Here is a 72,089-nt window from a genome sequence, read left to right as displayed (position 1 = left end):
GTGAATTAGAGTCAAATCAGGTACAGAAAGAGAAATAAAGAGAGGGAAAGAAAGATTGGATTAAGGCATTGAAAAAAGAGACAGAAAGGAAAAGTAAGAAATAAATTTTAACATTTTAAATTTGACATTTTAAAATCTCAAATAGCAATTGACTACATGCAGGAATGAGATCGAACAGTTTAAATTGTTTCCTTTCTGGGCCAGAGAGGTTGATTGGCACTGCATTAAAAAGTTATCATGTTGTTAAAAAGGTACTTACGCTGTTATGTTCCAGCTCTAACTATCTGCGGCTAGTTTAATGGGCGATTAATGTGCAAATCCATCAAGTTCTTAAAAATAAAGGTGAAGCTAAGGGTGAGACGCCGTTTGTGCAACCAGCAAGGTGTGAAGATTTGCAACTCACACCGTATCTCTTAGTCCCCTGAACTTGCTGGCTGATTTGCACATTAACAACGGCATGTGTCGTGAACTCGCCATTATTTTTCCAGCAAGATTCGGCTCATTGTGCCCATTCTCCACACGGCTTTACTATGTGCATCACCTACACTGCATCATTGCACTGTTCCGCCTCACAATTTCCCTGCTATGGACTTGTGTGTCAATCAAAGGCTCTGTGTGATTACTTTCACAATGAACATCTTAACAAAATTAATCACCAAGAAAAATGAATGCGTTAATCGCAGAAGTTAACCGCAATTAGCCTTAGTTAATAGCCATAAAATTGTTATGGGGTAAATATTAACAGTGAAAGGGTTTGAGTGAGTTCCTGAAGAAGGTTTGAACTTCCTCATTTGATATATTGTGTTCCTACAGGAAACTGCCCTCTCTTCTATGGCTCAGATTTTTCTCATTTGTACTTCATCTCACAGTTGGAAAGAATAGCAAAGTCCACACAAATGCAGCATGTATTCATACTGCAGTTTATCTTCCATGGTTATTATTGCTGAGGTACCAATGCCAGCGGCCTAGATAATGGGCCGATTCAAGCAGAACCACCCTGAGTTGACCCTGCTCATTCATGGAAACAATGTTGAATTTTATATTCTTCAGGGATTCGAGTGCTTTTTGAATAAAGGAATTTAGATGACGAAGAAAAGGACTTAGTAAAAGGATATTTTCTTGTATAATAAAATCACTGATATTAGAGAAACAGCATTGTGCTTCCATAGCTACATTTAGATAATCTACATTCATGCGTATTTATATGGCAAATTAACTTTATTCATTCGACCTTCTACCATTTATGTATTAGTCTTGCCTACCTAAGTAGAATACAGGATAATGGATAAGCTACTAAAGGGGTGATTTTAACCCTACCCACTCAACGGAAATCAGGCGGGTGGGTAGTTAAAATCAGCCAGATGTCCCACCTTTCACCTGAAAAGACTAATAAAGCTTCTAAAAATGCCGCACTTCCTCAATACTACAATGCAGTGTTAACCTAACTTATATGCTCAAATACTGGAGTAGAGTTTGAATCCGCAACCTTCTGACTCAAAAGCAAGAGTGCTACCAACTCAACAAAGCTGGCATGAGATAGGTAGGACCTACGTGACTGAAAGTTCTGCCACCAAGTGGTTTCTTTATTGAAGATGCTAATTTCTTGCTGGCATATGATTTCAAAAGCACCAATCACACTTTGGTATCTTGCACAGGCTGCCATAATTCATAAGTAAGGCTTGACAGTCAGCAGGCTACTTGACTGTGGAGGTCATCACAGCTGAGCCTGGTCATGCCCTCACCAATGTCCAAACACACACACACAAAGGTTGCTGGATACAGAGCAGGACCAAGAAACCTGGCTGATTTTTTTCTCCTTGCTCTAACCCAAGAGTGCTGAGGCCCATTGTAACACCCCCACTGTAAATGTGGATCACATGACAACAGGCTCTGTGAATATAGAGCATATAGGGAAACTCATCTATCTATAACACAGTAATGAAGAAGTCTCCTCTCAATTTTGTTTAGCATAGGTCACTTAAATTGGAAGAGTCAGTTGGTCAGATAGTTTCAGGTCACTGGATCGGTTCTCAGGTCAGCTTAAAGTCGTGACTCCTGCTTTTTCCTGTTAAGCTATTTCAGGGCAGATGAGAACACACTCTAGTTTCTAGATTACTATTTTCAATACAATTTCTAATGTTTCTAACTTGTCCTGTTAAAAGCAGATTCTTTTCAATGGAGAGAATTTGTGCTACACATTTTTGATGATTTGGAATGGGACACAGAAAGATGAATGAACAGAATTTTCCAATGGCCAAAGAAATGAATTGCAAACATTACATGCAATTAACCCTGTGTAGAGTAACTAACTGCCTTGATATCCTCAATTCTTTATTGATTTTAGTGCCAATGCAAGCCAACAGATTGACCAGCAGGAGGTCACTGTGACTGGGATAAGAGAGGATCTGGAGGACCAATTCCTGCCTTGACAAGATAATTACACTTGACTGAATAGATCATCTAACTGAAAATCACTTTTGTTTTTAACAAATAGTCACTGAATAATTTAAAAACTATTAACATAACTTCAGGAAATTGCTATTTAGGTGGTTTCACAAATATTGGCCTAGAAATTTGATGACGCTACGCCACTGACATAAAACAGACACTAAAGCATCCGATATGACGGGCGGCACATTCTGAGCCAGACATGCACCACCCGCCATCTTGGTATAGGCTTCAAAAGTGGCATCCAGGGCCTGTGCCTGAAACAGACGTTAGGCCCTTTGCATATGCAAATAAGGGACCCAACACCTGTTTGAGGACCACTTTGTAAAACTGGGCTGCCCGAACACTGCCAGCCATGCGGCCTAACCAGCAGCCCTTAAAAGGACCGCTGCCTGGGGACACCCAGCAGACATCTGCAGCTTGCCGCTTTGATGTAAATGAGGCCTATTGCCAAATATCGGGTGGGCCTTGGGCCCTGTTCCGGTATAGGTATCATACCCTGTTCCCAGTTCGGGCCTGCAGGCTGGTGCAAACCAATTTCAAGGCCATTGTTTTTTAGATAGCTCTTAAAACTATAAACATTGTAAACTGTTCTACCTGGAATGTTTTTCAGTAGCTGAAATGCTTCATTTAAAAGGGCAAGCTGTGGGGAAGGCTGGGAATTGAGGGCTTAGCACTAACATAATTTCCAGCTGCAGCAGGCTCGCTGAAATTTGAACCATAACAATTCAAATTGAGAAGCCAGGTACAAGTAATTAAAAAAATAGGCTTTAGTTGTTTAGTTACATTGACTCAATAGTTATTCTAAGATGAGTCTGTTTTCCTTAACCACATTTCTAAAATGTTGTCTTCATCCCTGTAGACTTAGTGATAGTTTTAAATCATGATCACGCACCTTACCTTACACCACAAAAAAACTTATTTCATGCCCATTGTAAATTGGCTGGGATACTACTCATTGCTCATGTCTCTGTCTTTTGTTTTCATCTCCATCTGTTACTAGAAGGGAAGAAAGCCTTCCTAACACAATAGGTGTGACAATTGTAAACAATTTTACAACACCAAGTTATAGTCCAGCTATAACTTGGTGTTGGACTATAACTTGGTGTTGTAAAATTGTTTACAATTGTCAACCCCAGTCCATCACCGGCATCTCCACATCACAATAGGTGTGAGGTGTTTATTGATTGCCAAGACAGGCTAATAAATTGCTTATTATTTATAGTCTTTGGGAAACAACATCAAAGCTAGCTCATTGACATTTTAACCATCTATCGACTCAAAATGTTTTTTTAAACTTGTGCAAGCACTCTTTGTTTTAAAATCCTGATATTTATAGAATCATAGAATGATAGAAAGGTTACAGCACGGAAGGATGCCATTCGGCCCATCGAGTCCGCGCCGGCTCTATGCAAGAGCAATCCAGCTTGTCCCACTCCCCCGCCCTTTCCCCGTGGCCCTGCACATTTTTTCCTTTCAAGTACTTATCCAGTTCCCTTTTGAAGGCCGTGATTGAATCTGCCTCCACCAACCCCTCGGGCAGTGCATTCCAGATCCTAACCACTCGCTGTGTAAAAAGTTTTTCCTCGTGTCACCTTTGGTTCTTCTGCCAGTCACCTTAAATCTATGTTCTCTGGTTCTTGACCCTTCCACCAATTGAAACATTTAAAAGTAACTTTTTTTAAAAAATCCTTTCTGTGGGAAAATAGCCAACAAATTCCAAAATGCGACAAGTCGCACTCATGAATGAGAAAGTTTTCCCACTCAAGAAAAAAATCCATATATAGCGGCACCAGGATTAGTCAATGCTTGATTGAACAAGAGTATTCTCGTATTCAATTCCTAGTCACTCCCATGATATAAAAATTCCAAATCCAAAGAATTTCTCATTATCGTAGTTACAAGGTGTATTTAGAATTTGCCTGTACTATCATTGGTTGATGAGACTTCAGAAAATTATTTTTGTCCCATTTGAAACATGTAGAAAAATAGTGTAATTAGAAAACACATTTTTTCAGTTGTCTACTTTATACTGAACACTTTTGTTTATGAATGAGTGGATTACAAATCAGTATTCATTTATATAGATATAAGATGGTAGACATAATGAGGTATAAATTCATCTTGAAGTCAATTGTAAAGAAAATTGGACATAGCACAAAACGGCTGCAGATTCACTATTGTCCGTTTTATCTTACCACCCTTGATGAATTTATACCACAATGACATTTCCTCTTACAAGATTCAGTTGAAGTTCAATACTAAAAGTGTTTCAAAAATATTGTTGCATAACTCCTATTAAAGCCACATTGTTTTTTTCCGGAAAGACCCTTAAAAGTTTCAATAGAAAAATGTATCATATTGGCGAGGGGTGAGGGATTCCTCATTATCATGCATAGCAACATCGTAAATTCATTTTTGAAGATTGTCTCTGGTTGGCATTTCTAGCAAAATGATAAATATGTTCTTTTTGGAATATGAATATATAGGTAAAATTAAAACTTTTCCAAGAGAAGTGATTGTTTATGGTAACATTGGCTAATTTACTTATAAACTATAGGCCAGGAGAAGTACTCTGACATCAACAATATCAATATTCCATTAATCTGCATGAGGAGGATATTGATTAAAATAATTCAGAATAATGCTGTTCAGTCAGCATCAAAAGAATAAACTAATTTGACAGGACTGTGGCTCAGCAGAGTTATCTGATCAGTTATAAATTAGATTAATAGTACTGGAGGATCATTTTTAAAAATCAGCTGATCAGGTAGTAATTGAAAATACATTTTCAACTGGCGGCTGCCAGTTTCTCGTCTGAAAAGCAGACGGCTGGAAGTGAAAATGGGGGGCACCTCAATCATCTTATTGATACCGAAAGCTTGCCTGATGCAATTTACAGGCGGGCCTGTAAATGGGCAAGCAGCATGCCCACCTGTTTCCTGCGGGAGGCTGTTTAAATATGCAAATTGAAGTCCTATCCGGTTCTAGGAGCCCGTTTGTAATTTTCAAGTCGACATGGGTGGAGCAGGTGCCATGCATGCTCTGACCATTTGTGCCAGTCACTGAACGGTCTAATCTGTGGTCCTTAAACGGACTGCTGGCGGCTGCCCAAGAAATGCCCCTTGAATGTTTTGGGGAGAATTCTTGTTGGGCCAGGAGGAGCAGGAGTGCTCCTTCTGGCTCCACAAAAGTACAGCGGCCTCCCTTCCAGCTCACGCTCGATCACCCACCCCTCCCGCCAGAAGCCAACCTGCCAACCGGTCCAAGGTGGGAGCTGGTTAATTTCCTGCCTTCCCACAACCCGTTTGGCTCTGGCAGAATTCAAATAAGGTCCAAACATGAAAATGGTTCCGAACTCCCAACTTTGGCTTTGGGCAGGCAGTGCGGCCGCTCCACCAACTCTACGTCCATTTTGAATGGAAGTTGAAAATCGTACTCGCTGATTATTTTATATCTGCCATTTGAATAATTTAGCGTAAATTAGGCTATTTTATAGCATTCCCTTTCCCCAATTAATCTGCAACCTTTTGTGAAATCTTTATTTATCACGACTGTTATTTATCACGACTGAGCTCCTGAAGGTTGAGCCTAATTTTCTACCTCTGTTATACTTGCCCCTCAAGTAAATGTAGGATCACATGACAACAGGCTCTGTGAATATGGTGCATATAGGGAAACTCATCTATCTATGACACAGTAATGAAGAAGTCTCCTCTCACTTTTGTTTAGCATAGGTCACTTAAATTAGAAGAGTCAGTTGATAGTATAGTTTCAGGTCACTGGATCAGTTCTCAGGTCAGCTTGAAGTCTGCTTTTTCCTGTTAAGCTACTTCAGGACAGATGAGAACACACTGTGTTGATGATGCCATTGGAGTGGTTTAACAGGGAGGGAGACTAAATTCTAGGGTCTACATGCCGGTAAGAACATTTTATAAAAAAGGCAATCAAAATTATTCTATAAAATTGGGAATTTTATGAAAAAAAGTACTCGTCCAGACTTTCTTTCCTCTTTAACCAATTAGTAGAACAAGGTTTCTTCCCTGTTATTCTTAATTCTGACTTAAATATATACATTACCAGATATTTCCTTCATTGTGTTAATAGAACTTTCTGTTGATTCAGTAACAACACAATTCACTCTCCAATTATTTAATTCCAGTACTCTGTACTTTGATCATTTGTACTCGTACACCTTCTCAATCCTATACATTGATTGTCAGGTTCACTGCAGCTAGTGACCCAGTCACAATTTATAACTGACAAAATGTAAACTTGCTGCCTATGTGATTTAATACGCAACTGTAGCCAAATAAAGACTGACAATGAAACTGTGATGTCCAGATTTCAATGCATGGCTACTGAATAGATATCTGAGATACAGCTATTATTTTTCACCGACCAATATACCTTCCTTTTCAGTGTACCGAATTATTTGTCTGTGCAATATATATTTAGGGGAGATCCTACGCAGCAGGGTGACTAAAGAGATTAAAAGCATTAAACAGATCAGAGGTCATTGCAAACAAGGAACAAGTCAGTAACCATAACCTCCATGTAAATAAAAATAAATTCATTTTGAAGTTCCATTAGGATTTGCAATAAGATGTTACAAAGTGATTAATGTATGGTTGTTGTTAACAGTGAGGAACGTTACGCTAAAGAGTGTGACAGCATTTCCAGCGGTACAAAGTATGTTTAATGGATATTTAATTGCCTTTGTGTAAAACTAGGTATGAGTTACTGTCTTGCCCAGAATAAACATGCTTCTGAGAGCTGCAATTGCCATTCTTAAATTTTTTTACAAAAGTGTGCTCAATTTTTTCAAAAACTTGGCTATGTACCATCTTGATGGATTTCTGTGCATTTAAAAAGAAAACACTTTCATTCTAATTTTGTTGGGGTACAGTTCCACCAGGCACCCTTCAGCACCTTGTCCAAGTGAGACTTGATAGTAAGTTTTGGCGGACTATTCTACCATGGGAGCCATCACAACCAAGCCCAATCCTGTTCTCACACAATGGCCATGCATCCATTCTTTCCAATACAGGATAATGGTCAGGGGCACGGTTTTAAAAGTGAAAAATGGGTGGGTTGGAGGTGGCATTCAAAATCGTAACCATTTCAGATCGCCTCCAACCCGCCCAATTCCGGTTTTCACCGGGGTGGAACGAGGCGGGGGCGACCAACCCGCTCCCAGGAGATGGGTCGGGCCTTAAAACCTTTAAAACCAGGACCCCCTCAATGACCCCCGACCCTCCCCAATGATTGCGGACACCCGCAATGACCCCCAATCCTGACATCCACCTGACTGACCTTCTGATCCCTTCCCCAATGACTGACTCCCCTGTGACCCCGTGCCAACACATGCCCCATGCCAATCCATGCCCCCTGTGCCCTGTGCCCCATACTAACCCCTGCCCACCATTGCCTCCTTGCCCACCCATGCCCCCGTGCCCATCCGTGTTCCCCCCCCCATCCATACAAACACAAACATACCTGAAGACTTACCTGAACATGTCCTCTCCCTGGCTAGTCTCCCATCCGACTGAGACCAGCATGTCAATCAGGCCGGTCATTCGGACGGCAAACCGACAAAATTGTAAGGAGGTCCAGGAAACCCATACTTCCGGGTTTCCCGTCCACAATTTGAACCCTCACCCCCTTCCCAGCTTGGAGTCAAAATCATGCCCCAGGAGTGGGAACCCTGTCTGATTTTCCCCTCCTTAACTGGGAACATTAAGCCCATGTGCAGTGCCCTATCAGCACTCCAGCTAAGATCAGTTAACCCAGAACAGATCAGGTCACGGTTCAAACCTATGACTTCTTTGGTCTTATTGTTAAACTACTTAGTGGGTAAATTTGCTGAGCCAATAAGGCAGCTTTAACAAGTTTTCTTGAAACATTCATTAGCGCCTTTGCATTTTCAGCTTTGTTGCTATACTTGTCAAAATTTCCAAGAGATAAGCTTACTTAAAATTTTGCAGTACCATGTACCAGTCTCTCCAAAATCTGTTTCTACACATTGACATGATCAGATTAGAGCATTTGATGAGAAATAAATTCTCAAACTTTAAAAAAAACAAATCCTCATTAAAAGGCCCTCTTTTGGGGAAGAATTTGCTGTTTTAAAGCTTGAAGTTTCTCATGCATGAGCTAATAGATCTGAAGGACGAGAGCTGAACTCTCTCAGTACTGCTATTCATGGCATTTATCAGACCTCCTCTCACTGCCCACACCACCACTACTTCACCAAATACACACAATGACAATAAGCAGTCCGTGACCTCGTAGGAAAAAGGTTTTGTGGTTATAAGCAGTGACAGTTACAATGACCCACTGACTCGAGTAAGTATAGACATACCATTTTAACTGAATCTTCAGAGCAGCACATCTGTGTTTTAAATTCCATAATCAGAACACTTAGTCTTAATGCTTATGCCAGGATTTTATTATTTAGCTGTAGACAAGAATATGTTCACTACACGTTGACCCAATTATCATGGAGGGTATTAAGTGCAGGCTAAGTCAAATGGCAGCCATTAGCAAGAAAACTATAAGTACAGGTTTAAAAAGTTAGAGAACAGCACTGTTTGCAAACGTAGGACAAAATACAGCTCTAGAATAGTGCTCCGTGAGAATTCTGTTGAAAATGAGCAAAATTGATATCTAAGTGAGTTTCAGAAACAAATGTGCATGTGCACCACTGTTTGGTTGTCTCCCAAGCCAATTTACAGCCAAGACACTTGCAGCTTTCTCACGCTAAATAAATGAGATGGTCCCTAAAAGCCCAATAGGAATTCTCACACTTGATAACAAACCTAAAAGCATTTCCATTGACCTTGGCAGCCAAAAAAAGAAGCTATTCATACCTTTCATCACTCTCTGCCCTAAAGCCTTTCAGCTGAACGTTGACTCAGTCCTACAGTGTGTGTAAAAGCCAAGGGAGGTGGGATCATGAGGATAAACTGCTACCATTTCATGATGCAGATCCTGATAGGTCAAAGCACAAACTAAAAGAAGATCAAGCAGGATTTGGAGCAACCCTGAATTTGTCTCTAATCTATATCCCTCAAAGGATCAGGCAGTAATATTTAGAAAGATGGCTTTATCTGTCCTGCTCCAAATCCATCTTGAATACAGTTTCTTTGAAACAGCTACTTGTTCAACATTGGTTTACTGGATATAAAAAGGGTCTTAGGAAAATTAGGTTTATATTATTATATACTTTGTTGATGGAGAAGTCATGGTGGTGTGGCATACAATTCATTTATCAGAAAGAAAATGATTGAACTGGCGTTTTCTACATTTTCCAAAATGAACAGTGAATTTAGATCTCATTTAATTATCTTTGCTGGTGAAATTTTCAGTCCTCTGGGAAAAGTGGCTGTGGTTGAATGAGGTGCTTTTATGTGATTGCATCCAAAGCGAATCTTTTTTTTCCATTTTTAATCAATCATGACATGGGAGTCTTGCAGACATAATAAGGGGTGTTCCCAACAGTCTGCCTTAGTGAATCCAGAAAATTTGCTCTGGGGTTGTTATTGATGCATGAGACCCAAGCATCAGGAACCAGTGGCCCTAACATCCTACTAAGCAGATATAAAGTATGAAAGCAGCTATTGTCTATTTTTCATATGAATGTCAACAGGCTATTCAACTATAGGGAGTATCACAGTCAAGCCTGATCCTGTCTTCAATCAATGCCCGCATAAGGAAACTATAAATTACCTCAGATTCTGGCTACAAGACAGATATATTAGGTTTCTCTGAGATCACTCTGCTCTTTTAGAACAAAAGAAAAAAATAATAAAGCAATAGCAGAGGAAGTTTTAAATAAACAATCAGTAAGATGTTCAGAATGGTTTTGTTGACTCTTAGGAAAGGGTTTAATCATTGTAAGGAATTTTTCAGTGATAGTCAAATGCCTGCCTCGAAATCAAGAGGTTAAGAATCTTGGCTCTTTCTCAGGTTCTATTCTGTGCCCATTAGGATAGGGTTCTCCTGCTTTCTGAAACCATAACAACCCTAAAAAAAGTTCAAAGTAAACAACGGAGTGAATAAATTAACTGCCTCAAACCTCTGAATGTCCTTCAATGGCTGTCTCTTTATTTAAATTGCCAGTACATCAGGTACCTTTAATTCCTCTGCCCATTGTGTTGGAATAAATTACTTCAAACTTTTTGGATCTGCAGTACTATCTAGCACCATGAATACTGCAGCTCCTGTAGGCACCAGGACAATCACTACAACTGTCAAAATCATGAAGTTTTGACAGGTGGGGTTTTAAGATGTTGGCCAGAGATTGGCTCTACTTTTGAACTGGCTATCCATTTGTACCTGGCAATTCACCAGTGTCACTGGAAATTCCTTCAATTCAACTTTAGCGTCCAGAGCTACTATGACAAGTTATTACCTTTCAGTTTCTCCTTTGAATGCCACCCAATGTTACCTGAGACAAATTGTAACCAACCTCCATCTACATTTTCAATTAGGGATAAATCTGACACCATCTGCAAACCTTGGCACTTAAGTGACAGAGGCCTCAAAATGTATCAACGCTATTTTTGTAAAGGCTGCATGACTTGTCTAGTATAGATTTTTTTAAAATCACATTATTTCAATAACCATAAGCCAGAGTTGGTGCAGTCTGGGACACCATATCATTGGTACATTATAGCTAGACTGGCTGCTGTAATAATCAATTTAAAGCGGCTACCAAAATCCCATAAATAGACATTGAAAATATATAGGGGAAGAAATTGAACATCGATGTGCCCGTTTTTCGAGAGTGAAATAGATGAACTAGGTTCCAAAATCTGGTCATGGTCACATGCGCCCGATTGACCTCGGAAGTGCGCCTCATGCAAAATTGAATCAGGCGACATTTAATCACCCAGACTGCCCGCCTGAAACAGACAACAGGCTGATTCAGTTGTTCAAATCGGGATCCTATGCCGGTTGGAGGACCCCGACATGAAATTAGACAATAACTAAAGAGACCACTGGAGGATGCTGAAAAAGGACCCAAAAACTTTGTATTTTGTGGAGTCAGAGGAGCAATGCCCTTTCCTTCTGGTAACAGCTTTCTATAGAGAGAGTGATGAAAGTATTTGCCCTGGTAAACAGTGACTTGCTTGTTAGTGGTGCTGATGTGCCCTATGGCAGCTTGGAATGAGCCTGAGGTATAAAAATCAAGATTGTGGTGACCTTCTCTACCATTGGCAATGCCACTCCTATAGTGGAGGTCGTTTGTAGGCCAGATACCAGCATATAGTTCGATTCCAACTGATGCAATTCCATCACTGCCTCCCTGGTGAAGTGGACACTATGAAAGCAGTTGTTCTTGGTCATTCCCAGGTAGGTGTGCCAACATTTGTTGACATGGCTGCATGAGTAAAAGCAAGTAAGGGCAGACCCACTCTTACCCATGCTGGCGTGTCTGGTGGAAGTGAACCTGTAACATAATTCTCCTTTTCATACTCTTTTTCTTCCTCCAAAAGACACAAAAAGAGAGAGGAATTCTTCACATCCAAAATTATAACTGTACCATTCAAAAATCTTATTACCAAAAATACAACAAAACAAATGAAACAAACAAAAATGTGACAAAAAGAAACAACAATCAATAAACAATCAGAAATCAAAAGTTAAAGTCCACAATCAAAAATGCTCCTATGAAAAATCCAGTAGGTTTCCCTTTAAGAACTGACTTGCTGAAAGCTTACGTGCCTGACCTTCTTTGTTCATTTTATATGACTGTTATGTAGACAAACATGGTAACATTCAAATCAAAAGCAAAATACTGTAACAAGAAACAGGAAACACACAGCAGGTCAGTCAGCACCTGTGGAGAGATCAGACAAATTTACGTTTTGGGTATGGACCCTTTCTCAAGCCTGCAAAATGAAATATATGCTCTATCGTGCTTATCCTTCATTAAATTATTCTTTCTTTTGTTTTAAAATATGCTTATGTGTACTAAATTGCATTTATCTATATTTGTACTGTTGGCTCAGTTGGTAGTACCATTGCTTCTGAATCAGAAGAATGTAGGTTCAAGCCCACTTCAGGATGTGAGCACGTGAACTGGGCTGACACTCCAGTGTAGTAGTATCAAAGATGTTATCCTTTGGATGAGATGTTAAACTGAGGCCTTGTGTGCCCATTTTGGTTCTTTGGTTGATTGCTAAAGATCTGATTACACAGGAAGATGAAGTTGTCCTGGCCAACACTTCCCCTTCAATCCATAATGCCAAAAAAACAGATCAAATTGCCATTTATGGGATCTTGCATATGGAGATAAATGACCAGCCAAAATAGTTACAACATTTGCATTCATAAAAATAGTCACTCAACTTCAGAGTAATTCTTTGTTGTGAAGCATAATAAGAAGTTTCTGAGAGTCATGAAAAAGCACTATATAAATGCAAGTCTTTCTTTAAAAGCTTAAATTGTGATTCAATCTCTATGTTTATCATGCTAATCAATTTCAAAAGTGAGGGAAGGAACTGAACAGCAAAGTTTGGGAAAAGCATGGGGCCAGGAGGGAGGAATGGGAGTCAGCAGTTAAGTCCTAGGCTGGACTGGGGATTGGCACTGACACTGAGGCAGGGATAGTTGGAAGGCTGAAGAACATCTGGAGGAAGTTAATACGGACAGGAAGAGCAATATTCACAGGCCTAACATGGGGAGTGAGAGCCAAGCGAGGAGGGCTTGTGAATTGAAAGAACAGCCTTGGTGTCAGAAGGCTGGAGTTGAACCTAAGAGGTAGTGTGAGGCTTGGACTTACTGAGGGTTAGAGAGAGCAGGAAAGTCCAGGGGCTGCAGCTGCACAATGGTATCACCTTTTCAGATTTTTAAAATCATTTTTCCATAGAAAGGATTTGGAATTAATTTTAAGTGGTGTGTTTTAAATGAAAGTATTATATCTAGATGTTAAATTATCTGTCCAGTCATATGCTGCAGCCAATGAAACAAAAAGGGAGTTTTTTTAAGCCAGGCATTGAAGAAGTGTGTTAAAACCAGACAGACCAGTTGGTGACATGCCACTGCTCAAAGACCACTTTGAACTGAGACAACAAGAATTACTTGACACAGCTCAGACTCATTCGGGTAGATTTTCATTTATTCAGCTTGGGTGCTATGCATCACCTGGGTGGAGTGCATGGAGTAAATTTTGGCAGGGAGGATTGCATGCTGGTAACACATCCCACCTGATCTTCCTTCCATTTTTGTTAAGTTAAGCAAAGTAACTTGTGATCTGTAAAATAAAATAGCGTAACGATTTGTACCTGGCCTTGTCTCATTAAAATGTTTTCAATGTGCCTACTGAAAGATTGGAGAAGCATACGTGAAAGACACACTATCTAGTTCTGACTACAAAGGGGTACTATTGTTACTTTCTCCAGGTTAAAGAAAAGAAAGAAATCGTGTTTACATAGTGCCTTTCACAAACCCAATGAAGTACTTTTGTTGTAGGAAATGTGGCAGCCAATTTGCACATAGCAAGGTCCCACAAACAGCAATGTGATAACGACCAGGTAATCTGTTACTTTATGGCTAGATTTTGGGCAGTACGGTTAACTCCTCAGCTTAGGACACTTGGACCAATTATGGGAGTAATCAGCACCACTACCAGTGGGAATATCTAAGGCAGACCCTAAACTTGTAATGTATGGTTTCTGCGAGTTGTAGTCAGGTTGCTTGGTTATTTTGCATCAGTGTCACAATATAATTGCAATCTTTATGCATATGTGTAATAGAAACAAGACTGCCAGGTGGTTGGTAGGAGTTGATGTATGTTTTTTATAGCTCTTCAGACCAGCATTATCCAAGTTCAAAGGAAGCTGTTGGAATAATTTAAAGATGGGATAATTAAATTTTGGGGTTGTTAAAGAATACGTGTTTTGTCAAAGAAAAAGTGACTTCATCTTTTGGCTTAGACTCATTTATTAAGTTCGGCATGGGGAGCAGTTGAACAAACAGAGTACAATCAAATGTAGATATGCCTTCTTTAATTCTAGCCTGTCACTGGGTACAGTAGAGACATCACCTTCAGTATTGTACTACAAACTAACAGCAAAGCATGGTCTTTTTATGTTACCTTTCCTTATACTTGGACACACCTACCGAAACCTATTTAATATACATTGACTGAGTGTCTCTGTTCGCCACTCAAACACTATTTAAAAACAACTGGCTTTGAAACAGCTATTTCTTTACAAAGATTGCAGTGTCTTTGTTTACTTAAATTATGTGTGATATTCCTCCCATCAAACTTGATCTTACACTGATTACTGTGTCCTTGTTTACTTCCCCTTACTTGATTGCTCTGATTGTCTTTGCAAGTAACAAGGTCAGGGCTAATTTAAGAGTCATTGGGACTATCGTCTTCTTATGTATATTTTTCCCAGACTTGAGTGATACCCAATTTGCATCTACACAATACCAGTCAATTGACATGTTTCGAATTCTTTGCTCTGAGGAACTCCCTATAATTTATATCAGTATCAACCATCTGACTCACTTCCCTTTAATTGGGTGACTAGTCAACCCTATCAGTCTCTCTGTTTCCCTTCCCCTCATCCATGTCTCAACATACCTCACTTTTTTTATTTTATTGCTCCCTCTCTTCTCTCAAATACTTATGATGTGGAGATGCCGGTGATGGACTGGGGTTGACAATTGTAAACAATTTTACAACACCAAGTTATAGTCCAGCAATTTTATTTTAAATTCACAAGCTTTCGGAGATTTTCTCCTTCCTCAGGCAAACATTTGCCTGAGGAAGGAGAAAATCTCCGAAAGCTTGTGAATTTAAAATAAAATTGCTGGACTATAACTTGGTGTTCTCAAATACTTAATACAACATAAGGCAACAAACAAACTAATTAAAGCAATTAATACAATTGTTTAAAACTCAAAGAAACGTGTGGAATTGGATGGGCAAAATCCACAACTGCTTATAAGGCTTCTGTCTGAAGGTTTTTTTGTAACATTGTGGGGTCCAACAGGCACCAATAATCTATCCCAATTTTGGTCATCCCTGGTTGGTGTGAGGTAAAATGTCATGATGATTGACAAACCAGGTATATGGTGTAATGCAATATCTTCCTGTCTTTGAGTATGCCGTGTCAGTTCTCCAAGTTCTATCGATCGAAGTGTGGAGAACAGTTAGAGGCTACTTCATCCAGGGTGAAGCCACCTGCTAGCGATGAGCTCTACCCATCACAGCCAAATAGCCATTCCTGGAAAAGCAAAGGGTATCTGGAATAAAAATAGAAAATGCTGGAAATACTCAGCAAGTCAGGAAGCATCTGTGGAGAAAGAAACAGAGTTAACGTTTCAGGTCGATGACCCTTCGTCAAAACTGAACTCGTCAAAAGGTATCTGGGGCTTTCAAGACTCCCTCATTCCCACTAACCAATGTCCTTAGATAGTTCACAAACTCCTCATGTATATCCTCTTCCAAAAAGTCTATCAAGTCCACTTTAAATATTTTCATTAGCCTTTCATCAACAGATAGTGATGGCATTGCCACTGTTACAGGAATCATCCTTGAAATAATATCATTTCACCTGTGTCTTCCTGGCATAACACACCAACTGGAGTCTTCGCATCTTACCACCAAACCATATTCCCATTTAATTTCCAGATTTATTTTAATTAAATTTGGGATCCAATTGTTTACTAATACCATTTAACTCCTTTTTGAATCGGATTTAAGTAAACAAAAAACCATCATACACAATTGCCTTTGAAAGCAGTTATTCTTTTCTAAAAACTGTTTAACCATTGCGGACAGCATCCGCTGGCAAAACAAAACCACTGGGTAAATGTAAAGATCAAGAATACAACACATCATTATACAATATAGCGCCTGACTCAATGACTTCCAGTCTATTTTTACTCAGATTATTCTCTATTCCCGGGCAGGTTGTCTCCATATCCCGGTCAGTCACATTCTGTTCAGTCTCATCATTTTCCTTCATCAGAATTCTAAGATATTGCACCCGATGCCACACTTTTGCTGTTGTCAGACAGCCTATTCCTTCCTCATTACGTGGAGATGCCGGTGATGGACTGGGGTTGACAATTGTAAACAATTTTACAACACCAAGTTATAGTCCAGCAATTTTATTTTAAATTCACAAGCTTTCGGAGGCTTCCTCCTTCCTCAGGTGAACGTTGTTGGAACAATGTTCACCTGAGGAAGGAGGAAGCCTCCGAAAGCTTGTAAATTTAAAATAAAATTGCTGGACTATAACTTGGTGTTGTAAAATTGTTTACAATTCCTCATTACGGCCCACGTTGCGTTGCCAAGATGAGGATGACAATCGCCTCCATGGTGTACATGTGACAAAGAAAGACCAAATGTTATATCTGTCCTTAAGCAGCAACCCGCCCTTTTTGTAGGGCTTGCACTGGTCTCAGTGATACCAGCTGTATAGTATTTTCCTTCCCTGTTTTTGCATGACCAATTTCAAATTGGTTTCTCCCAATATATCCATAACCTCATATGGACCTTCCCAATTGGCTTCCCAGCCACCACCTTTTAAAAAATTTTTCAGCATAAGCTGATCCCCAACAGAGTAGCAGACTCTTCCAACAGGTAGATGATCCCGTTGTGTAATCAAATAAGTTGTCCCCATTTTATTTGCAGCCAATAAGAGAGTGGACTCCAAGGATCGCTGCGAATTCTGGAGGAATTGATGGTGGGTGTAGCAGGTAGTGATAGGACATGGTCCACATGTGGGGTGAGAGATCAGCATTTCTCGTCCCGTCATGAGTTCGAATGGACTGTGTCCTGTGGAACTCATGGGCATTTCCCTGATAGCCATGAACCCGGGTAATGCAGCAACCCAGTCAGTGTGGTATCGGATCATGTCATCCGTCCCTTTAAGCACGGCTCTTTTGAGTGCTGCTTTATGGGTGCGGTTAAATCGTTCTACCATCCCACTAGATTCGGGGTGATAGGGGATGTGAAAATGCTGCTGCACTCCCACCGGGTGACACAATTGCATAACGACGTCCACCATTGTAGGGTACGGTAGCATAGTGGTTATGTTACTGGGCTAGTAATCCAGAGGCCTGGACTAAATCCAGAGTCATGAGTTCAAATCCCGCCACGGCAGCTGGCGAATTTAAATTCAATTAATTAAATTAAAGAAATCTGGAATTAAAATACTAGTATCAGTAATGATGGCCATGAAACTACCGGATTGTCGTAAAAACCCATCTGGTTCACTAATGTCCTTTAGGGAAGGAAACCTGCCGCCCTTACCCGGTCTGGCCAATATGTGACTCCAGACCCACAGCAATGTGGTTGATTCTTAATTGCCCTCTGAAATGGCCTAGCAAGCCACTCAGTTGTAAAATCTCGCTACGAAAAGTCATAATAAGAATAAAACCGGACGGACCACCCGGCATCGGACCACTAGGCACCGGACACGACAACGGCAAAACACCAAGCCCAGTCGACCCTGCAAGGTCCTCCTTACTAACATCTGGGGACTTGTGCCAAAATTGGGAGAGCTGTCCCACAGACTAGTCAAGCAACAGCCTGACATAGCCATACTCACAGAATCATATCTTTCAGCCAACGTCCCAGACTCTTCCATCACCATCCCTGGGTATGTCCTGTCCCACCGGCAGGACAGACCCACCAGAGGTGGCGGTACAGTGATATACAGTCAGGAGGGAGTGGCCCTGGGAGTCCTCAACATTGACTCTGGACCCCATGAAATCTCATGGCATCAGGTCAAACATGGGCAAGGAAACCTCCTGCTGATTACCACCTACCGTCCTCCCTCAGCTGATGAATCAGTCCTCCTCCATGTTGAGCACCACTTGGAGGAAGCACTGAGGGTAGCAAGGGCACAAAATGTACTCTGGGTGGGGGACTTCAATGTCCATCACCAAGAGTGGCTCGGTAGCACCACTACTGACCGAGCTGGCCGAGTCCTGAAGGACATAGCTGCTAGACTGGGCCTGCGGCAGGTGGTGAGCGAACCAACACGAGGGAAAAACCGACTTGACCTCGTCCTCACCAACCTACCTGTCGCAAATGCATCTGTCCATGACAGTATTGGTAGGAGATGAAATCCCGTCTTCGCACTGAGGACACCATCCAACGTGTTGTGTGGCACTACCACCGTGCTAAATGGGATAGATTCAGAACAGATCTAGCAGCTCAAAACTGGGCATCCATGAGGCGCTGTGGGCCATCAGCAGAATTGTATTCCAGCACAATCTGTAACCTCATGGCCCGGCATATTCCTCACTCTACCATTACCAACAAGCCAGGGGATCAACCCTGGTTCAATGAGGAGTGTAGAAGAGCATGCCAGGAGCAGCACCAGGCGTACCTAAAAATGAGGTGCCAACCTGGTGAAGCTACAACTCAGGACTACACGCATGCTAAACAGCGGAAGCAACATGCTATAGACAGAGCTAAGCGATTCCACAACCAACGGATCAGATCAAAGCTCTGCAGTCCTGCCACATCCAGTCGTGAATGGTGGTGGACAATTAAACAACTAACGGGAGGAGGAGGCTCTGCAAACATCCCCATTCTCAATGATGGCGGAGTCCAGCACGTGAGTGCAAAAGACAAGGCTGAAGCGTTTGCAACCATCTTCAGCCAGAAGTGCCGAGTGGATAATCCATCTCAGCCTCCTCCCGATATCCCCACCATCACGGAAGCCAGTCTTCGGCCAATTCGATTCACTCCATGTGATATCAAGAAACGGCTGAGTGCACTGGATACAGCAAAGGCTATGGGCCCTGACAACATCCCAGCTATAGTGCTGAAGACTTGTGCTCCAGAACTAGCTGCGCCTCTAGCCAAGCTGTTCCAGTACAGCTACAACACTGGCATCCACCCGACACAAAAAGCAGGACAAATCCAATCCGGCCAATTACCGCCCCATCAGTCTACTCTCAATCATCAGCAAAGTGATGGAAGGTGTCGTCGACAGTGCTATCAAGCGGCACTTACTCACCAATAACCTGCTCACTGATGCTCAGTTTGGGTTCCGCCAGGACCACTCGGCTCCAGACCTCATTACAGCCTTGGTCCAAACATGGACAAAAGAGCTGAATTCCAGAGGTGAGGTGAGAGTGACTGCCCTTGACATCAAGGCAGCATTTGACCGAGTGTGGCACCAAGGAGCCCTAGTAAAATTGAAGTCAATGGGAATCAGGGGGAAAACTCTCCAGTGGCTGGAGTCATACCTAGCACAAAGGAAGATGGTAGTGGTTGTTGGAGGCCATTCATCTCAGCCCCAGGGCATTGCTGCAGGAGTTCCTCAGGGCAGTGTCCTAGGCCCAACCATCTTCAGCTGCTTCATCAATGACCTTCCCTCCATCATAAGGTCAGAAATGGGGATGTTCGCTGATGACTGCACAGTGTTCAGTTCCATTCGCAACCCCTCAGATAATGAAGCAGTCCGAGCCTGCATGCAGCAAGACCTGGACAACATCCAGGCTTGGGCTGATAAGTGGCAAGTAACATTCGCGCCAGATAAGTGCCAGGCAATGACCATCTCCAACAAGAGAGAGTCTAACCACCTCCCCTTGACATTCAACGGCATTACCATCGCCGAATCCCCCACCATCAACATCCTGGGGGTCACCATTGACCAGAAACTTAACTGGACCAGCCATATAAATACTGTGGCTACGAGAGCAGGTCAGAGGCTGGGTATTCTGCGGCGAGTGACTCACCTCCTGACTCCCCAAAGCCTTTCCACCATCTACAAGGCACAAGTCAGGAGTGTGATGGAATACTCTCCACTTGCCTGGATGAGTGCAGCTCCAACAACACTCAAGAAGCTCGACACCATCCAAGATAAAGCAGCCCGCTTGATTGGCACCCCATCCACCACCCTAAACATCCACTCCCTTCACCACCGGCGCACTGTGGCTGCAGTGTGCACCATCCACAGGATGCACTGCAGCAACTCGCCAAGGCTTCTTCGACAGCACCTCCCAAACCCGCGACCTCTACCACCTAGAAGGACAAGGGCAGCAGGCGCATGGGAACAACACCACCTGCACGTTCCCCTCCAAGTCACACACCATCCCGACTTGGAAATATATCGCCGTTCCTTCATTGTCGCTGGGTCAAAATCCTGGAACTCCCTTCCTAACAGCACTGTGGGAGAACCGTCACCACACGGACTGCAGCGGTTCAAGAAGGCGGCTCACCACCACCTTCTCGAGGGCAATTAGGGATGGGCAATAAATGCCGGCCTTGCCAGCGACGCCCACATCCCGTGAACGAATAAAAAAAAAAAAAAAACCATAAAATGTGATCCATTGTTGCTCTCTATGGGCATAGGGAAGTCCCATTGAGTGAAAATCTGTTCTCATAAGATCCTGGTGGTTGTAACCGCATCATTCTTTTGTGCTGGGAACGCTTCTATCCATCGGGTAAACATATCAATTACAACTAAAATATACTGATATCCACCCTTAGCATTGGGCAGAGGGCTGGTGTAATCAATTTGTAATGACCCCCAAGGACCATTGTTAAGGTGGGAAGTACCCATAGGCACTTTCTTGGCCGCAGGGGCTGGATTCATCTGGGCACAGATCAAACATAGACTGAGGTGATGCTATATGTCGACCCGTATTTTTGGCGACCAGTAACATGTCTAGGATCCACTGGGTAGATGCATCACCTCCTATTTGGTGTAAACACACTTTTAGCTCCTTGCATAAGCATAACGGTGAAACCCATGTGAGGTGTTGGTCGTGCTGATAATACAATACATCATCCTTAACAATCAGTGTGTCTCTATGAGGCTGGAATAATAATGGCAGATCTGTCCCATTTTGGAGAGCATCTCTAGTAAGTTGTATGTCAGGATCGATGGCCTGACAGGCCTGGAGATTCATGACGTCGGGCTTGGTCCTGACAGCAGCTGCTGGCAGCTCCACCAAGGGTACCCACGGGATATCAGACATGGCTGCTTTCCTGACTAGCTGATCGACCAGGTTATTGTGATCACCGTGCAAACTGGCGCCATCCTTTTGGTGTGCTTTGACCTTGCAGATGGCTATTTGCCCAGGTCGCTCCTCAGCATGTTTCATATGGCATCCAACTCTGCCTGATGCACGAGTGGTTTGCCTTCAGCTGTACAAAAACCCCTTTTTAGCCATATTGACAGATACTCAGTTGGAGAATTGCACACAGATGAACTGTCAGAATAAATAGTCACTTTTCCAGTGAGGGTCTGTAATGCAGTAACTACTGTAAGGACCTCAGCCTCTTGGGCCGAATACTGAGGGGGACACTTAATTAGTATATCCTGATCGGCAGAGGGTGACTGCGGATCTTGTTGAGGGATCCAGCGGGCTGCTCCAATGTGATATTGGCCTTGGTCATAAAACCGTGAACCATCAACATAAATACCTGTCGACACCAGTATAGGTACAGTTCCTACAGGACTGGTTAAAGTAATCTCCTTTACTTCACACGTATGTGGTTCCCCTTCATATTGCAACATATAGGCCAGCCGGTAGTTCTGGGAGTGTTGGACCTCAATGTTCTTACCCCTAATCGGAGACCCACCTTCCCCACGGGTTGGTGAGACACCCGTCACCTGACCCTTCATTAGTAATGCCACGGGGGTATGCGGTATATGGAGAATGATCTGATTAAATCCAACTGAGTATTCAGTAGGGATTAAATTCGAAAACCCCCGAATCTGGGCCCTGGGGTCGTGATGCGCGATTAAACCACGCCCGGTGTTTCCAACACAGGCAGCACGTGAGACTCGTGCTGCCGGTTCATTTCCATGATTGTACATGCAGCCAGTGCTACCCGTGCTGTTGGGTGGCTGCACGCACCATCAGGAGGCCTGATATAGGCGGGGCCAGCACTAGTAAAAGGCAGCCTGCACCTCTTAAAGGGGAAGTGCACTGTCAATACAAGCAGTGGAGGATGACAAGTAGAATGGCTGGGCTGGCCTCGCTGTAGAATGTGCACCAAAGTTCTCCGACAATGCACCGGAGGCCTTGGTGGAGAGAGTGGATGAACGGAGGGCCATCCTGTATCCACAGGATGGCAGGAGACCCTCCAGATACCAGCTGCGGAGGCAGTGGGAGGAAGTGGCCCAAGAGATGAATGCCAGGAGCATTGCACCATGCACGTGGATACAGTGCAGGATAAAGTTCAATGATTTGACACGAGTGGTCAAGGTGAGTGAATGCAACTGTCAAGTGGCACATCCTACCAACTGCACCACTGCTCTATGCAGGACACCCCCCATCACCCACCCACCAACAAACACTGCCCATCCGTACACAACGCTGCACTTTGGATGCTACATCTCATCCTCGCATAGTACCACATTTGCAGGCCACACAACCACCACTCACAGTCACACACACTGGCAGCTATTCGACCATGACAAGTACATCACCCAGACATCTTGCAGGATACTCACTGACACCCTTCCCTCAGTCTTGCAGGAGAAGGTGGCGCATAACAGCCGGCAGCAGGAGAGACCTGAGGGCGGACAGGCACACCTACATGTCCTCACCCCCCTGGAGGAGACCATGCTGTGGATCATTGGCTGGGCCGTCGCTGCGGCCGTGGCCACTGGCGGCGCTGGAGGTCCCGACGAAGGGGGTCTCTGCATATCTAATCCTCCTTCTCATTTCCCACATCTCCCTCATCCCACAATCTTTTCTGACTCATGTGCTGCAGATGCTGTCAGCACACATGTCTTACTCGTTCCTCTCCCTGCTCCACAACTCAACCTGTTTCCTTTTGTCATTACCCAAGAACATGTGGTGGCACCGTCCGAGGAGGAGGAGGAGGAGGGGGAGGAGGGGGGCACGGATAAGGAAACCACACCATCACTTGATCTGACTCTCGCTCAGAGACTGCGCGTCCTTTAGAGGCTAGGTTAGAGGAGGGATCTGGACGTGGTGAGACACCGAACACAAGTATGCAGGAGCTGGAGCAGGGGGAATGGATACCACAGGTGCCAGCTCGCTGGAGGGCGAGGTTGCACAATAGTTCTGCTACCCAGGAGTCAGATGGTGACTTTGATGGACCAGGCTACAGAAGAAGGCTGATGGGCATACACCACTAAATGCTCAGTGCACTGGAAAGTCTGCACACAATGTCAAGGGGCATGGAGGAGTCCATCTCAAACTTGGTACAAGCCTTTGCGCAGAGCTTGGAGCCCATCCTTACCCACATGGAGCGGGTGGTCACCTCCATCAGCACACCTGTGGAGCCCACCCTGATGCAACGTCTGATGGCTGATGTTGTGGCTTCCATTGCAGCATAAACAGCTGCCATTGCAGCACAAACTGGTGTCATCAAAGGTCTGCAAGCTTTAGTTGAAGTTCAGACTGCTGCTATCGTGGCTCTGGGTTCCACTGTGGAACGGAGCTTCCAGGGCATCACAGCAGTCCAGCAATCCGTTCTCCAGCTGATCACCAGGATTGCTGAGGTGCCACCCCATGCGAGTGGCAGTAGTGCCACGGCAGTCAAATGTGCTGTCCTCTCTCGAGACGACAGTATTCCTGCTTCCACCCCTACCACTCCGCTAGTACCCTTGCTGTTGCCTGTCAGCCAGCCAGGCCAGACTGCTGCAGCCCAGGCCAAGATGGTGCAGTCTGAAGCCGGGCCCTCCCGGCCCAGAACTATTCGAGGACGTCCTCCATGGCCATCTGCACATTCCTCCATTGAAGGCCAGCAGCCTTTCACCACCCATGCTCCAGCCACTGGGGATGCATGTTCGTAGGAGCACTAGGAAAGGTAAAGGCACATGAATGACAGGCACAAGGGTGAATAGTATAATGTTGTATACATGAGTAAAAATGTTACGCTATAAATTTGTATTTGAAGTTGCAGTTGGTGGTGGTTTTTATTTATGTGATGAGCTGTGGGAGGAAGCAATGTGTAATCATAAGGAGAGTGATTTGATGGTCATGTGGGAGAGGACAGGTGGGGAGTGTAGGACTGTTGGTGAATTGAGAGGTGTTGTTGAGGTTACTGATACCGCTCATGAATAAGGTGAGCACGCAGGGCCCTGGCAGACAGGGCCTGTGCACCTTGTCGCCTCCTTGCCTCTTCCTCCACTTCCTACTCGGTTTTATCCTCCTCCTCCTCAGCCTCTTCCTCCTCCTCCTCCTCTTCAGCCTCTTCTGCCTCTTCCTCCTCCTCGTCCTCAGCCTCTTCCTCCTCGTCCTCCTCTTCCTCTGACTCTGGCTCAGGGTCTTGCCGGATAGGCAGTGGCAAGAGCTGTTCCCTCTTAAAGGCGATGTTGTGCAGCATGCAGCATACCACAACAAATCCTGACACCCCCGCTCAACGGAGTACTGCAGGGCTCCACCAGAACGGTCGAGGCAGCAGAAGCTTTACTTTAGGACAGTTATGGTATGCTCGATGATGTTCCATACGGCCACATGGCTGTCATTGTATGCGTGCTCTGCATGTGTGTGTGCATTGCCTGACTGGAGTTATGAGCCACCTCATGAGGGGATAGCTCTTGTCACCCAGCAGCCAGCCTTTGACTTACCGAGCTGGTTCAAAGGTAGTTTGGACGTGGGACTACCGCATAATGGAGGCATCATGACTGCTGCCAGGGTAGTAGGCATTGACCTGCATGATGTACTGCGTGTGGTCACACACCAGCTGCACATTCAGGGAGTGGAACCCCTTTCTGTTCATGAAGATGGCCGAATTGAGATGTGGAGCACACATGGCTATATGCGTGCAGGCAATGGTACCCTGCACCATGTGGAAGTCTGCAATGCGAGCAAACCCTTGTGCTCACTCGTTGTGCTTCTCTGTATCAAGAGGGAACGTGATGACCCTGTTGCGCATCTCATACAGTGTCCCTGTGACCTCCCTTATGCAGCAGTGCGCTGAAGACTGTGAGATGTTGCACAGCTCGCCAGCAGAGGCCTGAAAGGATCCAGAGCTGTAAATGTTCAGCGCCACGATTACCTTGACAGCCACGGGCAATGCTGTCCTTGGCCTGCTCTGAGGCTGCAGTTGTGGCTGCAGCAGTTGACAAATCTCCATCACGACCTCTTTTGTGAATCGTAGCCATCGGATGCACTGATCTTCGTTCATGTTGAGGTAAGAGTATTGTTCCCTGAAGGCCTTCATGGGATATAACCTCCCGCTCAGTGCCCTGTGTCTCCTCCTCCTCCTCCCTCTCCCTCTCCTTGCAGCTTGACCTGCTCTGCGTGGCCTCTCTGCATGCTCCCAATCGTGTTCAATGCCCAACGGGAGCTCTGGTTGCCAGGAATCTTGTTCAGCACACTGTTGTGAATGACACGAACAGTAATGTTGGACCTGCCAAACCGTTGTCTGTACACTATAGCAACTCTCTCCAAGTATAGGAAGCTTCAACAAACATGTACAATTGTACCAGCAGCCAGAAGCAATAATCCAGTAACTAACCTGCAACACCTGCATGATCCCTTTAAATAACGCTGGTGGGGGGTCCTCCAGTCTGTCTGAGATGTGTTCAGCTTTGCACACTGATCTAACACATATTCTTATTACTTTACTTGATGCCGGCGTTCGTTATCTGCGCATGTGCAAACGCCTCTACCAAGATGGCGTCCAGCGCACGTCACGCTAGAAGTGTGCGCGCGCATTCCGGATGCCATTTTGGGACCTTAGGAGTCTGCCTAGTGCCTGAAAAACGGGCACTACATGGCCCAATTTATAGCCCAGTGTGTTTAATGATCCAGTGCACTCCCAAAATTTGTTTTGTGCATTGGTCGAAAGATCGTTCCATCGGAATAAGGGTGTGGGAATGGTATCCCACTGAAATACATTTACCGTGCATATCCTGCATCACCACTACGGAGATATATCATTCTGACACTGCTACTTCCATAATAAATGGGTCCAGACTACGCACAGCAGGGGCCTGTATAAGGGCCTATTTAAGGTTCTCAAAGGACTGATGTGACTCGGAATCCCATTCCATCAATGCCTCGTTGAACAAACAGTATACAATCAAACATAGATATGTGTTTGTTAATTCCAGTCTGTCTCTGGGTACAGTAGAGACATCACCTTCAGTATTGTACTACAAACTAACAGCAAAGCATGGTCTTTTTATGTTACCTTTCCTTATACTTGGACACGCCTACCGAAACCTATTTAATATACATCGACTGAGTGTCTCTGTTCACCACTCAAACACTATTTAAAAACAATTGGCTTTGAAACGGCTATTTCTTTACAAAGATTGCTGTGGCCTTGTTTACTTAAATTATGTGTGATATTCCTCCCTTCAAACTTGATCTTACACTGATTACTGTGTCCTTGTTTATTTCCCCTTGACTAGATTACTCTGATTGTCTTTGCAAGTAACAAGGTCAGGGCTAATTTAACAGTATATTTTTCCCCAGGCTTGAGTAATACCCAATTTGCATCTACACAATATCAGTCAATTAACATGTTTCGACTTCTTTGCTCTGGAACTCCCTATAATTTATATCAGTATCAATCATCTGTCTCACTTCCCTTTAATTGGGTGGCTATTCAACCCTAACAGTCTCACATTGTTTTCCTTCCACTCATCCATGTCTCAACAGGGGTAAATTTTCAATTTTTTTTCTGAATTGAATTTTTCAATATGTTTTTATGTTATACATTTTATTTTTAAGGGTATATGATGGGGTGGGGAAACTGTCATGGCAGCTGTTTCTTGGCGAACTATTTTCCAGTTAGATTCTGTAAAAATCATTTAAAATGAGACAAATGTAGAAGGTAAATAGAAGGCAATCTGAAAATTCTGATTTCCATGGGCCACAGAGCCCTCCGTGTGTGAGGCTAGACACTGAAGGTTGCAGGGAGATTTGACCATGGGGCATAACTGTCAAGTCTGATCTGATGTCCACACAGGCACATTTTCAAAGAAATGTTTCTTGTTTAGGAGTGGGAACCTTCAATATTGTTTTCCTTCAATAGCCCAGAGATACTGAGGCCAATTGTAAAATTGCTACAATGCCCCAGCTGAAATCAGCTAACTCAACACAGAACAGGAATGAAACCTGGCACTTTTCTGGTTTCATAGAATCATAGAAAATTTACGGCACAGAAGGAGGCCATTTGGCCCATCATGTCTGCGCTGGCCGAAAATGAGTCACCCAGCCCAATCCCGCACTTGGTCTGTAGCCTTGTAGATCACGGCACTTCAAATGAACATCCAGGTACTTTTTAAATGAGTTGAGGGTTTCTGCCTCTACCACCCTTTCAGGCAGTGAGTTCCAGACCCCACCACCCTCTGAGTGAAAAAACATTTCCTCAGCTCCCCTCTAATCCTTCTACCAATCACTTTAAATCTATGCCCCCTGGTTATTAATCCTACCTATTAAGGGAAATAGATCCTTCCTATCCATTCTATCTAGGCCCTTCATAATTTTATACACCTCAATTAAATTACCCCTCAGCCTCTTCTGTTCCAAAGAGAACAACCCCAGCCTATCCAATCTTTCCTCATAGCTAAAATTCTCCAGTCCTGGCAACATCCGTGTAAATCTCCTATGTACCCTCTCCAGTGCAATTATATCCTTCCTGTTATGTGGTGACCAGAACTGTACACAGTACTCAAGCCGTGGCCTAACCAGTGTTTTATATAGTTCCAGCATGACCTCCCTGCTCTTATATTCTATGCCTCAGCTAATAAAGGAAAATATTCCATATGCCTTCGTAACCACCTTATCTACCTGTCCTGCTACCTTCAGGGATCTGTGGACATGCACTCCAAGGTCCCTCACTTCCTCTACTCCTTTAAGTATCCTCCCATTTATTGTGTACTCCCTTGCCTTGTTTGCCCTCCCCAAATGCATTACCTCGCACTTCTCTGGATTGAATTCCATTTGCCACTTTTGGCACCAATTGAGCCATTAAGAAGCTGATTAGCTAAATTGCTGCTTTTAACCTTGTTAAGCCTATGTCAGAAAATGAAAAATGTTAATTGCATCCAAATGTATTTTTACACCCAGACCCTGAGAGCTATTACCTGCGTGACTGTAAGTCTGTATAAAAGCCATCTACTTTTTTAGCCAATCAGGCTTTGGGAAATCAAATATAAAATATAATTCTTGTTTTATTCTACATTCAGCAATGCTATTTGCAGCACTGAAACTCTGCCAGCAATGATTTAGAAGTAATTTGAAGGTACGTAAATGCCACTGAGATTTTGTATCTCAGCTGTTTTGTTCGACACAAAAATAAATGATTAGCGAGTCCTTCTGTCACACCACTCATGCCAATAATGTGATCAGCTCAATCTGTCTAGTACTGTTTGTACAGGCAGCCGAAAAGTCACATTGATTGCAGATTTGCACGTCAGTCCCTATAAACACTGGTGCAGCAAAATCTGCATCTGCATTGTGTCATGAGGTACAAGAGTGGATGAGTTTATCAAATCGAGAACAGAGACTTCAGCCAAAAATCCAGTCTGCGGTGAAAATAGCTGAGTGCTTTAAGGTGCTGAACTTGATTCAAACAAACAGAATTCAAATTGAGTTCTTCATTGCAGCAAATAATAGCCTCACAATCCTCAGGCTGGGATGTCACAATTAGGACAGGATTACACCCACCAATGCCCTCCAGTGCTGTCTCGACCTGTTTGCAGGGTCAGCAGGAGAGCACCTAATATGCATTGGGCAGCCACGCCACTACGGATGTATCTCCAGCACCCGCCTACCCGATGTAGATGGAAAATCCAGTGCCTGCCCACCTTTGAGGGAGGGGAGGAGTTGCGCAGGACGCCCCCAACTGCATTGAGTGTCCCTTTGGCCTCCTGCGTAAAGAGGTTGATCCAGTTTTTTAAAAATTCCAGTCTTCAGGGGTGCACTTGCGCCCATCTGGAGGCTGCTACACCTTATCTCTCTTGGCCTACTAGCTCCTATGCCAGGTCCCAACGAGCTGGGAAGTGGGAACTTCCAGCGGAGGGAGTCCCTCCCCTGGCACCACCCACTTATTGTCAATGGCCTTGTAAGGGGCAGACAAGTTGACCAGAAAATCACAAAAGCGGCAGGGATCTGATAGAACCAGACGAAATTTGGGGCCAATATTACCATTTTCTCCTTTCCATGAAAGAAGATCAAAAATCCTGAAAAATTACATTCTTTCATGTGTGAGCACGAGCAGTTGAGGCCAATCCTGTCCTTATCTGACATTCACATACATATGCTTTCCAGTAGTGATCATTAGATAACAGTTAGGAGTATGATCCTGGTTGATTCCCTTCCCCGTGCCCTTCGCCAGCTCAGGGACGTTGTAACATAGTGAATGTCACTGTCTTCCGGAGAAGAGGGAAGAAAGCGGGAGAAAATTGTTATTTTTTTAATAACTCGCTACCACATGGAGTGTCTGAAGCGATTAGCATAGATGCATTTAAGGGGAAGCTTGATAAGTACATGAGGGAGAAAGGAATAGAAGGATATGTTGATAGGGTGAGATAAAGTAAGGTGGGAGGAGGCTGGTATGGAGCATAAACACCAGCATAGACCTTTTGGGCTGAATGGCCTGTTCCTGTGCTGTAAATTCTATGTAATTCTATCTAAAATTCAACATTGAGGTTTATACAGCATCTATCTAAATTGTTTTAAAAATTTTACATCTGCATGCACTTCCTGTCAGTTTTTTCTATTATAAATTCCTTTGTCCATATTTATAATGGAAACTTCCTTTGTAAACTTGTCTCACTGTATTTAGATTCTCCCAACAATGAAGGTACTGCAGTGCCATTACTGGCGGGAGGGTGTGACTACAGCATTTAAATAACTAGCTGCCATTATAAATGGGAACATAAGAACCTATAATGGCAATATATAAAAATAAGGACAGGATGTATGGAGGTAATTTTCAACTTTGACGCCTGGCAGTAACCTGATGGAATGGATTGCTTGTCCATTATAAAACCCACCCGATTTTTGTTCCATTGATTTGGACAGACGGTCCACTCCACCTGATAACCGGTCAAGCAGTGAAGTTGAAAATTACTGCCTACGACATTAAAATTGGTACTGAATTTTGTCTTCACATCCTGGTCCAATTATCCCCCATCATCTAACCTCGCTTCACCTGAAGTCAACACTTGGTCTCGACTCCCCATGTGCAACAGGAGATTGACAAGTCTTAATTTTAAAATAAAAATGAGGTCTGTGAACCTGTGCCTTTCGATAGTAATACAACCTGTTTGGATTGTGACTTCTAAAGTTACAATGGGTTTAAATACCTGAAAATAGCCATCTAACATAAGTTAATACAACTTGTGGGTGAATTTCCGCAGGGGTTCCCTTGTATGTCCTCTGTAACATCAATAGACGATCCACGGAATCCCTGTAAAAATGGTGTAAACAGTGTTCATTCACCCCTTTAATTCACCAGCTAAGCATTTACTACCTCGTTGAACCTATATCAGAAAACACAAACTGGTAGTAAAACTGCAAATAATCCTTCACCAATTTAATGCTCTATTCTGCTGAACACTAAGGTTCAAAGTATTTACAGAGTTGTAAATTAATTGTAAAAAAAAATAGATTTTTTGGGTATTGCCGATGTAGTATAATGTATTATGAGCAAAAGTAGATAATTGTACTAATATTTTACGGTTGTTGTAAACTTACAGCTAATTTGAATAAACTAAAATAACCTAGCCCTTTCAAAGGACCAATACCAGCAGAAAGGCATTTACATCGAATTAAATAGAATCTACATCATCCGGACCAACTGATCTATGCTAATCGATATCTATGATTTATACCCCACACGAGCCTTCTTATTACCTCTTCCCATCCTGCACCCATTCTTATCTCTGAATTCCCTTCTCCCTCATGTATACATCAAGTTTCCTCTTAAATGCATCAATGCAATCTGCTTCAACTGCTCCAGGTTGCAGTGAGTTCCACATTCTCACCAATCCCTGTGTAAAGATATTCCTCCTAAATTCTTTATTTTAACTGTTAGTGGCAACCTTATATTTATGTCCCTTGTTCTGACTCAACCACAAGTGGAAACAATTTCCTCACATCCACCCTATCAAACCCCTTTAGAAGTTTAAAGACCTCTATCAGGTCTTCTCTTACAAACATACGAATTTACAAAATTTACGGGCAGGAAAAGACCAGCTGCTCCATCAAGCCTGCCCCACACCGTGATGGCTGGACCATCATGGCTAAACACTTCTTCCCTCCCCCGACCTCCCTGCCTCGCACCCACCATGTAATCTCCTGGGAGAGACAAAAAACAGAAAAAATCCAGGGCTAATAAGGGAAAAAATACACAGTAAAATTCCTCTCCGACCCCCTCAGGTAATCAAAACGAGTTCAGGAGATCACAAGCACCAAGTGTTATCTATAAAGACACTTACCTTCTATATGATGCGGTCTCTGCCCCAGGAACCGTTCCAGCTCTCTCTTGAAGGCAGGCTGAGAGTCAGCACCCTCCACACCAGCCAGCAATGTATTCCAGAGGCTCATAATCCTCTGGGAAATGAAGAACCGCCTAACATCCAGTCTATTCCTACTCTTCCATAGTTTAAAATCGTGTTTAAACTAAACTTAGTCTTATCTTTGCCAGAAAAAAGAATCCCAGTTTGCTCAATCTTTCCTGATAGAAACCTCTTAATTCTGGTAACATCTTTATAAATCTTTTCTGCACTATCTCCAGGGCTTCAATATTCTTTTTGTAGTATGTATACCAGAACTGCACACAGTACTTCAAATGTGGTCTAACCATGGTTATATATAAATTTAACATTACCTCCCTGCTTTTGTATTCTATTCCTCTAGAAATGAATCTCAGTGCTCTGTTTTTACTCTTTGTTACTCTTTTACAACTTGTGTTGCTACTTTTGGTGATTTATGTATATGTATTCCCAGATCTCTCTGCTCCTCTACCCCATTTAGTTTCTTACCTTCTAAGGAATATGGCCTCCTTATTCCTCCTACTAAAATGAGCCACCTCACATTTTGCTATATTGAATTTCATTTGCCATTTATCCACCCATTCTGCAAGCCAATTTATAGCTTCCTGTTTTTTGATGCAATCCCCCCTCATTATTAACTATACCCCCCAATTTGGTATAATCTGCAAATTCTGACACTGTACCTCCAAAAGTGATCCCAGCACGAATCCCTGCAGGATACCACTTCCCACTTTCTGCCAGTCTGAGAAACTTCCCTTAGTTCTTACCGTCAGTTTTCTGTTTTGTATTCTGCTACCTGGCCCCTGACTGCACATCACTTGACCTTTGTTATCAATCTCTTATGTGGCACTTTATTGAAAGCCTTCTGAAAGTCCATGTATACTACATCCACTGCATTGCCATTGTCTACTCTTTCTGTTATTTCTTCAAATAATTCAACAAGGTTGGTTAAATGTGATCTTCCTTTTAGAAATGCATGCTGACTTTATTTTATTATATTCTCAGTCTCCAGAAGGTTTGTTATCTGATCTTTTAGCAACCATTCTAGTATTTTTCCTACCACTGATATAAAGCTAACTGGTCTGTAGTTCCATGGGTTAGTTCTATCTCCCTTTTTGAAGATAGGAATTACATTTGTTGTTCACCAGACCTCTGGCACTATTCCTTTTCTATTGAATTTTTATATATGGATACTAGTGTCTCTGCTATCTCCTCAATGGTTTCTTTGAGTATCCATGGGTACAATTCATCTGGACCCAGGTTTTGACCTCAAATTTGGCTAGTTTGTTTATTTTAACTGTTATAATAGCCCTCTTGACTTCTACTAGTGTTGTCATTTCCTCTTTGGTAGCCTCTTCAGTGACAACTGAGGCAAAGTATCTATTTAGTATTCCTGCCATTTCAATATCATCTCCTATGAGTTTACTTTGCTCATTCCTTAGTAGCCCTATCCCTATTTTAATTCTCCTTTTGTTATTTATGCGCCTATAGAAGACCTTACTATTCTTCTTATATTCTTTGATATATTCATTTCATATTTCCTCTCTTCCTTCCTAATTGTCTTTTTAACCTCTTTCCTAAGCTCATCATATTCCCATTTGTCATCCTCTCTTTTATTGTTTATGTATTGTGTGTGTGCCTTTTTCTTTAGATTCAATTTCATCCTCACTTCTTTATTTATCCACGGCATCTCATTCTTGGGTAGTTTGTCCTTATTTTTTAGTGGAATATATTTCTCCTGAACTCTGTTGATCTTTCTTTTAAACATTGACCACTGTGGATCTATTTCTTTGTCAATATTTTTCTCCAGTTTACCGTCTTTAGTTCCATCCTCATTCCCTCATAGTCGGCCTTTTTCCAATCTATTAATCTGTTTTTTGTACTATCTATATCTCTCTCAATCATTATCGTGAACCTTATACTGTGATAACTACTTCTCAGATATTCTCCCACGTTTACTTCTTTTATTAGTTCCAGGTCATTTCCCAATACTGGGTCTGGCACTGCTTCTTCCATTCTTGGGCTTCTTACATATTGGGTCAGAAAGGAGTCTTGTACACACTGTAAAAACTCCATCCCCTTCTTCCATTTCACTTCTCTCTCCCTGCCAGTTTATTTGGGGGTAGTTGATTCTGTGTTCTTACTCATTTCATATATTTGCCAACATATTTCTCCTTCCAATTCCTTTCTACTATTTGGTGGTCTGTCGTGTACCCCTAATAGTGTGACCGCTCCCGTCCTTTCCTTTATCTCAATCCATATGGATTCTAATGATTTTGGATGATATGCTTTGAAACTTCAATGAGGGAAATTTTTGTTCAATTTAATGTAACTACAATAATCGTTAAAAAAACTTTATGTATATTTATTATCCAATGAAATAAATTCCTACATCAAGAAATAAAATGATGCATTGCATGTTTGGTCTGAACCCTTCTGAATGCACAGATTTCATATTCCATCAGATGAAAGCTGATATTAACCTGAATGTACAAGCACATCGGATACAGTCGCTGTTGACACCAGTTGTATGCTAACCTCATTACTGCAGTCTGTCAGCAGAAAGAATTCAATGTGACGGCGGCTCATCATCCCTGTAGAATACAACACAATAATCCATGCAAGCTTGTGATAAATAATTAATGCATTCAAGGCTTGTGCATTTTCAGAAGCTCAAGCGGATTACTGTAAACACAGATTGGGTGTGGTGAGTTTACACCAGACCTCCCTCTATAAACACTAAATGCTTTCGAAACTTTGCAGAATTTGATGTTAGAACTTTTTGTTGGAATGAGACCAAGAATTCAGAGCACACAATGCTGGAGGTAAAGCTGTGAGATATCAATGGAAGTGAATACAGCCCATTGAGCAGAAAAATGGAATCGAAGGAAATTTTAGGAACATTTGGGATATCAAGACTGCCCCTTTTTTGATTGACCTCAACACCACTTACTCACTATCTCCCTGAATCCCCTCTTTCTGCAGAAATACATCAAGTAGCCTCGTAAATCTATTTATACAATTTGTTTCAATGGCTTTGGTAACTTATTCCAAGGGAGATTTCCTTTATTGCGGTGAAATTCATACAAAGAATGCATTTACAATTCTTATCCCAATACATCTATTACTCTTTGTATAAAATAGTTCTAAATTACCTGCTCTTTAAATTATGTCCACTTGTTTTTGAAGCCTTCATTAGTTTGAACATTTTATCTTAATCAATTTTATTAATCATCCTTCAGTTTTAAAAACTGCTATTAGGTCTTACTTTTCCATTACTGATAAGCTCAACTTCCTAAATCATTCCTTATAAATAGATTCCTCGGACCAGATATCATTTTGTTTGTACTATAGTGCACCATCTTAATCACTAATCATAAAGTACAATTTGCATGATTAGTTCATTATTAACTAAATGGTCAGTGAGAAGATTATTTTTTCCAGCCATTTATGTACAGACTCAGGTGGAATACAATCTAAGGAATTCGCTTGCAGGACTCGTTGAGGTAGAAATTCATTTGCGGATATGAAATCAATATAGGGAATGATCCCTGTGCCCAAAAAGGTAGGCCTCAGGCCTGATTTAAATGGAGCCACGGGTCTCATCAAAAGAATTTTGACAGAACCAATTTGGGCAGCCTGCCTTGTCGGCAGCAGCCCTGAGTTAAGTCCCGAGAGGTGGAAACGGATATAATTATAATTTTTACTCCATTAACTATGTAATGTATAGGCTCTTTAAGAATAGTACGATCAGGTCTCAGTGCACACACTCTACATATTAAGGGCACTACCAAATGTTGATCTACTGGCCTATGTTGAGTCACCTGTAAAGATGACCTAATTTTCTCTGGGTCTCCTGCTCTTCTACCTGCACTTGGAGCTCCCTTCACTGCTTATAAACACAATGAGCAACGTGTCAGCACATTTACATCATGATGCAAGCACACTGATGCACAGAATCTACTTAGTTTCATAATACCTTTTCTAGTGAATCTGCCACATATGATGTCACTCAATTCCTCAGTAGTGCAACCTTGGCTTCCTATTTGACCCTGAGATGAGCTTTCGACCACATATCCGCTCCGTCACCAAGACCGCCTATTTCCAACTCGGTATCATCTCCCGTCTCCGCCCCTGCCTCAGCTCATCTGCTGCTGAAACCCTCATCCATGCCTTTGTTAACTCCAGTCTGGACTATTCCAATGCTCTCCTGGCCGGCCTCCTATCTTCCACCCTCCATAAACTTGAGCTCATCCAAAACTCTACTGCCCATATCCTAACCAAGTCCCGTTCTCGTATCATCTCTGTGCTCACTGACCTACATTGGTGCCCGGTCCCGGCCTTGATTTTAAAATTCTTATCCTTGTTTTCACATCTCTCCATGGCCTCACCCCTCCCTATCTCAGTAACCTCCAACAACTCTACAACCCTCCAAGATCTCTGCACTCCTCCAATTCTTGCCTCTTGCGCACCCTCAATTTTAATTGCTCCACCATTGGCGCCCATGCCTTCAGCTGCCTAGGTCCTAAGCTCTGGAATTCCCTCCCTAAACCTCTCCACCTCTCTACCTCTCTCTCCTCCTTTAAGACGCTCCTTAAAACCTACCTCTTTGATCAAACTTTTAGTCACCTGTCCTAATAGCTCCTTATGTGGTTGGGTGGCAAATTTTGTTTGATAACACTCCTGTGAAGCGCCTTGGGACATTTTACTACATTAAAGGCACTATATAAATGCAAGTTGTTGTTGCTGTTACTCAATTTTATTTATGTTTGAATACAGGGGAGGCCAGTGAATTCTCATTGGCCATTCACACATGTACATTTCCCACAGTGCCTGTTGGAGATACATGCACATGCATGGACCAGAAGTTTTTCATTTTGGGAGTTGGTCTGGCTTACACAGAGACTGACACCACCTTACTGAGTAAACACAGAACAGCAGTGCACACTTCCAAGAGCCAAACTAAATGTTAAATGCCTTATGATCCAACAGCTAATAAGGATAAGTCTTTGAGTGTGTGGGATCAAGCAGTGGAGTTCAACTGCCCATTTACACGTGTCTTTTAACTGTCTCAGGTCTGAGAGCAAGGAGGTAATTTGAGTTCATTCGGAATTTCAGAGATCATTTAGTAGGGTGTACAAAATGGATATTGGACTTGGATAAATCACTAAAGTATATTTGTGACACTAGCAATGCCTGGTATGAGAAAGTGAAATATTACATTGGTGCAATAATAGGGTGTTCCTTAGCAATGGGATTAATGACACATTGTTGGAGCAGAGAGGAATGGGAAATTTACCATGCATATAATTTGGACTATACTTGAACTAGAAGCACTTATTGGTGACAGTAAGTAGAAAGTGCAGAAAATGTTACACTCCCATCTCCCACCATGTTAAGCACCACATATAGCACCAGATGCATATAAACAAATTATACTTTGAAAACAGATGCTCAAAGGAGTGTTGTTTACAATAGCTTGAAACCTGGATTTTTCCTTTGATTTCCTTGCTTACTTCTAATTCCTATTGGTGATTTCTAGAGGTGATTTGATTAGTCTATTCCACAGGTGATTTGATTAATCAGCACTTAGGAAAAAATGGCTGCTTCTGCCATTGACTGCTCCTGTCCTTTAGATGCCTTGGGCTCGATTTTAGGGTCGGGTTTCCGGCGGGTTCCCAGCGGGGTGGCCCCGAAAATCCCGATCTCCGGTCACGTGACCGGATCGCGACAAAATCCCGGCCACTTCCGGGTACCGCACTGACGTGCGGGGCTGCGCGCGCAAGCCCCGCTGGTGGGAATCCCGCAGGCAATTAAAGCCAGCGGGGTTCCACTTGAGAGCACTTAACTTGCTCGTTGTGGTCAGTTAATGAGCTGAAGCAGCTGTCAAAAGAGGAAGTGTGGGATTTTAGGTTCAAGGCAGTCAGTTTCCCACACTGGGGGAAACAGAACCATTCAAACCAGGCGTGTTGCAGCCAGCAGCCTGTGCCAGGTGCCAAGGTGCGCTCCACGGGGGAGAGCCCTCACCCACGCAGGAGGCCACCGCGTCACATAGGGCAACCCCTGCCCCCCACCACCCCCCGCCAAGCCAGAGGACAGACCGACACGAAACCGCAGCCCCAGTCCGAGGACCCACACACCTACCCTGCACAACCCCTCAGACCAACACCTGCCAGTTGGGTGGTGTGTGGACACCCTCGGAGGACGAAGAGCATGACCAGCACCAGCAGCCTCGCAGTCCACGCCGTCCGCCGCAGAGACGTGGATCCCCCCAACACGGTGTTGTTGCACGCCCACCTGCACAGCAGGAGGGAGGGCTACCGCAGAGAGAGATGCGTCGCAGAGGGCACTACCCTCGCCACAGGGTCCACAGACCGAGGCGCAGCTCCCCGGACCTCTCCGAGCAGCAGTGCACAGGGAGGCGCAGATTCGCTCGACATGTAGTCGTGGAGATCTGCAGCCTCTTTCATGCCGAGCTGCTCCTGGCTGGCCCCAGCACCAACTGCTTACCTGTCACTGGCAAAGTCACCACTGCCCTCCACACCTTCTCCTCCGCATCCTTCCAGGGTGCAGCCGGCTACACCGCCGATGTCTCTCAGTCGTCTGCGCGGACGAGCCCTGCAAATACACCTGCACCTACTCTGCAGTAACACGATGGGTGGCATCAGTGGTGGGTCCTCATAGTGATACCCAGCAGCGGGCATTATTGGACACAACGGACAGGATTCGCGGAGACATGGCAGTGGTGGTGTCAATATAATGTGTGCTGTTTGTTGCTCTGAAATTCAATATGGGTAACACCCATGACAAACCCTCAAACACCCTTGTGCACCCCCTTCATGCTGACGAGACGTTTGCCTGACGCTGCCTACTGCACATATGTGATGCATGCCCTGTGGCTGCAGCACAGGTGGTGGCAGGTTGAGTGAGGCTGGCCGTGAGGGAGATGCACGAGAGGATGAGTATGGGATGGAGCCATGAGATTGTATGAGGATTGGGTCGCGTGTTAGTGGCAGGATGAGTACTGGCGAGGTGAGTAGGTGGAGGTAAGATGAGGATGGGGTGTGAGTGGGCATGAAGGGTGATGTGACAGAATAGTGTTGGCGGTGCCGAAGGAGATTTGGGGTGGGGGCAGTGTTGTGGCAGACGGAGTGTAGGGGAAAGACTTCGTGTTCTCACTGTGGCGGACCTACTGCGGTCATTGCAGCGCCTCCTGCACTGTATGCAGGTGGGCCATATGTTGGTGGCGCAGGTGACCCCCTCTGCCACCTCGAGCCAGGCCTTCTTGGTGGCAGAGGCAGGCCGCTTCCTCCCGCCCGCCGGGGGGAAGATCTGTGTCCTCCCCCTCCTCCTCACCCCATCTGATGATACCTGGGGTGAGGCATCATTAAACTGGGAGCAGCCTTCCCCCTGGGCTGCTCCATGCTGCAATTTGTTCTATTGGTTGCAGCATCTGTCAGTGGAGGACTGCCCCTTTAACTAGAGAGCGTCCAGCTGACAGATCGTACTGCGCATGCGCAGCCCGACCGACGCGAAGGCCAGCGCCGTGGACCCCGGAGGAGCAGGTAATTGATTCCTATTAGTGTGTTGCCTGCTACGATCGCGTGGGCAACCCACTAATTTCGCCGTTCGCGTTTTCGACGCTCCCGGAGGACCACCCGCTGGGAACCCGCAGGCCTGCTAAATTCGAGCCCCTTGTTCTTCTGTGTTCTCTCAGTAATTCCCACCTACCCAACTTGGCAGCTATGAAAGGTTGGAAGAAGAAACAATGAGGAAAATGATACTGCACATAAATCAGCACAGTATTGACATTTTTCAAAGCATATTAAATGCCACACAATAATATAATGCTATGCTTCACGACTGTCTCCTCAAAGTAAACAATTTTACAACACCAAGTTATAGTCCAACAATTTTATTTTAAAATTCACAAGCTTTCGGAGGCTTCCTCCTTCCTCAGGTGAATGTCAAGAAATCCTCGAACCTCTCGCATTTATAAATCACAGAACAATACCTGGTGATTACAGATAGTCTTTTCAACTGCCCGTTGCCAAGGCAACCAAAGCGTTCAGACAGATAGGTGTTACCTACAGGGCCACCGAATATACAAACGGCCAGAACAAAAAAAAAACAGAGAGAGAGAGAGGCAGAAACATCCGGAAGGAAAAGACAGCAATTGACCCGTTATATTAAAAATAGATAACTTTTGTTCGCTGGTGGGGTTACGTGTAGCGTGACATGAACCCAAGATCCCGGTTGAGGCCGTCCTCATGGGTGCGGAACTTGGCTATCAATTTCTGCTCGACGATTTTGCGTTGTCGTGTGTCTCGAAGGCCGCCTTGGAGTACGCTTACCCGAAGGTCGGTGGCTGAATGTCCTTGACTGCTGAAGTGTTCCCCGATTGGGAGGGAACCCTCCTGTCTGGCGATTGTTGCGCGGCGTCCGTTCATCTGTTGTCGCAGCGTCTGCATGGTCTCGCCAATGTACCATCCTCAAAGTAAGGCAGTGCTTCACAACAATTGCATCGATGTTTAAGCACCATTACTGTAATTTCAATGTCATCTGTGAAAAGAAATCCCTTTAAAATATTGACTACCATCATCGATGCATCAAAAAATGTATATAATTATACCTTTCCTTTGGAGATGTCACCTTTTCAATCACCTACAAGGTCCTGCTAATGGCTCTGATTTTCTGACTCGCAACATGAGTGCTTATCATTACAGCTAATGTAAAATTAGCCCCTTTCATTTGAGTTTCAGACTCCAAGACAAATCTTTTACTTTTCAGTCAGGTCATAACTGTTAAAATGTCCAGAGTATGTTATGCAGAGACCTTCTTTTTGCAGAATATAAATGACTTGCTTTCCCTGAGCTGCATGACTTGAGAAAAGTGAGACTGCACCATCAGCTTGAAGTAAAATAAACCTGTCTCCTTCAGAGTTTGTACTGTTGCTCAGGTTTTTTTTTAAAACAAGAAATGTTACATTGGCTTTTATCTCATTGGTACTTGGCTTCTTAAAAATGTCTGCTGGATTACATGTTCAAACTACAGTATAATTGTCAGAAGAACAGATTCTGCGGTAAGATAATTCCTTTACTTTTGCACCTTTTGGAGTGACTAGCTCCAGGGAATAAGTTTTTATTGCAGCTGAGATACTCTGTTATTTTAAAGACAAAAAGAAATGTATTGGTTTATAGGGGGAGTTTTATTTCTGGATAAACTGCAGTGGATTACAGTACCATTAAACAAGAAGCTATAAAATATCCAGGCTTTCAATATTTGAAAGGAGCTGGAGAAATATTTCCCCCTCAATTGACTGATCCATCAATTCCTCACCTCCTCCTAACTGACTAATCAACCAGTTTCTCATTGCCCCAGTTGACTGATCCACTGGCTCCCGATCCCCCTCTTCCAACTGACTTTTGATCATAATTCTCACTCAATATTGCCTCAATCTTGACAACTCCGAGATCATTAGATTTTGAAGATTTGGAAGTCAAAGAAAAAAAATTACAAAATTCTTACCAACATGCATGTTTATTTCATTTTGATAGTAGTGGAACTTACAATGAATGTAGAAAATGTCCCAAAACACTTCACGGAGGGGGAGAAAAAAAATAGACAACTGTGATACAGGAAGGACACTTGGTGGAAGAGTTAGGAAAGGTGGCCAAAAGCTGGGTGGAAAAGATGGGTTTTGAGAAGGGGCTGTTTTCATTAGAACAGAGATTTAAGAGGAGATTTGAAAGAGGTGTTTAAAATTATGAAAGGATGGAACAGACTGGATAGAAATGGAATGTTTACAGTGGTTAAGAGATCTAAAACAAGGGGACATAGATATAAGATTAAATGTAAGGGATTTAGGACAGGGAGAAAGAGAAAGCATTTTACACAGAAGGTTGCGAGGCTGTCGAATGCACCAACGGAGTTAGTGGTTGAAGCAGAGACCATATCAACATTTAAGTCTAGGTTAGATAGGTGGTTGAACTTAAAGGGAATAACAGGATATGGGAGCATAGAAAGCATATGGATTAGGACGATTGCTTATGTGATAGATAAGCACCAAGGCGGGTGGTTGGGCCGAACGGCCTATTTTCATGTAATTTCTATGTATTTCTGTTTTTAAATATAGAGAAAATATTGGAGGCATAACAGTTTAGAGAAGGAGTTATAAAGAGCCAGACTAAGCCACCTGGATGCTCAGCTACCAATAGTGAAAGGAGGGGTGGATGCACTAAAGACCAGAGTTCAAAGATCAAAGGTGCAGCAGGGAATATAAGGTTGGAGAAGTTTCAGAGATAGGGTGAAATGAGGCCATGGAAGGGTTTGAAGAGGATTCCAAATTCAATGAGTCTTGCGACATGGATTCAATGTAGATCACCAAGAATGGGAGTGATGGGCAGGCAGAGTTTAGTGATGCACAGATAAAGGAAATATATATTGATTTTCAGAAGGCGTTTAACAAGGTGCCACATAAGAGACTTGTTGTGAAAATGAGGCACATAGTATAAAAGGAAATGTAGATGCACAGATAAAGATCTGGCTCGAACCCAGAAAATAAAGAGTAGAGGTAAATGGATGTTTTTCAGATTGGTTGGATGAGACCACTGGTCTAGTTCAGGGATCTATGTTGGGACCGTATCTGTTTCCCTTTCCATAAGTGATTTGGGCATAGACAAAAGAATAATGATATTGATGTTTACTGATGATACCAAATCAGGAACATGGCAAATTGTGAGGAACAAGGAGACTATGTCAGTATAATAAGTGCCCAGACGTGCTCCCAATACTCGAATTGTGGCCTAACCAATGTCTTGCACAAATTCAACATCATTTCCTTGCTTTTATAAATACTGCCTTCCAAAGTGACTTCATGCAAGTACTGCAGAAATGTTTTACCCAGGTCCATAGCAACTGAGGGCAGTTGTATTTGACTCTATAGTTAGGGTTGGAGCAAACAAAGCTCCAGGACCATTTTGAAACATTAACAAGGATTCACAAGATAGAAAAGGCCATTTGATCTAATCTTTCTAGAATGCCAACCCTGTCAATTTGCCATTACAGCATCTAGCTAGTTCCTAAATGAGTCCAGTGTCATCCTGTCAACATATTCCAGCTGTTACCATCCATTGTGTAAAGATATCATTTTTGACATCTGTGCTAAACGCCTTCATAATGCTGAACCTTTTCCCTCAGCCTGCTGCTCTGACATATCTGATAGTGTTGTTTTGGGTTTATTTTCTCTGTCTTGTATACCTCTACAAGGTACGATTTCTAATCTCTTTTTCAGGTTAAAGTCTTGAGCTGGTGAGCTTCAGGACTCATGCAGGTTTTAGTCTAACTGGAGGGTATAGAGTAATGCAGCCTGGGCAGATCAAACTGACAGAGCAGCGATTTAACGGTGGTCTAACCAATATGGGCCAAAGAAGGCTGTGGAGAACAGCTACATGCCGAATTTTCTTTTCATGAAACTGCCAATTTGATTCTTGAAATTATGTATGCCGAAATGGGTGACAGATACATGCATTTAAAAATAGATTGAATAGCTGTCCTGATGGCTCAGTGAGTGTATCCAGTAAATAGTTGGGCCATATAGACCAGGCAAAGTCCCAACTACTCTGCGTTTCATGTACCATCTCAATTGGGGCAGAGCTAGGGCACTAGAAAGCAACTGGACTGAAATATACATCCCTCCTGAAGAAGGTGATGCAGAAACTTCTGTCAGAAACTTTAGCTGTGTTTATTACAACTTTGAATATATAAATTGTACTTGGGACTTCGGACATAAAGCACCATCAGACACAGTCTATGACTTCCATTACTGGCAAGATGGGCTGGAAGTCATTCAGAACTGTACCAGTTACATATCAAAAGATGGCAGGACTGCTGGTTGCCATCTTCATGGCGATGAGTTCGACGATAAATTGGACTTGAATACTTGTGTCACAGGAGTAAGTGCTGGTGCAACGATAAAGCCGTTCTTCTACAATCTGGAAAGCAAAAGCTTTGGGGTATAAATATACTGAAGACTGACAATGCGTTTGACATAAACTGGGAGGTCCCTGCCCACTGGAACCAAAAGTGTGTGAATTATCAACTAAGAATGAGGAGCAGCATGAGCAGTCGCTGGAAATTGCATAGTTATACAAACCCAACGGCGAAGATTATTGACGCAAACACTCGTGTTAAGAACATTGTCCAAGTACAAGCCAAGCACAGCTTTTGTGGAGACAACGGAGTGTGGAGTGAATGGAGCGCTGAAAAATATTTTGGGGAAGACATGGGCAAAGCTGGAATTGGAAGGTTGTTTTGCTTATCATCATCCCAATACTAGTGGCAGCAGCTGCAATCGTGCTCCTGAACTACTTGAAACAGCTTCAGATATTGATCCTTCCGCCAATTCCTGATCCAGGAAAACTTTTTAAAGGCATGTTTGGAGACTCGAACGGAGACTACTCGACATGGAATAAACAACCCAATGGAAGCCTGACTTTCAAAGCGGAAGAAGAAATAATCTGTAAGGTGACAACAGTGGAGCAGCTGAACTGTCCTTCAGAAAGGGGAGGGAAACTTGGTGAGAATGAGGGATCGGAGGAGGACACTTTCATTGTGTGTGTGGATGAGGAGATCTCTGTGGATGATGATCACGTGCGTTATGACCTGGTGACATCGTGAACGGTGCATTTTCCAGTGTTTTATTTATATAGGTGAAACCAGCTGACTTTTCTGACTTGCAAGTAGAAAATTCTCATTCGCAAAAATTCACACTCAAACGCAGCGAGTAGTTATGATCTGGAATGTGCTGCTTGAAAGGATGGTGGAAGTAGATTTAATGGAGGCTTTCAAAAAGGAATTGGATAAATGCTTGAAGGGAAAAAATGTGCAGGGTTACGGGGGAATGGGACTAACTGGATTGCTCTTACAACGAGCCGGCACAGACTCAATGGGCCGAATGGCCTCCTTCTGTGCTGTAACCATTCTATGATTCTACAATTGGTCACAGTGCCCCTGGGTCAGGAAAAAGAAAATTAGCCTGGGCTCCTGTTCTTCATTTCTATTCAGTGACTCATGCTGGAAAAGGTATCACGAAGATATTTGGCCAGGGAAGCTTGACGGTGATGCCTTCTACAGTTGCATAGCCTGCCAATATGCACTGTCTAGAAACATGCATGTATAATTGCCACACACAGGGGAACTGGCACCTGTGGAACCATACACCAGCAAGAAATCAATGCCTTCATCAAAGGTGAAGGGAAGGAGAGAAAACTGGTGGATAAAGATGGAAGACAAAGCAAAACATTAAACAAATATTGGAAATCTGAATTAAAAACAGAAAACGCTGGAAATGTACATTAGGTCAGTGTTACAAATTTTGGATCTGCACTAGGTATTCTCTCATATTCAACATCATCAGTCTCTCCTATAAGCGAATCCGATATCTCCTATGATCTGGAGAGTACCTTTACTGCCCAATATCTGGACATACAGAAGTGTGACATGGAGGATGTTACAATGGAACCCTTCATTGTGCATATAGGATACTGTAATCTCACATGTGCCCTCACATGCATTTCTCCTTCTTCTGGAAGGTGAGCTGATAATCAATCTAATGTGACAAGGCCAATTATAAACCAACAAGTTGGTTTATTTTACACGTCATTTATGAATGAACAGAGTACAATTTTCAGTGAATTTTCAATCTATTTCATAACTCTCATTGTAGCATAAAAATAATAAAGGAAGCCATATTACCCCTGAAAGTGACTAGAATCATTTTACGGACTAGCAAAATCCCTGAAATTATTGGGCTCTAACATCTCTCCCTCTGTGTCTGTTTCCATTCCAAATTTCAGCAGTCAGTCCTGTGTCCCAGGTATAAAGAGAGCCAAAAACTTAACCTCCAACCCTTTCCCAGTTCTCTGTATCTAGGATTGGCCTGTCAAGCTGCCAATCAAGTCTGCTACCAACCATCTACTTATGGGCCCTGAGCAGCTACCCCTCTCCCTCCCCTCTGGGCTTCAATTAATGAAAGCATTTCAATGTATTAGGTGTGAATGTCACTAGAATGTCTTAACAAACCCCATTGTCCAAACCGATGTGGTTATATGAGAAACATATGAGAAACAGACACTCAGTATGAATGTAACCTTTCCAGAAGCTTGTGTGTTATGTGGATCTAACCTCTTGTGAGCTGATTTCAATTTAGTAGCATTACCTTAAAATAAATTAATATATAATCCCTTCTAGACCAAATAGTCAAAAATCACAATCTATGAAAGTCAGTAAGCATCTGAAAGAAACAGATAGTTTAATGAAGGGTCCCACCAAAAAATCTCAACCTTTCTGTTTTAGGTGCTGTCTGATAAGCTGTGCATTTTCAGCACCTTTCCAAGTACACTAAGCAATTTACCTGCAGCGTTGTCAGAGGGACTAAGCAAATGTCTGTGCTTGTATTGGGGACATGTATTGTTTCCATTAGTTCAATTATTGTTTTTCCCCTGAATAGTATCAGAAGAAATGTGGCCAAAGCCCTTATTTTCATATTCTTTTTTTAAAAGATTACACTCAAAGTTACCAATATTAAACTACTCAAAAATAAATGTTTCCTCATATATTTCTAAACTTTATGAAACTTGTTGTATATTAATATTTAATAACATCTTCTGGACATCAATCCAGAGATAGCTGATTAAAGCAGAACATAAATATATAATATTAGTCAGACTCTGCCTGAGGGACAGGTACAGAAGCATTATCAATGAGTGAAATATTAAACAGAACCAGCAAACCACATTGAAACTGTATCTAATATAAATGATCACCATGTCAAAGACTCTGTATGAAAGACAGAACATATTTCAATTGAAGACAGCTTTAATAAGGTCCAGGTTTGTAAGATTGTTTTAAACAAGATATTGTAGTCCTTATTTGCTGTGGTGCTACATTGATTTAAATTACTCTTGCAAAGAAATCATTCACTTGCACCAACGATGTCTCTCAAAGAGAAATCTACATTCATTAGCAAAATATGATATGACTGAGATTAGCAAAGGGGAGGGAGAGCAGGAACAAAAAGAAAACATCATAGGTAGGGTGGGAATCTGTTAATTAAGGAAGTCCAGAAGCAAACAGCTTATTTTGGATTCGAATCCAATAACCGGCAACGTGCCCTTACACGTGCCGAAGGAAATTGCAGAAAAGATCAGTCAAAAAAGGTGAAGCAATGTAATAAAGTGAAAAATGTACAAAAGAGGCATTCAATGGTGGCAACCAAAGGGAGAATGAAAGAGATCTGCATCACTCTTTCAAATGTATGCATGCCCAACCTAGAAAACTAGCAACATTTGATCAACACATATAAAAGCTGAAACACCACCCCAAAAAGATAACAACACAAAATAGCCCTGAATATGAGCCTATGATTTATGTCAACAAGTAATTAGACTTAAAGTGAAGTGGGCTTATAACTTAAAATGCAGGTATACGTAATAGAAAGAACTTGCATTTATATAGTGCCTTTCACAACCTCAGGACATCTCAAAACACTTCACAACTACTGAAGTATTTTTGAAGTATAGTCACTGTTGTAATGTAGGGAAATGTGACAGCCATATTCCACACAGCAAGATCCATAAACAGCAACAAGATAAATGACCATGAGTGATTTGGGTGATACATGTTGGTCAGGACACCAGGAGAACACCCCTTTTCTTCTTCAAAGCATGCCATGGGATCTTCTATATGCACCTGAAAGAGCAGACTGGGCCTCAATTTAACATCTCATCTGAAAGATGGCACCTCTGACAGTACAGCACTGAAGAATCAGCCTCGATTATGTGTACAAGTCTCCAGAGAGGGTCTTGACCCCTTTCTGACAGAAGCAAGAGTTCTACTACTGAGCCAAGGCTGATACCTAATGTGCCATCATGCATTGGATAAAAAAGGACAAGTACATGAAAGCCTGAAGGAGGATGCAATTATTGAAAGCACAAGATTTATTTTCTAGAGGGGGAGGGGAGGTCTGGGGGCATGACGCCCAAGAAAACTTTGGGTGAAACTTTCCAAAATCCCACACCACCAGTGGAACTGCACACATAGCAGCTTATCAGAAAATCCTTGGTGCACAGCCCATAATATTCTCTCCATCGATGGACAAATGATTGCACGGAGTGTATCTACAATTTTCCCATAAGCCAGCTGCTGTGTGTAATATTCTCTCTCCTCCTCTTCTGGTGGTGCAAGTTCTTTGAAGATTTATTGCTTTACTTGGTGTATTTTTCAGTATTTTGAAATTGATTATGAATAATAGGCACTGCAGTTTTCTCACCTAAAAAGGAAAGGACATTGCCTCAATTTTATTGAAAACTACTCTCTATTTGGCATTTGGGAATGAGCTATTTTCCTTTATGTTTTAAAATTTATTTCTCCCAGAAGCAGCAGATGATCTATTATTAGGAGAGGAAAAAATTGAATCTTCTTTAAAAAAAAAACTAATACAAAACAGGGGATTTGAACCCAGACTAATGAACTACGGCACCCATAGTGTCAACATGCATCAGGCACTGTGGTGCAAATAATGTGCTGGGAAAGCACCTGTGATACTGAGGGCCTGCACACCAAGTGTGCGCTAGAATCATTAAGGACTCATGAAAATTGTTAATGTCATGGGCCCATAATGCAGTCTCGGTTCCTAAACAATCCTGTTGGAGCTCTGTACCTGTATAAAACAGGCACTGGCACTGGTCCAGTGTATTTTAAATTCTTTTTCAATTTCTCACATAGGTGTACATCAGCAGCACACCACTAACTCAAGATTAATGGGAGTGTCAGACAAATCCATTTGCAGATCCTCAAGAATGGTGACCTATCCATTTGGCGTTGCTATTTTGGACTTTGAAACATTTACGGCAGCTATGATGTCTGGAGAAATTCCCCAGTGGCCTAGTGGATATGACACTGCCAATGTGGCACTAAGGCATGCAGATCAGAAGGTCACAGATTTCATTCCTGGTCTATCTTGAATAGTTGATCTCAGCTAGGTCTTTTAAAAAAAAACTAATACAAAACAGGGGATTTGAACCCAGACTAATGAACTACGGCACCCATAGTGTCAACATGCATCAGGCACTGTGGTGCAAATAATATGCTGGGAAAGCACAATGGCACTTGGCCATTTTGCCCATGGGCTCGGAAGGGGAGAAAATCAATCAGGCTGCCCATTCCTGATCACTATCCAGTAACTCCTATCGTAAGGTGCATCTCTGTGGATGTCAGGTGAGAAAAAGATTAGATTTAGCTTTCATGCTCTCCATGCTAAAATAGTCTGGTGACGCACTGGGAGAGTGGCCACTTGGACAAGGCAGTGGAGGGCTGCAGGCACCACGTGGAACCAGCCTTCAGCAAGACTTAATGCAGATGGAATTCAACTTGGGCAGTAGCGCAAAATGGGCGATAGCAAATCAGCAGCCCGTTTTACACTTTGCCCAATTTTATTTTCCATTGACTTCACGACATAGACAAATTCCAGGCCTTTTCGCTGCATTCCTGCTGCAGTTGCGATAGAGTACACCAGCACAGCCCAGCAATTTCGTCCAATAGTCTTTTTTCCTTTCGGTTTCCATGGAGTACAGTAATGATATCATTTAACACCAGGAGGTGAAATCCCTCCAGCCCCTCTACAGGATGGTGAATGCTAATCTATTCTATTCTATATTGTTCTGTTCTATTCTGTTCTGTTCTTTTTCTATATTATATTCTACTCTATTCTGCTCTGTTCCACTCTATTTTATCCATTCTATTCTATTCTTTTTTTTATTTTTTCTATTCTGTTCTATTCTTCTTTATTTTTCTATTCCATTCTGTTCCATTCTATTTTGTTTTATTCTATTCTTTTTTATTGTTCTATTCTATTCCTAACCTATGTTAGATTCCCTGGGGTAGAATTTCCATGAGAGTTCTCCTGATCTCCTGTCACAACTTTGGTGAGAACCCCGGAGAAGCGGAGTGAATGGCCATTTATACCATTTCTCTGGGGTTTCCACCGATCTCCTGCCAAAATTATGGCGAGAGATTGGGGAACCCGCTCAGAAATTTTACACCTCCATTTTAGTCGGAAATTGTTATTAGCAGGCTTGAAATTCCCTGGGATAACCTGGAAGGATAAAATCAAATGGGTTGAAGGACCTTCTTTATCTGAACCCATCCTGTGATCTTGTGACTATCATTTGGTCAGATACAAAGCTTCATCAAGGAGGTCCCTTTATTCTGAAATGCTTTTTAAATCATACACACTATGTTAACCTTTTGTTTAAAACAAAGGTAGAAATTCCAGTTTCTTTTCCCTATGAAGTTTTTGTACTGTGATAAAATATAGTGCTCAGGAGATATCAATATGAGATGCAGTGGATGGAATTTCTCAAGTAAATCAATTTGTCCATTATGATTCATTTTTTAAATGGGAAGTAATTCTGTCTTTTTCTGAGCTCTTGGCATTTTAGAAAATGCCCATATTGGTTTTCCATCATGTCAGTGATCATCCTGTGCTATTAACTTCATTCTCAGATGCTATATATTTACTTGATGTGGAGATGCCGGTGATGGACTGGGGTTGACAAATGTAAGGAATCTTACAACACCAGGTTATAGTCCAACTGTTTTATTTGAAAATCACAAGCTTTCGGAGGCTTTCTCCTTCGTCAGGTGAGGAAGGAGAAAGCCTCCGAAAACTTGTGATTTTCAAATAAAACAGTTGGACTATAACCTGGTGTTGTAAGATTCCTTACATATATTTACTTGTAAGGTAGAACCTTTAACCGGTCCTGATATGTAATTAATTGACTTGGTAATATTGGATTAAAAGCTGATAGGAACTAAGATCCAATCATGGTATATATCCTTTTTTCTTTATGTAACATAAACCCCCAAATCTACAGCATTTACTCACAAAGCTTCAATTCATTTGTAAAAATGTGCTTGGCATAGCTTTTGCACAAAAATGGTACCTTTTGGTTTTAAAAAATAAATAAAAAGAAATGCATTGGAAGTATCATTGAGGATTTTAGAAAGTAAATTAAATTCTACCGGTAATCTAGTAGTTAATAATTTGTATTGCTCAAAGCCTGTAGTGTTTTTTTAAGTGTATTTCTTGTATCTGCCTGCCTTAGTCAGTCGCACCCTGCGTGCTTAATGAGGTGAATCTAATGTCTCAGAAGTTACAATCAACCTAGAATTGACCCACATTTGTCAGTATTTCCTCAGAGAACTAATTACACTGAAGAAGACGCCAAGCTTTGAGCAATAGTAATGAATAATTACATAAATTATCACGTGGTATTCCCTTTGCTTTCTAACGTCTTCACTGATACTGCCAATACATCTCTTCCTTTTTATTTCCTTTAAAAAAAATCAAGTTGAATTATGAAATTAGATCAAAAATATGAACTTTAAGGGGCAGAAATCGCTCGCGAAATAATGGAGAGCTCAACAGATCTCCTACTGGTTCACCGGCAATATGACAGCTTCGAATTAAAGGTATATCGCACAGTGCAGTCAGAGAAATCATTGAAAAAGTGCAAACTTGCTTATCTGTCCAGCTAAAAAGTAACTAATTATGCCACCCAACAGGTACACTTAAAAATACAGCTCTAAACTAAGTTTAAACAGCGCGTAAGTCTTAATGATTGCCAAACAACTAAAAATTAACTTTTAAAAATGTGGAGTCTCATTATTCCTTGGTCATTAAAATTTTTTTTTAAAAATTAGAAATTTTAAAAAAACTTTTCTGTCTCTTTGAATTCAATTATTTCTTACCCTCTCTGTTTTTACTGTCTATAACTGATTTTACTGTTGTACCTTTCACTTCCTGGTTTAACGCACCAAGTCTGCAGAGACAGTGAACGCAGCATGTTAAAAATGTTGCAATCTGATTGGCCGAGGGGAGAGTGTGATCCTTTCGCTTCTCCCAGGGTCTTAGCTTCACTTGAACTGACGCTGGGCTCTTCTCCGTTCCCTGTTCAAGGAAGTGGCCAACGAAAAGACAGTGGTTAGTGGGTTAGTATATATCTATGGAGCGGTGAGTAGTGTTGGTTAGCCACTCCAAGCAATTTCTGCCCCTAAATGTTATTCTCTATACGGTTTCCTTTTTCCTATCTTAAATTCTCTCTCGCTATTGTTTTCCTAAATCCCCAGTGCTAAATTGAAAGTAGGAATCCTTATTAGAAGCTCCACCAATACTGGTAGATCACTTTTATGCCTTTTATTCTCACTCAATGAATAAAGTTTAGTTTTTCAGAAATATCTAGGACACTTTACAAATGTATTTCTGTTACATTCTTCGGGCTGCAAATGTCAGAGGTTTTTTTTGAGACATGAAGCTGACTTGCAGAAAAGCCCTGTGGCAATGACACTGTGTTACAGCAATCTTCTTCTAATGATTTTCTCTTCTGATTTGTCAAAAAGGTTTGATGTGGTACAGATTGTCAGTTCAAACTCAGCTTGTTACTGCATTCAACAAAATCCCTATAACCTTTTAAAGAATGTTTGATGAAAGATCCAGTTTGAATTTTACTGAAAGATCAGCTCCTTGTGTGTATTGTTTGTACAGTATTTAGATAAGGTAAATGTCTCTCGGTCACATATGCTTTGATGACTCCATTGTTTGCACTAGAGCTTCTGAAATGTCCTCCTTTATCATCTTATAAGGTTTGCTCACAACAGGAAACTGTCTGTGTCCCATTTCCTGTGCCTCTGCTCTCACCCCTCCCCTTCCTCTCACAATAATGATAGGATCACCTTGTCCTCAACTTCCACCCACTAGCCTCCAAAATTCATAAGGGAATCAAGGGATATGGGGATAGGGCGGGAAAGTGGAGTTGAGGTAGAAAATCAACCATGATCTTATTGAATGGTGGAGCAGGCTCAAGGGGCCATAAGGCCTACTCTTGCTCCTATTTCTTATGTTCTTTTGTTCTGCCATTTCCACCACATACAGGATCCCACAACCAAGTACAACTTCCCTTCCCATCTATGCTTTCCAGGGGGATCAGTCCCTCTGTGATACCCTTGATCACTCTTCTATAACCTAGCAGTCCTATTCAACCCCCACCTAAGCTTCTGATCCAATAAGCTCTCCATCACAAAGATCACCTACCACCACCTCTGTAACATCATTTGCTCCAACCTCTACCAAAGCCAATCTTCTGCTGAAACCTTTATCCATGCCTTTGTCACCTCCAGACTTGATTATTCCAAGTTCTCCTGGCTGGTCCCCCGTTCTCCACTCTCCATAAACTTCAGCTCATACAAAACTCTGCTGTCCTTATCCTATCCCGTATGAAGTCCCATTCACTCATCGCCCCTGTCCTCACTGACTTACATTGGCTCCAGATCTTCTAACACCTCAAATTTCAAATTCTTATGCTTGGCCCAGATATTAACCCAACCCGCCAGGCAGGAATTTAGGCAAGTGAGTGGTTAAAATCAGGAAAATCGATTTATTGTCCCGTTCCCGCCTGAAACTTGCTGACTGCCATTTTGACACTGCAGACGACTGAGGTCAGAAACGCACCCATCAGAAAGAGGCAGGTGCCTCATGAATATATTCAAATAGGGGTCCCATAAGGTCAGATAGGTCCCAACATGATTTTAACTGGGCGGGTCAGATCCCACCCAGCGGCAAACCAGCATTAGTGGCATTGGCTTCATAAAGTGACTGACATGACTGGAAGTTGTATTTAAAAGGGCACTCACCTGCAGGCACTTAGGTCATTAGACCATTGTGAGTAGTGGATTTCCAAGCAAGTTCTCAGCTGCCAGTTTGCTTCTTTCTAATGGTTTCCCCCTTACCTACTATCATTAAGCACTCACTGCTTAGCATGGATGCTGTTTTTCCATCAGTTCTTTGGATGTGCAAACAGTTGGAGGAAGAGGAGCAGTAGCAGCAGCAGCCTGATAAACCAGAACAAGCAGCAGATGGGCCTCTTAGAAGACAGCAGTTGAGGGGGGCTGCTTGCTGAAGGCCTTACCCAGCCCACAGAGTCTATGGGCCAGGAACTACTTACTTGAATATTTCTGAGGAGCACTGCGTCAAGAGGCTGCACTTCACCAGGCAGACTGTCGCTGACCTATGCAGCCTGTTGCAGCACAACCTGCAGTCTGTTGGACCAGGAGGGCCATGCTTTGCCAGAGGCTCTCAAAGTCACCACCACCTTTAAATTTTTCACCACAGGCTCCTTCCATGTTGCTACAGGGGATTTCACCTGCCTCTCCCAGACTCCAGTGCACAACTGCAACAAACAGGTCACCAATGCCCTCCTTGCCAGAGCAAACCAGTACATTAATCTTCACGGTGGATGCCAACAGCCAGAATGAGAGAGCTCTGGGATTTTCTTTAGTGCCATCTTCCCTCATGTCCAAGGCATAATATACAAAACTCATGTAGCTGGGCAACAAAAGACATGCCAGCAGCTTATGTCAGCAGCAAGGACTTTCACTCTATCAATGTACAACTGGCGTGTGATCACCAGAGAAGGATAATGCAAGCCTGCATCAGTTTTGCTGGTAGCTGCCATGATTCCTTCATTCGCAACACTCTTCCACATCCCCCCCCCATTTTTCCACCCATCCAGGAATGCCAGAGGATGTTGCTAAGGTACAAGGGATACCCCCTCCACACATGGCTGATGAAACCCCTTTGCAACCCCACCATGCCTGAGCAATATAGGTACAATGAGAGCCATGAGACCACCAGGGACATCATAGAGCATACCATTGGCATTTTGAAGCAAAGATTCAGGTGCCTTGATCGCTCTGAGGACTCCCTACAATAAGGCCCAGTGGGCCACATCATTGTAGATTGATGCATTCTGCACAATTTGGCAATGCAAATAAGGTTGGAGGAGACACAGCCACAAGAAAAGCCATCATCAGATGAGGAAGAATTGGTGAAGGCGAGGGAGAACCACAAGAAGGGGGACCAGCAGAATGCACTGCAGCTAGACAGGCCAGGGTGCAGTTGACAGAGCAACACTTACAGTGACCCCCTCAATTCCTTTACCTGAAAAGCCGTTTGAACTTTCACCTAAGCTGAAAGGTTGTGAACATTGACTTATGTTGTGAGCGCCTGGCTGCAGCGTCCCTGAAGGTGGCTACACTCTCCAAGGTAGACTGCAGAGTGTTGATTCCCTGGGAGATGACACCACACAGACTGGAAGCTGACTCCTCCACACTTTCAGCTATGGTGGGGAAACTACTTGGCAGGCCTTCTAATACTAACTGCTTGCTTTCTTCTCATTGCTGAGCCCCTGAAATCCACATCTCTGTCCTCCTCAGCAGAGCTGGGAGAGGACCTCAACCTCTGAAGAACTGTCTCCTAGGTTGTCCCTGCCATCAGTACCTGCTGCTGCTCACCACTGCTGGGTGTTTCACCACGTGAAGACCCTTTTATTTCACTCTTTAACCCAGCCATGGTGTAATCTCTGTGTTGGTGCTTGGGAGTGATGGATTGCATGATGGTGCCTCCTCCAAAGGATTCTCTTCCACTGAGGTGTCTTCTTCAGGGGGTTCTAGCTGTTGAGAAAGACCTAGAGGAAAGAGGAAAGGGACAAGAGTGAGGATATCGCTGAGAACTGGACAGTAGCAAATAATAGGCATCACAATCTGAAACTCCTCACTTCTGCCTGTCTCACCAGATGTTGGCAACAGCTGCGCCTTACCCCGTGTAACTTACCCCGAGTGCTTTATGAATATTAAGGTAAGTATCGTATGAGCTCACTCGGGACTCACTCGCAGGTCATGAGAAGGGCCAAAAAAAACCGAGGGAATTCGGGGGAATAAATTTTGGGGTAGGAAACCAACAGAAATGGCTTCTGCCAAAAAAGATTACTTGCCCTGATTATATACTGAAATTATGCAGAAAATGGAATGGAAGTTCTAGGCCTTTGTTTAACATAGATAGACGAACACTTTTCAATTATTGACAATACGCAAGGCTACAGCAATAAACTATTACCTTAAGGAAGCATGTTGCAGTGTATAAAGCTGAAGGAGGAGGGCATTATTTCACACTGAATGTCACTTTTATTAACCAAGAGGCAATAGTTTACTCTGTAGCTCAATTGCTGCTGTCAATATTGTTTATTGTATCTTTTGAACTAACATTTATTTAAGAGTGAGATACATTGAGTTAATCCATCAGCATTGGGAGTGGCCCATTTACAAGCTTCAGGTCTCAAGAAAAGTGGTGACAGACTGATCCTTGGGCAGGAAAATGGCAAGTTAGTAATTCAGCTGCACAATTCAAAGGAGCAGTGTACAAGACAGATGCCAGCTGGAAATTCCCAGATCAGCAAATACCTCCACTCACTCATTAAGTATAGTGCTTTCTGACCTTATGAAGCATTTAGCTGTCTAATCTGAACAGTAAGTCCAATAACTAGCTGGTATGCATGGTCAGTATTAGTAAGAGTTTAACTAAGGGAGAACAATCTTCAGGGTTTCTAGATGAATGGCCACAGGGAAACTTTTTCATTCATTCTGTCAGGTTATATCTTGAACTTTGTGATATTAGAAACAGTCTCTGTTCTATTGGCTGCTAACACCATTCACTGATGATCAAGGCCACTGGTTTATAATCTATTGTTATATGATTTATATCTAATAGGCTGATTTTGCAAGATCCCACTGGTGGTGCGGGGCCTCGCTAGTAACAGGTCAGGCATGGTAGGTCAATGTCCAATGCGTTGTGCCCACATTTTGCTGGGACTGATTTGGAAGCAGAAAACGAAGCATGCACAAGCCTCATTAAAATATTCAAATTTATTAACACCAATCCCGAGCCAAGTCTTGCAACTTTGGGTGAGTCTTCTCCTACAACATGAACCTCGTCTATACAAAATGAACTCATAGGAGTCTTGGGATCTGGCCTGCTCAAAAGGCTTCTAAAACGGACATACAAGTTTCAGTTGAAAGGGCCTTCAAAAGCAAGCCATTTGTAGTTTGGGGGCTTTTCTGTAGATCCCCCCACCCCTCCCGCTGAAGACCTTGGAAATGTTAGTGGAAGAACAATCTGACCTATCTGGGCACCCTGGCCTAGTTTGCAGCCATTCTGACAGCTTCTCACTGAATGTACAGCGGGAGTCTACTGGAGCAGCCAAGTAATTCTGTGGCCTTTGTTTTTTTTTGTCATATTGCTGGCATCTTGCTCCATGCATTATTTGTTTTTTTCCCTGGATATTCAGGCATTTCTGCATTTTTTCATTATTCTTCGAGGCTGCTGTCATTTAAATTGTTTCATATATGGTGAATTCCTTTGGAGGTCCTCGTTTTTCGTCCCAAAACAAATTACCTCACATTTATAAGAACATAAGAAATTGGAGCGGGAGTAGGCCGTACAGCCCCTCAAACCTGCTCCACCATTCAATAAGATCATGGCTGATCTTCTACCTCAACTCCACTTTCCCGCCCCATCCCCATACCCCTTGATTTCCCTAGAGTCCAAAAATCTATTGATCTCAGCCTTGAATATACTTAACAATTCAGCATCCACAGCCCTCTGAGTTCGAGAATTCCAAAGATTCACAACCCTCTGAGTGAAGAAATTCCTCCTTATCTCAGTCTTAAATGGCTGACCCCTTATCCTGAGACTATGCCCACTAATTCTAGAGTCTCCAGATAGGGGAAATAACCACTCAGCATCTGCCCTGTCAAGCCCCCTCAGAATCTTGAGTGTTTCAATGAGATCACCTCTCATTCTTCTAAACTCCAGCAGGTATAGGCCCACATTAATTTGCATCTACCAACTGTCCGCCTCTTCTGCCAACCTGTCTGTGTCTTCTTGAAGTCTTTTAGAGTCCTTCTCAATGTTTGCCAAACCTCCTAGTTTTGTGTCATCAGAAATTTTTTACATTTTGGGTTCCCTTTTATATTACCTGCTAATCTATTCTCCTACACGCTCTTTGCCCCTTTTATTTCCTTGCTGCTTTCTGGCTTCATAGATGCTTTTTCATCCCATTTTTTCCCAGTTTTACTCAATGAGACTTGCACTTGACCTAACCTACAGTGCTACAGTCTAACCCTGCCCCTACATTTTCAACATTCCCCCCCACCACATGCTCAGAATGACTCTGAAGAAGGTATGGATTCCCCATGGGCTTACTTCTCTATGCCATCCTTATGGGGGCAAGGAGAATAAGGCAGCAAGGCAGAAGACACCAGGAGATCTGTGCATCATCACCTAGGAGTCAGTCCCTCCTGTTTTCCACCACTTCCAGAAGGCCTTCCTGTGAAAAATTCACAGCACTCCAGCGAGATGCTACCCTGTCATAGTGTTCTGTTGGTACAGCTGGCTTGTGACTGCTCATAGTTCTGGCAAGAGGGACTTCAGATGAGGATGAGCCATGCCTGAGTGGATAAAATGCAAAGGGATCAAGGAAAGAATCTGTGCAGCCTCCCCTTGCTGTCCCCAAGTGCTCTAATGAAGACTGCAATCTTTACAGAGGGTGTACCACTTCTGCATTGAAGTTCCCTGGGGACTAAACTACTCACTGTGCTTTTAGAATGCAATTGGCTCAGCATCCACAGCCTTCTGGGGGACAGAATTCCAGATTTCCACTACATTTTGTGTGAATAAGCACTTCCTGATTTCACTCCTAAATGGCCTAGATTTAATTTTAAGATTATACCCCTTTGTTCTTGGATTTTCCTGTCAGAAGAAATAGTTTATCTGTATATACTCTGTTGAATCTGTATTATTTCAAACACCTCAATTAGATCATCCCTCAACCTTCTGCACTCGAGGGAATACAACCCAAAATTATGAACCCTCTAAGCCCTGGTATCATTCTGGTGAATCTGCATTGTACCTCCTCCAAGGCCAATATATCTTTCCTGAAGTTTGGTGCTCAAAAATGAATGTAGAATGTGGGTTGTGAATACAGGATTGTAAACCACCTCCTGAGTGTGTCGCCAAAGGCCATTCTCTTGAGTGCCACAAGGAAGAATTTCCACTCTTCTTGGAATGTCTCTTCCACAACAAGGAACAGTAACAGGGCAGGATATTGGTGCATGGACATGCCCAGGGATAACTGTATTGGGTCTGGAAGCTAAAAAAACAACAGCAGCAGCTGTAGCAGCAACAACATATATAGCATCTTTAATGTAGGAAAAGCACTCCACAGAATCTTAATCAGACAAAAAAATTACACTGAGCTAAATGAGGTATTTGGAGGGGTGTCTAAAAGCTTCATCAAAGTGATAGGTTTTAAGGAGAGTCTTAAGAGAGGAGGGAGTGCGATGGAATACTCTCCACTTGCCTGGATTGTTAAAATTGGATAGCCATGTGGTGAAAGATAGAATACCCTGGTCTTTAGTTGTTTCCAAGCCTTTATTCACAGAGATTCCCCTTACATATACACACTCCACACCCTAGATAAGCTCTCCTATAAAAAGGATAAAAGAGAGTCCACAATTGATACCTGCCGCCTGAATACAATTAACACTTATTGATATAAATCATACAATTAACATGGATGAGTGCAGCTCCAAAATCACTCAAGAAGCTCAACATTATCCAGGACAACGCAGTCCACTTGATCAGCACCCCATCCACTGGCTTAACCATCCACTCCCTCTACCACTGGTGTACCATGACTGCAGTGTGCACTGTAGGATACACTGCTGCACCTCCCATACCAGCAACCTCCACCATCTAGAAGGATAAGAGCAGCAGGTGCATGGCAACACCATGCAGATATGGTCTCCTACACAATGCCCTCCTCCTCCCTCTTCTCCCAACTGCTTCTGCTCTCTCCTGTGTTCTTGGCTGCTCCTCCTCTTAGCCCCAAAGGTAGACCTACCAAACCATCCATGACTGCAATGACAGAAGACTAAAAGGACAAACCAGCAACTAAGCTGAATGGAGTCACTTTTTTGGTCATGGCAATAGGTCAATCCCACTAACCAGTGGTCTGTTCAAAATGAAAACTTCCTATATAAGTGAAAAATATGAAATAATAAAAGCGATGGGCCAGATTCCCCAGTGCACCTGATGATATGAATGAGATGGGTTTCTATTTTTAGAGTGTATGTGAAATGAGTGACAGATTCTGTTTGACCCCGATCACTATTGATATCATATCTAAAGCATTTGAAACATAACTTTTGTATGGACATCTAGGGGGGAATTATTTTAACCCCCAAGAACGGGTGGGATGGGGGCAGGTGGGCAATTAAAATAATTGATTTTTCCAACACGACTGCAACCCAGCTCCACGCACCCACTTCCGGGTTTAACGGCGGCGTTTGGATGCGTGTGAGTAACCTACTCGCCAAAGTCGGGACCTTAATTAGTTCAGGCGGGCAGGTAGTTATCGCAGCAATTAACGTCCTTATGAGATTGAATTTTACTGACGTTTAAATTTAACGCCTCCAGCGCGTGTTTCCCGGGGCTTTTGAATCTCAGCAGGTAAAAGAAGGCAAGAAGGGCTGGATCATGAGGTAAGTGTCTTTATTGCACTGCTTGTGGGTCAGGAGGAGCAGGAGTGCTTCCTCCAGGCCCAACCAGCTTACCTGCCGCGATCGGAATCCGGTGATCGACTGACTCCCCCCACACCGATGTCCGAGATTCCCCCCCGATGTCCAAGACCCTCCAGCAAAGGCTGACTGCTCACCTCCCCCGCACGACTGGCCCACCCACCCAACTGCCAAAGATCCCGATCTCTCCCTGACACCGCCCCCCCCCCCCCCATCCAATCAGCAAAGATCCCGATCTCTCCCTGACCTCCCCCATACAAACCCCGAAGACTCTGAACTCTCCCTGGCTGCTTTCCTGCCCGACAGGCAGCTAGCTTGTCAACCTGGCTGGCTGCCGGGCGTGAAACCGGAAGTAAAATTTTTATCCTTGCGATCTCAGATTCCGACCCGCCAACTTCACTTCCGTGTCCGATGAACTTCTCTCCCAATCCCCCCCACCCCCACCCCGCTCTCTTCCTGGCTCCAACTTAAAATCCAAGCCCTTGTATTCACAATAAGGGAATAATTGTAACTAAATCGATAGAGTTTTTTGGAGCTACTACTGACATGATAAAGAGAAGAAATGCAATTGATATTATATATGTGGATTTGCAGAAAGCTTTAGGCAAGACTTCACATGGGAAATTAATGACGTAGGTAAGGAATTACTAAAATGGAAGCATGATGCTAGATACAAAATCAGCTTAAAAATTAAAAGTTATATTTTTTAAAAGAAACAGAGGGTAGCCATAAATGAAAAGTTTTCACACTGAGGGTAAGTTTGAGATCCTTGGAAGCTATGCAGCTCAGATTCACCAGAATGATAGCAGGGCTTTAAGGGTTAAATCATGAGGATAGGTTGCATAAGCTTGGCTTCTATTCCCTTGAGTTTAGAAGGTTAAGGGGTGATCTAATTGAGGTGTTTAAAATGATTAAAGAATTCGATAGGGTGGACACAGAGAAGTTGTTTCCTCTGGTGGGGAAGTCCAGAATGACGGGACACAACCTTCAAATTAGAGCTGGGCCATTCAGGAATGAAATAAGGAAGCACTTTTCACACAAAGAGTAGTAGGAGTTCCCTCCCCCAAAAGGCTGTGGATGCTGGGTCAATTGAAATTTTCAAGACTAAGATTGGTAGAATTTTATTAGGTAAGGGTATCAGGGATATGGATCAAAGATGGGTAAAGACCACCCATGATCTAATAGAATGGTGGAATAGACTCGAGGGGCTGAATGGCCTATTCCTATGTTTTCATACATAATAGTGATTTGGACAAGAATATCATTAAAAAACTCCAAATATGCAGATAACACTAGCAGAGGGGCAAAGCAAATAATAAGGAACAGCGCAACTAGATTCAGAAAGATTGTGAATCTAGCTAGCACGTGCAATTCAATATGAACACTTGGAAAACATAATGAGAGCAAGGAAGTTCAAGAGGGAGTATATGTTAATTCGAACAGCTTTTGATCAGGAAAGAAACCTGAGGATGGTTGAATGTTAGCCTATGAAACCATCAATCCAGTGCCTCAGCACAGAAAAAAAAAGTTGTTTCAGATTATGCAGGTGTGTGCTAAAAGTGTAACAAATATCAAGGAATTGTTTTTACCCAATGTATGTTATCATGAAATACATTTAGTATGCAACCACACATATTATACAAATTATAAGCCCGTATCAGGGACGTTTACGGAGGATAGCCACGGACACTCAGTATATTAAGGTGATTAGCAGGGGAAATGCATATTCTAAACCCACAGCTCACCCTTTGTTTGAGACAACTGGGAACGGGCGGGCCGCCATCCGCCCAGAGAGATAAGAGCCCATCTCCTCTCGATGAGGTTAAGTACCTTGCCATTGTCCCATGTCATTAACATCACTCACTATTTCCTCTAGATGAGGTTAAATGTCTTTCCATTGCCTCAGAAAGTCGAAGATGTCAGGTCAGGTCAGTCAGGATCTCTTTTGTCAAGCTGATGGACTACGTCTGGCCTCGCTATCTATGCTGAGGATGTTTAGTCAGCTCACCACAGGACTTCCTGCTAACAGTGTATAAAACGCAGCTCAAACAAGGGCTCAGCGTACAGGATCCCTCAGGAGCAGCAGACTAGAGTTGTTAAGGCGGACGTGCTGACAGGAGCCCAACGCCCGTGTCAGAAGAAGGAAAGAAGTCTGCAAAAGGCAGGATCTGTGGGATCCAAGAGGGTGGGGGACGTGAGGACCGCGAGGCCACGGCGCGAGCTCTACCCAGAGTGAAAGCGGGTACTATATCTCCAGTTTCCATTCTGTAAACTGCTGCTTAAATACTGAGTGAATTAAACTGTTCTTTGTAATAAAGTACATGCAACCAAAAACCAATTGGGGTCGACTCAAATCTTTCGGAGTAGTGGAGCAGGGGCTCCCTGAGCGGCCGTAGACTGTACATCTATTCCCAATACAAGGCGTTGGATTGCATTAACACAGGAATATAGTACAAGTAAAAAGAGGTTATACTGTTGCTCTATACAGCATTGGCCAGACTTGCTCCTGTAGTACTACATGTGTCCTGATCAGCTAATCACAGGAAGGGCATTTTTGGTTTTGGGAGTTAAAGTAGTAAGCATTTAAGACAATTCCAAGTATTACCAAGTTAACTTACAATGATAGGTTAAGGGAGTTGCTTGTCTCTGGAAAAGAGAAAAATTCTATAAGAAAAGACTTGCCAACTGCTGGATGATCCTTCTTTCACTTCTATCTCTAACCCTTTTTTTCCATTGCAATCTTTCAATTTTATTGATATATCTATGGTCAAGTCTCCTCTTAACTTTTTGCATTTGTTCCTCCTACTCTGTACATACACCATCCTAAATACAGCTCTCCCTCCCTATGTTGAAATCCTCTACTCTCACTCATTCTTTCCCAAACTCAATATTGTGGAAATCTTTACCTCCCTCAGTATATCCTTCCTCAAACAACCTACGTGCTTTTAAAACCCAAGCTTCATGATTTACCTCAAGGATAATTTTAACCCTAGACGCTCAGAAGATACTGGGCTGGTGGGCAGTTAAAATGCTCCAGGTTACTTACCTGCAAGAAAGCCGCCCAGATCTCACCGTTTCCGATCTTAACGGAAGCTTCTGGACAAGTGGCGATGCCATCCATCCTAAGCAGGTGGGGTCCTAATTGATATTTGCTAATCTGGGTCCGATGACATCATTGGGCCTTGACAACAATTTTAACTTGTGTCTCCGAAGGGTGGGCAGTGAAAATACTAAGTTTTCGGAGCTGGACTGCCTCCCAGTTGCAATGCGCCCACTTCCAGGTTTGACTCAGACGTGTTTGGATGCATGCACTTTCCTGACACCCGGAAGTCCTGCTGGCACTTAAAGCCAGCGGGCTGATATTTAAAGAGCCATTTTAGGCATATAAACCACTTAAGGCGATTAATTTTGAGTTGTATTGAGTTACACAAACCATTTTAACTTCTTCTAAACGTGTCTCTTGTGGCCTCTGGAACATGCCATGGAAACGGAGGCGAGTTGCAGCCGGCACTGTTAAACCAGTGATTGATACATGTATAAAAGGTGAGTTTTTGCAGCAGGGCACTCAGTTCTCTCAGACAAACCTTTGGCTGGGAGATCTTTGTGTTTAGACTGAGATTTCTTTGTTTACACTGAGAATTCTTGTGTTCAGACAAATTTACCTACATTTTGGACCCCCTCAAACTGACAACATCAGGATGGTGGGGGGGTGCAATGGATCTATTTAACAGTACATCTGAAGAGGAGGCACATCACCATTCCTGGCAGGCACAGTGTGCAGTTCTGGGACTTGCGGGTGCATGAGGCAGAGGTGCACCACAAGGACCTGCAGAAGAGCAGAGAGGGGACCAGCAGGGGGGCCGAGGTCGCAGGAGGCATTATCCACATGAGAGGGTGTACAGGCAGAGGCTGAGCATCCTGGACCTCTCTCCAGGAGCAGTGCCTACGAAGGCTAAGATTGAGTCACCAGGTGGTCACAGACATCTGCAGGTTCCTTCATGCAGAACTGTTCCCGACTGGGCCTGTGGAAAACTATAAAGACCACATTAATGTAGAAATACGTGAACAGTTACTAAACTTAAAAGAGAAAAGCATGATGGGTATTTGACCAATGTTAACTCCTTGACTCCCATACATAGGGTAGTTACAATTTCACACACACACACAGAAAATCACAATTGTCCTTAGTACGTTGATAATTAAGTTGGCTGTCCAGGTGCTTGGTACTGTCTGGCCTCCCCCCCCTCCCCCCGTGTAGATAAGGATATTGCTGGCTTATAATATAATGAGAATACAGCTTCTTGAGAGGCCATGTAGCCTTGATTCTGACTTCAGCCTTACTGATTAACCAGCTTGGAATTTAGGGAGTTAGTGTTCTCTCATGCCTGTAAAGCCTACGTGCCAAAGCAGGAATGAGCTATGGGTGTCAGAGGGGGGGTTCCCTATTTTTGATTGACCAACCACTTGACCACTGAGAGTGTACATGTACGCCCATATTCAATGATAGACAGACATTACTGAATTAAGTGTATAAAAGATAACAGCTTCCTTTGTTCGATTGGAAGTCGTAGTTTCAACCCTTGATTGAGATACACTTCCAACTTGTACAAGTTTCTTAATAAATTCTTACTTGTCTGAATTAAGTGTTTGGAGTTAATGCATTGTGTATAATAGGTAATTAAGTTTTCGACAGGCCCGGGGGCCCCGCGTTGTCCGTCGCACTCAAAGTAACCACTGCCGTCAATTTCTTCACCTCCAGATCCTTCCCGGGCACCACTGGTTACATCTCCAGGGTCTGTCAGTCGTCTGCACATAAGTGTATATGACAGATCATGGATGGCTTGTTTGCCATGGCATCCGACTACGTCAACTTCCCCTGCGACAACACCAGCCAGACTGAGAGGATAGTGGGTTTCCATTCTCTGGCTGGCTTCCCTTGGGCACAGGGTGCAACTGATTGCACACACATGTAGCAATTCGAGCACCTCCACACGAGCCAGGAGTGTTCATCAACTGAAAGGGCTATCACTCCATCAATGCGCAACTGGTTTGCGACCACCGGAAGAGGTTTCCGAAGGTGTGTGCCAAATTCCCTGACAGCTGCCATGATTCCTTCATTTTAAGCGAGTCCAACATCCCAGCCCCCTTCCACGCACAAGACAGACTTAAGGGCTGGTTCCTTAGAGACGGGGGTTACCCCCTGCGGACGTGGCTCATGACACCTGTGAGAAACCCTGCCAATGAGGCAGAGCAGCGGTACAACGACAGGCACATCACTAACAGATCTGTCATTGAACAAGCCGTAAGAATGCTGAAGATGTGCTTCAAGTGCCTGGATCGATCTGGGAGAACCCTTCATTACTCACCAGCGAGGGTGTGTAGAATAATAGTGGTGTGTTGCATCCTGCACAATATCACTCAACGGAGAGGGTTACAGGTAGAGGAGCTCTAAAGTGCTCATGAAGCATCCGCATCTGCCGGCAACATGAAGAAGACGATGAGGAGGAGGAGGAGGATGAGGATGAGGAGGATAAAGGTGGGCAGCCCATCGTCAGAGCAGCGGCTGCTCGTGATGCCTGGGATTCACTCGTATCTAACAGGTTCTCATAATGAGATCTGCAAAATGAAGATGAACTGCTCAGACCACCTGGAACAACCAACACCACCAACACCAACACCCCCCACCTCCGTTTGCATAAAACAGTCCAACCACGCATACACCCATTGTAAACACACCCAATGGGTGGCATCAAGTCTTGGCATTCATGATGAAGCACATGAAAGGGCAATTTCACAAAGGGGACTCAAGAATGGGCAAGACGTGGCAGTGGTAGTGAGAATTATAACATTTAATAAAAAACAAATACAAATGAAAAACATGACATTGTGTCAGACACCCTTGTGCTTCCCTTGGTGATTACAAAATCTTAGCCTTCCTCTTCCTGGCGCTTCTACGTGATGCATCCCCTGTGACTAAGGCAGAGGTAGTGGCAGGTTGCTCAGATTCATGCCCTGTCTGCTTAGATGCTTTCGGCCTATGACCTCTGGGTTTTGAAGCCCGTGAGGGCCCCGCCAAAGACTGGTCCACCTGAACCTGTGCAGGGGCAGACTCGGACATTGGGAGAAGAGGCAGCATTGTTCGTACTGGTTGTGTGGGGGGCAACGGGTGAGACACGGGAGCACATTGAGTGGAGTCTCCACTTCCATGTCCCCTTTCACCATCATCCCTCTCCCGGGCCGGCACAACATCACTCCCACCACTCTGCTGGACAGCAGGGTGGTGGGGAGATGTGCCGCTTTCTAACGCCACAGATGAAGTTTCTGTCTGTCTGTTTAAGGTGGCAGCCATGTTGGCATTCAGAGTCTGCACGGCCGTTGTCATGGGCTGCATGGTCTCATTTGTGAGCTGTGCTTGAAGCTCAATGGATGCTGCCACTCTCTCCAGACATTGGTGGCACAGGTAAGTGCAGACATTCCTGCACTTACCTGTGCCACCAATCCACTAGCGATGGAGTTGGACTCCTCCATCCTATCCGCTATTGTGGAGAATGTTCATGACATCTTTTCCAATACCTCGCAAAGTAGAGCTGTACCTCGATCGTTCTCACTCTCAATGATGTCCCCCAGGGTTCATCATCTGCATTCAGCTGAGCAGAGCTTGGAGAAGAGGGAGCCCCCTGACTCAGACTCTCCACGGCTGCCCCTGCCACTATTATCTGCTCGTACACACTTGTGAGCGTTGAATCACCTGGTGACAACCCTACTATCTGGCTAACAGAACCCACCGAAGTGCCAGTATCAACACTGGTGCATGGATGTGATGTGACGGTGCGCCCTCAGAGCAATTGAGCTTCTCTGAGGAATCGCCTTCTTCCATGGTGCCTGCCTCTTCATCAATCCTTGAAGGCCTTCGAAGAGAACACAAAGCAATATTAACAATCATCGCAGAAGTTAGTTTGCAACGAGCGTACTGAGGTGTGCAACAGTTCAATCATTGATGACATCAATTCATGATGTATGTGAAGTATGTTAAAGTTCTATCACCAGCCGTTTGCGGGTTGCTAGTCTCGTCATCTCCGACAGCCAGGCATTCAACCGTGCAGCTAATATCCAACACCTCCTTCTCCGCATCTGTCAGGGGCACCATTTGTGGTGGCCCCTCTCTAATCCTACTTCTCTCCATTGCATTTTGTGCTCTCTTCTCCTACAAGGAGAGAAAGAGCAGATGTGTGAGTGAGTGAGTGTGACGGGGTCACCCGATGGATGCATTGCTTTGAGTGAGTGTGACGGGGTCACCCGATGGATGCATTGCTTTGAGTGAGTGTGACGGGGTCACCCGATGGATGCATTGCTTTGGGTGAGGCTGACGGGGTCACCCGATGGATGCATTGCTTTGAGTGAGTGTGACGGGGTCACCCGATGGATGCATTGCTTTGAGTGAGTGTGACGGGGTCACCCGATGGATGCATTGCTTTGAGTGAGTGAGACGGGGTCACCCGATGGATGCATTGCTTTGAGTGAGGCTGACAATGAAACAGGTGCATCAGAGGGTGACTATCAGATCGATTCATCTCATTGCATCAGGATTTGAATGAGTGGGAGTGGTGGGTTCACAAATGGGAATTGAGCAAGAACACAGAAAGTGAAGGTAAGTTTATAATGAGACTTAAGTGGGCATGAGGAGTGATGTGATGGAGTAAGTTTGGCAAGACAGAGTGAGAGGAGAGGTAATGTAAACCACAGGATGTAGGTGAATCAGTAACTGTACTCACTTTTCCTGACCTGGTTAGGTCATTAAAGCGATTCCTGCACTGCACCCACAACCTTGCCACCCTGCTCCTGCTGCTGACCTCCTCTGCCACCTCCAACCACGCCTTCTTGGTGGCAGAGGCAGGACGCTTCCTCCGGTCATCCAGGTACACCCACCCACTGAGTTCCTGCCGCCATGTTAAAGTTATGCCCCAGGTGTCCACAATTTAAGTTATAAGGGCGGTTACGGATATTTGGCTTACTTTTTTTGGAGAAACAGACTGAACTGATCTGACTGAAGTTTTCAGGATTATAAGGGGAATTGAGAAAATTGATCCTGGAAAAAAACTGTTTAAGTACCAGGGGCACAAGTTAAAAAGTTGTAAATTAAGGTAGCAGAATGGGTTGGTGCAGTGGGTTGGACATTAGCATTCACCTGTGGGACCAGGATTTAAATCCAGCCCAGGCTTATGTTCTGTCTTTTTAAAAATTCATTCATGGGATGTGGACGTCATTGGCAAGGCCAGCATTTTTTGCCCATCCCTAATTGCCCTTGAGAAGGTGGTGGTGAGCCGCCTTCTTGAACCGCTGCAGTCCATGTGGTGAAGGTTCTCCCACAGTGCTGTTAGGAAGGGAGTTCCAGGATTTTGACCCAGCGGCGATGAAGGAACGGCGATATATTTCCAAATCAGGATGGTGTGTGACTTGGAGGGGAATATGCAGGTTGTGGTGTTTCCATGAGCCTGCTGCCCTTGTCCTTCTAGATGGTAGAGGTCGCGGGTTTGGGAGGTGCTGTCGAAGAAGCCTTGGTGAGTTGCTGCACTGCATCCTGTGGATGGTACACACTGCAGCCACGGTGTGCTGGTGGTAGAGGGTGTGAATGTTTAAGATGGTGGATGGGGTGCCAATCAAGCGGGCTGCTTTGTTCTGGATGGTGTCGAGCTTCTTGAGTATTGTTGAAGCTGCATTCATCCAAGCAAGTGGAGAATATTCCATCACACTCCTGACTTGTGCCTGCTTGTGGAAAGGCTTTGGGGAGTCAGGAGGTGAGTCACTCGCCACAGAATACCCAGCCTCTGACCTGCTCTTGTAGCCACAGTATTTATATGGCTGGTCTAGTTAAGTTTCTGTTCAATGGTGACCCCCAGGATGTTCATGGCGGGGGTTTCGGCAATGGTACATGTCAACGGGAGGTGGTTAGACTCTCTCTTGTTGGAGATGGTCATTGCCTGGCATTTGTCTGATGTGAATATTACTTGCCACTTATCAGCCCAAGTCTGGATGTTGTCCAGGTGTTGCTGCATGCGGCTGTAAGGGTCCTTTCCTTACTATTACGGTATTTTGTGAAATCAGTTTGGATGGTCTTAATTCAGTTTCTATTGAATATTGGCCCCCATCACATACTTAGAAAATCACAGGATTGTAGGTGTAGGACTGTTGCACTGATGCATTTGGGGGGTCTTCTTTTGAGGCTGGGGCTAAGAAGCATTACAAAATAGAGGAAACTTTACATATTATTTTTCAATCTGAATTTAAAGGTTAAATACAACATATATCTCTGTAAAACAGAATGCATAATTTTTCAATAAAATTATTTCTTCATTTCAATAGACTACATTGTGCCTTTCGCCTAATGTTACATGCAATAAAATATCCACCTGCTGTTCACATGTACATGAAATTTCCATAGAGGTCCTACTGATCGTTTGTCGTAACTCTGGTGGAAGATTGGTGGAAACCCCAGAGAAACATCATAAACACTATTGCTGTTAGAACTCGGGAGTAGATGATGCCTGGCAGTGATGAAACTTGAATGCATTTTCAAATCATTTTATATATATATATATATATATATATAAGCTTTTTTGAATTTTTCATATTGGAGGTAGATCTCTACTTTCCATTAATATCACTAACTGCCACCAATAAAACTTTCCATTTACCTGTACTCCATGGAGCAGAGTTTCCACAAGCAGGGGAGGGGTGGGGGGTAGGGGTGGGGAGAGGTCCCTGCCTGCTGTAACTTCAGCTGATGTTATAAAGGGAGATCAGGAGAACACCCGTGGAAATTCCAGGTACATACCACCAACCACTACAAAAATATTCTCATAGAATCATACTGATAGAATCTCTATATGCTTGTATTTTTCACTATTAGCTAATGTTCAGCAGCAATAACTAATTAACAACTTAATATAGCACATTTAGCGTAGAAAAATGTTCCAAGGCACTTCACAGAGGTATAATCAAAAAGAAATAGTTAAGGGTGAGATGCCTGAAAAGATTGCCTAATTACTATTTTCCAATCCTATTCTTAACACGAAACAATGGAAGTAATAAAAACATCTTCAAATGTGCTTTTGTTTGGGAAAGGAGAAGAGTTAAAAGAGCCAAGCATTATTCTCATCATAAAAGCAAATACTGCAGATGCTGGAAATCTGAAAATGCTGGAAACAGAAAATGCTGGAAACAGTCAGCAGGTCAGGCAGCACCTGTGGAGAGAGAAACAAAGTTAACATTTCAGGTTTCTGTCTCCACAGATGCTGCCTGACTTGCTGTGTGTTTCAAGCATTTTCTGTTTTCATTTATTGTTCTCATCATGATGGTGTAATTTTATTTGATGTGCTGATTTGTTTTTCCCATTTATTTCTCAACAATTCTCTCTCCTTTTCTCCTGAAGCTTTTTTGCTGGAGTGTAAAGCTGTGGGATTCATGGGCTCCAAGTGTCCTCCACTACCTCAGCCATGCGACCATTATTAATGTGCATGACCTGACAGCAAGTGTCTTCAAGAGTGCAGCTGAGTCCGATTCTAGCTGAGCCCATTATTTTCCTCACCCGACATCCCTGCACATGAACTTCCAGCCGGGTTGCTGGATAGCATACAGGAAAGGGAGCCCCATCTGATATGCTATCTCAGCACTGGCTAGGAATCAAGCCTTCCTAGGCTGTATGGCTCAGCTATTTACTGGATAAACTCACTGAGATAAAGTTTTGTTTTGACTTGATTTATGTTACTGTATTGTGTGTTCAGAAATAAGCACAAAAAGGGTCGCCAAGTATTTCTTCAGAAATGCAGTGCAAACTATAAAATAGCTTTTAACACCATACTTTTATAAAAGTGCTATCTGATGAGTCTCTCCTCTTGCAGGAAGTGCAATGAGGCGCAAATGAAGTCTGATGGCAGCGTCTATGCAGAGACAGCTGAAACTATTGTTACACTATGTTAATTACCCTGCTGTGTAGCAGGCCAAAGCCATAACATTTTAGGAGAAGTGCTGGCAGGATGCAACTCCTGAGTGCTTTGATGGATATGTTTGTCTCTGTTTTAGGTGGATCCAATTATGATTTCTTTTCTCTTGCTGACTCTATAATGTTTCTGGGAATATGGGGAAATGTTCCACTGGTCTACACCTGTGGCAGTACAGAGATAGAAAATTAGGGAATGCACTAGAGCTGGCAAAGGCTTTCACTGCTGGCATACATAGGCCTCATTAAGGGCACAAAAAAAGTTGCACGAGGGCAGGACTTCCCTCCCCTGCATTTTCCGAGATTTTCTCTGAAATGTAATGTTTTCACTGAAAACTGGCATGAAGCTCCAAACTCACTTCCTCATCTTCAGTGCTAACTTTCTTAAAGGTGTGTGCAGCTGGTTTCTGAGTGAGTGTGAGCTTCTATTACTTTGCCTTTTTGGTTTGCTTGTGTTGCATTTAGTTTGGTGCATGTTACATTTTGGGTCTTTTCTACCTTTCCTAATCTAGATTTTTCGGCTGCTATATTTTAGATAGTCTCATACATGCGCCCTGATTCCCTGTGTCCCTGGGAGTATCGTTACTGGCCTTAATATCTAGGTTAGCTTTTATTCATGTGCGCAGGAAACAGAAAAACTTTTCTGCTAATTATTTTAGCTACTGGAATCATCT

At 43.3% G+C, this 72,089-nt stretch overlaps 1 protein-coding gene and 1 long non-coding RNA gene across 6 annotated transcripts; one reads left to right on the top strand and one right to left on the bottom strand.

Annotated features, from left to right (window-relative positions):
* Positions 1-39,799: 39,799 nt before the first annotated feature.
* LOC137322509 (uncharacterized) lies at positions 39,800-60,758 on the bottom strand. 5 transcript variants are annotated; one of them, XR_010963146.1, is made up of 5 exons: positions 60,456-60,525; positions 58,123-58,289; positions 55,285-55,471; positions 51,744-51,900; positions 39,800-40,451 (listed from the first exon to the last, which is right to left on the bottom strand). It is a non-coding gene; the product is annotated as an uncharacterized lncRNA (long non-coding RNA). The 5 variants fall into 5 exon arrangements; XR_010963144.1 differs by lacking the exons at positions 58,123-58,289; positions 60,456-60,525 and adding an exon at positions 60,682-60,758; XR_010963145.1 differs by lacking the exon at positions 58,123-58,289 and having other exon boundaries at positions 60,456-60,536.
* LOC137322616 (interleukin-13 receptor subunit alpha-1-like) lies at positions 43,520-44,683 on the top strand. The gene is given in 3 exon segments (XM_067985522.1): positions 43,520-43,895; positions 43,898-44,179; positions 44,182-44,683. Coding segments are annotated over 3 exon segments (1,044 nt in total). The 3' UTR covers positions 44,568-44,683.
* Positions 60,759-72,089: the final 11,331 nt, after the last annotated feature.

Source organism: Heptranchias perlo, chromosome 6, assembly GCF_035084215.1.
Source record: "Heptranchias perlo isolate sHepPer1 chromosome 6, sHepPer1.hap1, whole genome shotgun sequence".
NCBI lineage: Eukaryota > Metazoa > Chordata > Chondrichthyes > Hexanchiformes > Hexanchidae > Heptranchias > Heptranchias perlo.
This window is presented reverse-complemented; position numbering and strand designations above follow the sequence as displayed.